General features: G+C 52.4%; 1 protein-coding gene across 2 annotated transcripts; it reads right to left on the bottom strand.

Annotated features, from left to right (window-relative positions):
* Nucleotides 1-22673: 22673 nt before the first annotated feature.
* On the bottom strand, nucleotides 22674-58255 carry PLEKHD1 (pleckstrin homology and coiled-coil domain containing D1). 2 transcript variants are annotated; one of them, XM_060294944.1, is made up of 14 exons: nucleotides 57599-58255; nucleotides 56898-56995; nucleotides 44016-44109; nucleotides 43603-43692; nucleotides 43296-43372; nucleotides 42350-42441; nucleotides 41312-41364; nucleotides 36107-36201; nucleotides 33378-33471; nucleotides 31493-31671; nucleotides 30845-30977; nucleotides 30300-30444; nucleotides 29824-29973; nucleotides 22674-29533 (listed from the first exon to the last, which is right to left on the bottom strand). In XM_060294944.1, exons 1-14 carry the CDS (start codon nucleotides 57638-57640, stop codon nucleotides 29364-29366), a joined length of 1512 nt encoding a protein of 503 aa, XP_060150927.1. In that variant the 5' UTR covers nucleotides 57641-58255; the 3' UTR covers nucleotides 22674-29363. The 2 variants fall into 2 exon arrangements, with proteins under 2 accessions (XP_060150927.1, XP_030711215.1); XM_030855355.2 differs by lacking the exon at nucleotides 57599-58255 and having other exon boundaries at nucleotides 56898-57528.
* Nucleotides 58256-59162: the final 907 nt, after the last annotated feature.

Below are 59162 nucleotides of genomic sequence, written 5' to 3'. Positions count from 1 at the left end.
AAAGAGAGAGAGATGAATTACCTTCAAGGGCATTATCTGTGTTGCCTTTAACAGAGGCAGCGTAAATAATGATCGTCAACATAGAGAACCAAGCCTCAGGCTGTGCAGAGTCCCAGATCACCAAAACAGGGTACCACCTCCATCATTCGACTGTTCTTGCTGACACAAGCACCTCCACACTTCAGAAGCACTTCCAGCTTTAAAGTGCCAACAGAAAGAGATTTCTGATTAGTACTAAATTGATAAGAACGTTTAGTGAACCAGAATATCCCACTTCTTAAAGCTTCCAGGTGATTGCGCTCACCCCCAGGTTGCTCCGTAGACTTGTCTTTTTCCACCGTTTGACTGCATCTCTAGCCTGCATGTCCCAGGAAAACGTTAGGCAGAGGAGCATAAGGAAATCTGGCATTTCTCAACGCAGCCCGGGAAGGGGCTGTCAGAGACCCAGCAGACAAGTCTCTGTATTAGAAATGTTATTTAGGCCTTAGATGTGACACACGGGCTTTGGGTATCTGATGCAACCCCTGCAGCATTACGCCTGATCACATGCTTCGGTTACGTGACCCTACGCAAGAGCGCTTCGTCTGCTCACATACATGCTCTGTTCCACGGAGCTCTGGTGCTCTGGACATGCACCTCCTCCCAGCCCCTCATACTCTCCCTGGTGCTGCTTTGTCGTCACATAGGTCGGGGCTGGGACAGAGGGTGCAGTTAGTAGCAGGTGTTAGGATATAGAAGCGGAGGCGGTTTCTTTCTGAGGAACACTGGTAATCACTGTTCGCAGTCTTGTTACTTCCTGATTCATCAAATGCCGTCATGTCGGTATTCGAGCGCAAAAACCTAGTCCGCAGTGATTTTTCAATTAGCTGCCACTTTGAAGTGTTCATGCCTTTCTTCCTCTCCACTAGTACAGTATTGATGGCATGTTTTTGTGTCAGGCACTTGAACGATTCACAGGACTGTCAGAAAGATGATCCATCTCTACTCCTGTGTTGGAGTGTACACGCGCACGCACACACACGCTCCTACCCACCCCAGCATCAGCGTTCTTGCAGAGGGAGGGGACGTGTAGCCATCTCATTTTTCAGAGAAGGGTAAGCTCTGGGAACAATGAGCTGCCCCCTCATGGGGGCCCAGTGATTCCACCTATACCTCCAGTTCCAAGGCTGCTTCAATCTCTGGCTTGTGAGCATGGTGTCCATATTTCCCAATTCCACCACTGAGCCACATGGGTGACAAAGGATTTTCATGTTGCACTACACCTCTTCCCCCTACTTAGTGTGAGAGACTGACTGGGAAATGGAATTTGGATGCCAAAATGTTGACATTTAGAGCATCTCAGTGTGACAGAATGATTGATATCTACAAAATTCTGAACATCCAGTCCGTGCGGCTACCATACCTTCAAGGCAAAGTGTTTGGCAAAGGAACAAGCTTTGTTGACTTATTCAAACCATTACCTACTATTCCACAGGCCCCTCCTGTCGTCTGTAAAATGAGGACAAGAAACCCTACTTGGTAGAGAGTTACTAAGTAGAGTTAACACTTGGAAGGCAGCACAGTCCTCGGCAGATAGCACTCAACTTGTGGATACTGTTATCCTGAACTTGGGAAGGTGGCAAAGGAAGGAATGGGGTAGGTTGAACTTTAGCCAGGTGGTACTGGTGAACCCCAGGCTCAGATGGCAGCCCTTTGCAGTTGTACGTATCCCTTGCTGTGTGGCAATCCCTCAACCATTCCAAAGGAAGGGGCTCTGGAATAATGGGTCCCAGTAATGTGTCATAGTCTGGGGCGGGGAGGGGGGCGGATTACCGTGTTTACCAAATGTTTGGCAATAAAATTGATGTACGATGATAATTTTTGAAATTTTATCTTAAGGCTTGACTAAAATGACAAAATGTTTTTAAATTTACATCTCTTCTTGGGGAAAAGAGGGTGTGCTGCTGTCTTGGTTAGACTCCAATGCTTTGGTAACATCTTTAGCAGAACCAAGTAGAAGAGGGTGTGGGAGAACCACTTTTCTGGGGTGCTCTGGTAATGCAGGATGTGGTACCTGGCAGGAATTCTGAGATATGCAGCCATCTCTGCTATGGCCCCATGGGCATGAGGAAGAGGGTCTGGGACAAGCCCAGCCCGGGAGAGCGCTGATGGGCTCGCTGTGGGAACTGATGTCGGACCAGGAAGGAGAGAGGTGGGTGTGCGTTAGCATTGCTTCATCCTCAACAAATGACATTCTCTGATGAGGCACAGAAAATGCCCCCGTCTCCTTCCCTGTCCCCCAACCCTGCACACAGTTGCATGGAGGTTAGCTGCAGGACTGGATCTGCAGAAGTCCATTCCCCACTCTGGATGTACATCAATGCACAGAGATGCTGAACAGGCCTCCTGGCCCGTGCCGGCCCACACTGTGCATCGGGAAGTGAGGACCCCAGGTGAGGTGAGCTGCTAGGAGCTCTCCTGCATTTGTCACCTTTCTTCTGCCCTTGGATACCCTAGAGGGAGGCCCCAGTGGACCTTAGAGGCCTCCTGAGCCCTCATCAAAATCATAGAGGAGGCAGAGCACGCCTCCCAAGAACATCTGCTTGTTTGAAGAGAACCCACAGGGTGAGCAAAACACGTAGCCAGAGGAAAACATTTGCTCATGTTGTGACTGCAGGGGTAACGATAGCTGACGCACGCTAAGCACTTAGACTGGGCAGCTGACTGTTTTCTGGTTTTGGGTTTGGGTTTTTTTTTAAGCACTTAATCCTCACAAGGGCTTTAGGAGGAAAATACATTCTTATTCCCATTTTACAAATGAGAAAATGGAGGCACCGAGTTTAAGTGACTTGCCCAAGGTCACACAGCTAGTGCTGGGCAGAACTGGGCTCGGGGAATTGAGTTTAAGTGGGCTTCACTTCGGCTGATACACATGTCACTTACTAGACCAGCCCTTCCTGCCTCTTGAGATTCAAAGCCAAAGGATATTAGGAGTGGAGCAGTTCATTGTTTGATCCAGGCTCAGCCAAAATCTCTGGCCTTACGTTTCATAGTCTGCCTCGGTTGCCATATGTGGGTCAAGAATTCTGCCTGGGCTCCTACTTCCTGCGGCCACTAAAATAAGTGGAAACAAATGACAGGGAGGGAGGAAAGTGAGCTTCTTTGGGAAAGGAAAGGGCTGATTTATGAAGGGTCGTTAAAATAAGTAAGAGCATCATTATGTCCAAGAAAGGAGAAAATGCAGTGACAGTGGAGGAAAAAAAGAAGGGAATCAAAACAGAGAGAGGCTGGGGCATACTAGGAGGAAGCCAGAGACAGAAGAATTCAGATGGGATCTATATCTTGTGAGTCTGAGCACAGCTAAATAAGTCAGTGCCTCAACAGAGGAGCGACAGGCCCACCTCTGGAGCCGCCTTAAGGCAACTGAAGCAAGACTCAGGGAGGAGAAAGGAGAGAGCAGGCTCCTTAGACACTGATAGTTGCTGTAGGTCCCACTTCAAAATTATTCATAGTCTAGATGTGTCAGATCTACAAAGATAAGGCTAGGCAAGCCATCTCTAAAGGGCTTTCCAAAAGTCGCCAAACTTCTAGCAAAAAGAAAGTACAAGTAGCGAAAACATACATAATTTCTTGTGCTGGTGATTAAGCCAGTTAAGAAATCCTTGGAATCCATTCGAAGGTACTCTTGAGATACCCCTTCTCTATGTGGGCCCAGAACAGATATAGTTTCTACCTCAAGTCGCAGAAAAAGTAACCAACGCTCAAGGCCAAGACAGCATGCTTTGTAACGTTGAGGACATGATGGGTAGCCGTATGTGGCAGGTGAAGACTTGAAATGTACACAGTGCACTAGAATGTAGAACGATTTAGAGGGTGATAGATCATATTTATTAGGCAAGAGAAAATCTATTATTGATTTTCTTTAATGTTCTTATCATCTAATCCCAATGAAAGAGGCCAGATTGCCCTGAAGCTTTCAGTTTGCCTGAACAATATGAAACCGTTGATATTCAACTGTTTTTTTGCCCTACAGAGCAGCGACCAGCGGGATGACTTGCGCCCTAAGTGGGCTGTCTGAAGCTCCTACCGGAACTGGAGGTGGGGGCTGTGGGTGTGGGTAGAGGCCCAGATGGCTGGGGCATCCAGGTCTCACGCAGAGAGAGATGTCCCTTGAGGAGCTGGCACAGGCAGGTCAAGGGCAGCCTGCTGGCCTGCATAGCAAAGGGCAGCTTTTCCGCCTGCAGGGAGCGTACATTAGCATCAGCACGTCTAAATGGGAATCCATTTGGTCTCCCGCCACAGATTGGGCTGCACGGCCCTTCATTTTCTTAAAATCTGCAAACTTTTCTGCAGAGGCTGTGGCCTCCTGGCTGACTGCACACTCCCAGGAGTCCTGCAGGGAGCAAGTTGACCAGCACGCTGCTGCCTGCCCAGAATACCAAACAGCCAACAGCAGTGCAGGCTCCCAGTCCTCTGCTGCAGCCGGCTACCCCGGCACAAGCTCCACCCTCCAAGAGCCCTTTCTCTCCCTCCATTGTCGCTTTTCTACAAGCCCACTTGTTTCCAGGTGGCAGAAATACGTCTGCAATCCAGCAATATATTTCTAAAACCTTCTCCATGACAACGCAGGGCCGTGAGCAGACTGCCTGATCTGAGCAGCCAGGGAACCGCCCTGGGGGCAACGGCGTAAAGACAGCACAGGGCAGCTGGGGATGCTAGAAGTCTGCCTTAGCAGTGTTGCAGTTTGCGGTTAACACTCCCCATCTTCTGGGGAAGCAGTGAGCCCGTGTCTCCAGATGCCCAACAATGATAATTCATAAACCCCGATGTTAGCACAGAAGCCAAATAGTCCAGGGAAGCTTGGACGTCTTTTCTTCTTGAAAGATCTTTTGCAGCAGAACAAGAAGAGAGAAATGCAGCAAAGAAGGACCTGGGTTTTATAATGGGCTGCCAGTGTTTTGTGATTGTACAAAGTCTTTATATATCTCAAGTGCCATCCAGATGGTATGTCTCACAGATGTCGCCTCCCCACACCCGCCCAAATCACCCCTAGCCCCAAACAATCTCACAGTGGCCAGGGCCTAAGAACCAAAATCTCTACTTTCCCTCCCCGATATTGAATGACATTAACCTTGGGGCAGAACGCCAGGCGCAGCAGAGATGGCTCCTCGAGACCCAGCATCCACAAAGAAGCTTCCTAGGAGCTTGCTGTGGGGAGATGGAGGTCATCAAACAAGGGAGAAAGCCAGAGGGGCAAGGGAGGGCCATATCCGTGAGCTGGAAACAGGGGTGAAGGCAGAAGCCAAACCAGATGGCACTGATTCTCCTTCCCAACTCTGCCCTTCAATCTAGCTTCTTTATGGCTAAACCAGAGGCAGGACCTCCAGACCTCAGGGCATCCTTTAGCGAGGAGCCAGGTGCTTTCCCTGCCACGCTCACACTGCACCCTTCCCCAGCCTGCACCCCACCTGTTTAAGCAAAGCCCTCACCAGTGGTGTGGTGGCTTAATAGTTTGGCCTCAAAACAAAGGGTACCAAACCTCTGCACTCCGATCTGGGTTCAGAAGGACGTATTCATGTCAGAGGCATTGAAATCAGACCATTTGCCACCAGTCAGGGCATCAAGCAAACCCAAACTCAGGGAACCTTGAGCCACCTACCACCATTCTCCTGGGGTTTTCAGATAGGATCAGGACTCCCTCCACCTCCGTTCTCCTGATGGGGTCAGTGCTGAGCTCCTGCTCTGCGGTCAACACCAGCCCTCGCTGCAGGGCAGGGGAGTGGACGTCTCCTCTGGGCTGTTTCCTATGGTCGCTTACTCTCCACACAGTGAGTGAGTTGACAAGGGGGTGCCACAGGCACGTCAGCTTTGACTCTGGGGTAGTTCACGGCTACGGCTACTCTGTGTCGTTAAGTACGTTATTTTTATCTCCTAAATTACAGGACTGGCAACAAAACGCGCAGTGCCCAGTGCAAACTGAAAATGCATGGCCTTTCATTCAAATATTATTAACAATTTCCAGACGGCTACAGCAGAACATTCAACACAGCACAGGACCCTTCTACAGGGCACCGTGAGCTGCACAAAATCTACCCCCCTGGAGCCAGGTCTGCCAAATCCTTATCCTTGGTAGAAGAAGCTGTAGCCACACACCAGGAGATAACATTTCTGGAGTTTTATTTTATTTTATTTTAATTTTTGGCTGCGTTGGGTCTTCGCTGCTGCGCGCAGGCTTTCTCTAGTTGCAGCGAGCAGGGGCTACTCTTCGTTGCGATGCGCAGGCTTCTCATTCCGGTGGCTTCTCTTGTTGCATTATGCAGGCCCTAGAGAGCACGGGCTTCAGTAGTTGTGGCTCTAGGGCTCAGTAGTTGTGGCTTGCAGGCTCTAGGGCGCACGGGCTTCAGTAGTTGTGGCGCCCGGGCTTAGTTGCTTCACAGCATGTGGGATCTTCCCGGACCAGGGATCGAACCTGTGTCCCCTGCATTGGCAGATGGATCCATAGCCACTGTGCCACCAGGGAAGTCTGTTTCGGGAGTTTTAAACTTTAAGAATGATAAGGACTTTTACAGTTGCAAAATTTGACTCAGAGAAAAGAAATTCAGACATCCTATTTTGTTGTTTTCCTTTATCTAATTCCCATTCCGATCTTTCCCTACACATGAGTACAAGGGTTGGGGAGTGTTTTTCTGGGCCCATCAGACGTGGGTGGTAGGACACAGCCTTTGCCAAGGTGGAAGAACTTGGTTGCTGCCCATTTCATTAACAATCAGCCTTTTTACAAAATTATGCAGTGGTTAAAACTGTAGTCAGACAACCTGGCCTTCAGATCACCTTGAGCAAATTATATAATTTCCCTGAGCCTCAGTTTCCTCATCTGTAAAGTAGAGACAGTAATGGTACCTACCTCACAGGTGGTCGTAAGAACTAAATGAGATAAAAAGTGAAGAGAGAAGAGCACAGTGCCTGGCATGTTATATGAGTGCAATAAATAGCTTTTATAATTAATCTCATCATTATTTTTTTTAAGTAGGTGCTTCTAAAAGTTGAGCTCTGTTGAAACAGAGGTAACCATGAGCTGAACTATTTCTCTTAACCTCACTCTCAGGGAGAAAGTGCTAGAAGGGATACAGAGAGACTGGCCGGAGGTGTCCATGTTCAACCCAAATTGTCTATCCTAACAGCCCATTAGGGTGGGATCATGGACCCTCAACTAACTTCCTGAGGTTTCTCCCCCAAAGCTCAATTAAGGCAGTTCTCTTGCCAATTCACAGACAAAATTAAGTCAACGCATAAAACTGCTTTAATTTTAGATTCCCACCCCCACCGTGAGGTTTTTCTTAAGACTTTGGTGTGTGCTTCTGGATAGCTAAACTAGAATGTAGACTAAAACGGCAACCATTTAAAACCAACGTAGAGTGAGTATCTTTAAATTTAGGACCACAAAGATTCATGACTTCCACATGATTTGTCACCTGAACATATTTAAGTAAGGTGAACATGAACTTTGCAACAGTGACCTTGCATCAACATTAGCTTATGTGAACTAATCCCAGGCCCTAGGGGGTCCCCCTGCTTGATGACTTATTTGAGGGTGGCCTCCCCTCCGACCCCTCCTCACCCTGTGCTCCACTAGGGAGGAAATCTGAGCATGGCCCTAGGAAGCTCAGCCCTTTGTATCCCTCCACAAACATGTGCGATTCTGGCTCAAACACCAGGAACAATTAAACCACCATCATCTCCTTGTCATGGTCAAGGACAAGTCGGAGACGAATGTGGGGTCTGAATGCCCTGCTCTGAGGCAGCACTCCCCTTCTTCTCCAAAGCTCTTTTTTAGGCTAAAAAGAGTTTGCTCTGGGGCAAACTCAACCCCTTAAAGACTTGCTTATACCCCAGGCTGGGGCTCACTAGACCCACGGAGCCGTCAGGAAAGCTGACGTTATTTCCGGGCCTCCCGGGCTGCGGGATCACAATAGTGCATGTTTGGAAGTTTGGGAATGGGGATGATGCTGTGCATTTGGTCCCCAAAGCCAAGGCTGGTGGACAGTGAGACAGGCCAACTGTGCTCTTCTGAACCCTCAGGTCGCAATTAAAGCTGCTGTCCATGCAAAGCACCCCAAAGAAAGTCTGACAAAAGAGAAGGAAGCACTAATAAAAAGCAGCGGCATCTAACTGCTGCCAACGCTAGTGCTCTTGGGAACTGTCTTCAAGGAAATGCTGGCGGGAGGCCAGAGCCCCGGCTTTCAGAGTCAGCTTCCAAGGCCTTGGTCCATTGGATGGTTCCCTCCATACAGTGACCAGAGAAATCCACCAGGGCTGCCCTGCCCCAGATTTATAAACAGACCTCCCTAGCTGTCTATAAATTGAAAACAAATTACAAAAGAGTTTACATACCTTTTCCAATTAAATTTGATCTATGGATTTTCCCCCTTTTTACCAAGAGACTATTTTTGCCCAGGTTTTCAAGGCAAAAATAATCTAGTGAGACCTAATCAAAATACTCCCAGGTCTCATATTAGGGTGGAGCTTTCCTGATAACAGGGGTCTTATGGTAATGTACCCCATGGACTGGGGTCCAGCACCGGGCTGCACTTAGCCCATAGTTAACAAGCTCCCTGGGGAGCGCTTCTCTCCGGAGCCTAGACTGGCTGACTGGAGGTGGAAGAAAGCCCTGGGTGTGTTTGGAGGAAGGGAGAGAAGAGTGGAGATTGCTTTTCAGGTTTTGCTTGGGATTAAGCAGTGGAAGTGTTTGAGATCCCTTTAGGCAAGAACCGAGGCAGTTTGCAAGTGAGTGTCACTACCATTGATCCAATCAATATTCACTTAATTCTGACTGTAGTCCAGATCCTGAGAACAGAGGGCAGGTGAGAGCGTGGCCCCTGCCTTAAAGCTCTGCCAGTCAGGTAGGGTTACAAACAAGCCAATAGGTTTTGGGGTTTTTTTTGTTCTTTTTAATTTGCGGTACGCGGGCCTCTCACTGTTGCGGCCTCTCCCGTAGCAGAGCACAGGCTCCGGATGCGCAGGCTCAGCGGCCATGGCTCACGGGCCCAGCCGCTCCACGGCATGTGGGATCTTCCTGAACCGGGGCACGAACCCGTGTCCCCTGCATCAGCAGGCGGACTCTCAACCACTGCGCCACCAGGGAAGCCCAAGCCAATAAGTTTTTACAAGACCCTGTGATGTGTATGCTCCAGTGAGGACACGGGTGAGAGCTCACAGGAAGTGCTGGTCCTGGGAGCAGCAGAGACAGCTTCCTAGAAAAGTGATGTCTAAGCTGAGACTGGAGGGACGAGTAGAAGGCTGAGAAGAGGCTTGTTTTTCTCTTGCCTGATATTCCATAGGCAGGCAGATGGTCCAGACTGGGTAGACAGCCCACAGCACGAGGTTGTCCAGGGCCTGGCTTCCTTCTATCTTACTCTGCCATCTTCTATGGCATTTTCCTCACTTGCATAATCAAAGCTAACTCACCAACACTGCTTCCATATTCCAGGAAAAGAGAGAACGTGGAAGACAAACAATTTCCTCTTCTGGGAGTTGCATGCATCACATTTGCTTCCATCTCACTGGCCAGAACTTAGTCCTATGGTCGCTTTTTGGCTACAAAAGAGGCTGGAGAATATAATCTCTGGCTAAGTTGCCATGTCTCAAGCTAAAGCTAAGAGGGAAAAAGGGGAGAATGGACACTAGTGGACAATTAGAAGTCTTTGTCACAGGGGGAGAGAGAATGGTCTATGCATGTATGCCCTTGTCAAGGGCAAGAGGTGAAAGAGAGTACAGTGGACTCGGCGAGGAATGTACCATACACTATACTAAGTACATTACCTACATGGTTTCATTTAAACCTCATAATCCTACAAGCAAAAAGTATTACCATTTTAATTTTAAAGAAGAGGGAAGTGAAGGTCAGAGAGGTTGGGTGATTTTCCCAAGGTCACACAACTGTAAAGGTGAAGCCAAGTTATTGAGCTAGGTCCACCCGGCTCCAGACCTGCTGGTCTCTCCATGAGGCTACAGTGCCTCTCTGTGAAGCCACCTAGAAGGTAGAGGGGAGGCTATGGGAGACTCCAGGAGTCACTGGCTGAATGGTGCCAGTGGTGGGGCACTGCAAGGAATGAGTGAAGACTAGGAGGCAGGGAGGGGACTGGCAACAGTTGGCAAGTGAATCCAGGAAGGCACATCTGATAAAGCCAACCATGTCTGAGTCTAAGAGAATCGGTGTTTAGATTCTGCTTTGAGATCAGATTATCCCTAGTAGTTGAATTCTAGAATCTCAAGGCACTCAGATGTAAGGATCTGGTTCCTCAAACCGATCAACAGGATAGTTTTGACGTCTAGTCCGACCCGACTCAAAGCAGGAGCCCCTCCCGCAGCGTGCCTGGTGGTTGTTCATCATGGGCAACTCAAACACTTTCAGTGCAGGGAGCTCACTACCTCCAGCCAGTGTCTGTGTCAGAAAACGCTGGGTACCCTGATTCCCTTCTGAATGGTCCAGCTGAGGGGCAGATGGATTCTACACAGCTGTAGAGGTTGGGTGAGGCCCAGCTCTCTGCTGGTGCATTTAATCCATCAATCCACTGATTGAAGAGTTCAGGGAGTCCAAGGCCAAGGTTATGTGAATCTCTACACAAGATATTTCTCTTCACTATGCTTGTCCTAGGGCCTTATGAGACAGAGACCCTGGACTCTCTGATTTCTGAGGGCTTTTCTGACCTCCATGAATGTTAGGCATGTTCATTAATCCTTTTACCCGTAGCCTCACAATCACAACCTTGGAGAAAAATCACTTTGAAATTTGCAGCAGATTTGGCCTATGAATAATTCAGCACGGCTCTCGACTCAGGGGAAGGATTCAGTTTCTGAAGCTTCTTAACCTACAGGAGACAGTAGATAGGATACTGCAGGGATGCATCTGCTTAGATTTGAGTGAATGGATGGGAGGAAGGATGCAGGGAAGGAAGGAGGACAGGGAGGGCGGGAGGGAGTGAAAAGGGAAGGGAAGTCAGATATAAGACAAATTTCCTTCTTCAAGCAGTCTTAGAAGCTCCCAAGGACTTCAGCTCATGTTGGGGAACAGGCACTGGGGGAAGAATTGTGGTCAGGCTGTGGTGTCAGGCCAACCTGCCTCGAGAGCAGCTACAGGAGAGTAACCATTGAGTGTGGAGCTTGTCCACCATGGAACCAAACTCAAACACAGGTAGGAACCCGGCACCAGCATGCAGAGCTCCTCCCTGGAATGCCCAAGCCTGTGGGACCATCCCCCATCCTCCTGTTTTGTCTTGGCTTTGTCTCCAGACTAGAAGAGAGAGAAGGAAAGAGATGGGGACTTGGCTGAGTTTCAGCCCTGGTTCTACTTTTCATGGCAGTGGGACCTCAGGCGGGTCACTAATGTGTGGTGTCATCGGGTAACTTTATCCGGCTAAGGATGACCGTATCTGGCCAGAGCCCCTCCCACTTCCATCACAGGTGGGGTCTCAGCTTACTATCTTGGAATTCTTTTGCTTTTTAAATAAATGCATTTTTTACTATTCACCTCCCACTCCAAGGAGGTGAAGTAGATAGAATTTTTTTTTTTTTTTAAATCCTATCCTATCACAGGTCAAACAAATTCAAACTCTTTACTACTGAAGCTCATTTGCCCTGGTGGGCCAGGTTGCCCCATGTAAGGGACTCCCTAATGCAGGCTGAGGGCTCACTTAAGAAGCCTATTTTTTTCTCCTGTATCCCCAAACTACTTAACACTCCCATAGAAAGGAAAGGTGAGTCCCAGGAAAAGCATGTCAAGGAAACGTGAGCAAGAATTTCTGTCCAGGATCCAGACAGAGCAGGTCCAATCCACACACCTCAGGCTCACTCAGGGAGGGAAGTCCCCAGGCATGGAGAAGAGCCCAAGGAGGCACCCTTCCCCACCCTGTGGGCCTGGAGTGATGCCTCCTTCCCCAGGCCCTGGATCACCCCTGATATCATCCTGTTCCTTGGGGATGGGAGGAGAGGGTGGGCAGGGCTAGGAAGAGTGAGATTTCAAGCTTCTCTTGAAGCCAGCAGTCTCTGATCTCTGTTTCTCCACCTTTAAAATGGAAATTATAGAAGCACCAGCCCTGTTTCTTCATGGGCTGAGGCAATGGAGGTGAAGGTGTCGACAGTGAGGAGCCTCACAATACTGGCTCTCATTGTGGGGCTGCCAGTCCCTATTTCAGGAAGCCCTCGCCGGACTGGAGATAGACAACGGGCATCCTCTGGCTGCAGCAGGTTCCTTGGAGGGACGCACACTGTGTATGAAATATAGTCCCTGCCTGCAAGTTGCCTAAATGCTTGCCGGGAACAGAACATACTCCTGCACTACCCCGAGGAACCACCCTGCAATGGTGGACAACCTGGTGCAGGTTCTTTGCTGCAGACTGACGGTTGTATGAGTTAGCGTGCTTGTTCTAGCACCTGAGTCCCATGGCCTCCCTCCAATCGGGCTCCTGGCATCCTCCACACCTTGGTGGAGCCACCAGGACTCCCAGCCTGGTCCTTTACTCAGTAGCTCCAAAACCCTTTCAGACACTAATCCACCCTGGGAAAGAGGCTCACGTCAGCCTGGTCCAGATGTCAGTGCACTGTTTACAATGGAAAAGCAGCCCCTCATTTGCACGGAGCCCACATCCTTCCGAGAAGGCATACATCCACGTAAGGGACCCAGTGAGAGACCGGAAATTTTCCTCATGAAAAGAGTGAAACCAGAGGGTACTGGGCAGCCTCACGAGGCATCGTCTGTTACTCCATCGCAGTTGCATGGTGGCTGCCTCCTTTGCCCTTCTCGTCCACAGTCTCTTTCTCGCTGGGTATCTTGGGAAGCCTCACTCTCCTGAAAGTCCATTTCCTCTTTTTTTCTGTCCTCCATGAACAGTTCTGCCAAGAAAATAAGTTAAATCACAGTTTATCTGGTGCTGTTCGCACATTGGACATGGACCTCCTTAGTAAGACTCACGGTGAGCCAAACCCCCAAGAACTGCCCCACCCTCCCGGGCTGCCAGCCCCAGGGAGCAGCAGTTCCTTCTGTGACTGGCCGTACTGCAGTCACTGTCCGAAGGACCAACTCTATTTTTCAGGAGAGACTTCACGCCCCCAGCCAAGGAACTTAGTAGCGAACAATCTCTTAGGCCCTGATTCTCGACATTTTAAAATTCATAGTCCACAAAGATTCAAGCAAGCTTTACTACTATCTGTGGTTTGAAGGACAAAATGCTGGATGATGACAATGACGAGGACGATGTTTAAATTCTATTAGAATATTGGGTGTATTTTCAAACTCTGCTGCCCCCAGTCCATGTGCTGACACCCTGCCCCCTCCCAGAAGGAGGTTCCCTTCTACCCCCAACATTGTTGTAAATTGCTGTTTGGGGGTCACCTCTTCAAATGAACCTTCTCGCTTGTGCTGCAGGAATCAATTCTACAAGCGTTGGGAGTGCCAGGCTCTACGCTGGTATCGCCAGCCTGTTTGTGGGTGGACGGGGGGCGGGGAGAGGCAGAGTTTCAGATGGAATAGCACAAAATTCAATAGTGAAAGAGTGTTGGTTTCTTTTTTTTCTGTGTTGGAGTTCTGAGAGTGGATCTGGGGGTGAGGTGTGGCATCTCACGGAATGTAGGAAGATCTTTTCAGCTGTAGAAGGAAGGATATAAGGACTCTCTGCAGGGAGCCGAGGGAATACTGGAGAAGGCTGTCTGGTGCACCTGGCTGGACCTGGCGGTGCCGCAAACGGAGAGGTAAGGGTTGGGTGGGGTGACCCAAGACAAATAAAAACCCCTCTCCTCGGTTCCTTTCACACCTTTGAAAAGGTGACTCAACCTGGCCACTCCTGGGCTCCGCCTCTACAGTCTACGCAAAGAGCGGTTTTTTCCCAGTTTCCTGTGGAGGACCTAATGGTCTCTTTCCTGCGGTTCTGGGAGGGCAGGTGGAGCCTCTCTGGGAGTTTTCTCATTATTAATTATCCCATGAAGCCTCCAAGGCTTTGTCTCTGCTGCGAGTGAGAAAAATGAGTCGTGAGCACCCCCAACGCTGTGTGAGTCATGGGCAAGAGTGAGGCTATTTTCCCATGGGTTGTTTTTCTGGGTGAAGCCACACTCCTGTACCAGTGTGCGCTGTGGGGAGCTGGGAAGGCTGACTGCCGCTCATCTGGCAGGTGAGAAGGTGAGTAGGTGAGAAGATAAGGTCCTCAGGTGCCACAGCAGTAGCCACGGGGGAGGAGAGAAGCCAGGGAGTGGGGTTGGGTGAGGCTGCCAAGGGGGTGCACAGGGAGGGGCAGCGGCAGCAACGCCCCTCATGGAGTGGATCAAAATGCGGCACGGTGGTAGGGGACCCTCACAGGTGTTCCTTCTTCTCCTGGAGGCTAGAAATCAGCGGATGATCAAAGTAAAAACTTTCAACTCTCATCTCAGATTTTTATGCTTTTTTTTTTTTTTAAGGTTGGAGATTTGCAAGCATTGAAAAACTCTAGGCCATGGTATAATAATCTTAGAGGATAGGCTGGGATGCAACCTTGTGAGGAGGTTAAGATTGGAAACCTGTCCCTGGGAACCTACAGGAAGTGGTCTCTAGTTCTCTGTCTCCCCTTTGTCCTCTCCTGGAACGCTGGTTCTTAGCATATCAGCCTTGTTCTCAGTCTTTCTGGCAGGTTCCTCCTCTTGTTGGGGTGCCCCAGGGTCAAACCTTTGTCCTGACCTTCACTCACTCCCTTGATGGTCTCACCTAGTTTCACGGTTTTAAATACCATCAGGATGGGATGACTCCCAAATTTATGTCTCCATCCCAGCCTCTCTCCCAACACCAGGCTTAAATATCCAATTACCTTCCTGATACATCCACTTGGATATCTAGCAGACATCTCACATTCAATATATCTAACATGGGAACACCTGATCCTTTCCCCTAAACCTCCTCTACCTGCAGCCTTCCACATCTTAACTAATGGTGACTCCATTCTTCCCACTGCCCAAGCCAAAATCTTGGCATAATCTTGACTCCTTTTCCTCTCCCACTCCATATCCAATTTGTTAGGAAATCCTGTGGATTTTCCCTTCCAAATAGATAAAGAATCTGACCGCTTCTCACTGCCTCCATTCTCATCATCCTGGTCCAAGCCACTGTCATTCCTTATCTGGATTTCTGTAAGCGTGTCCTAACAGGTCTTCCTGTTTCTACATGGTCTAGTCTCAATACAGTACCAGGTTGTCATTTAAAACGTAAGTCTGATCATGCCGCCCCTCAGCTCAACCTCCTGAGATGGCTCCCATCTCTCTCCCAGGAAAAACCAAAGTTCTCACATGGCCCACAAGGCCCTGCATGATCTGGTCCTGTCACTCCTCTAACTTCACCTCCTACTGCTACTGTCCCCTTGTTCACCCCACTCCGGCCACACTGGCCTCCTTGCGATCTCTCTAACACCTGGACACATTCCCACCCCAGGCTCTTTGCAATAGCCATTCTGTTGCCTGGAATGCTTCCCCCAGGATATTCCAATTCCCTCACCACCTTCAATCCCATCTTCAAATTTCGCCTTCTCAATAAGTCTTATTTTGGACTGAATTGTGTCCCCCACCCTGCCCCTGAGTTCATATGTTGAAGCCTTAACCCCCAATGTGATGGTATTTAGAGATAAGGCCTAAAAAAGAGGCAATAAAGATTAAGTGACATGATGAGGGTGGGGCCTTCATCCAATAGGGCTGGTGTCCTTTTAAAAAGAGGAAGAGACACCAGAGCTCTCTTTCCTTGCACACACAAAGAGGTCATGTAAGCACACAGAGAGATGGCGGCCACCTACCAAGAGAAAGAAGAGGCCTCAGAATGAAACCTAACTTGCCTGCACCTTCATCATGGACTTCCCAGGGTCTGGAGCTGTGAGAAATAAATTTCTGTGGTTTAAGCCACCTGATCTGTGGCATGTTGTTATGGCAGCCCTAGCAGACTGATCCTGTTTCTCTATTACTATTGCAATCTGCCCACCCTTCCTTCCTGGGGCTCCCAAACTCCCTTACCTTGTTCTACTTGTCCGATTTACCATAGCCCTTAGTGCCTTTTAATAAATTATATAATTTATTTTTTTCTTATATTTACTGTTTACTGTCTGTCTCCCCTGCTAGAGCATAAGCTCCATGAGGGCAGGAATTTTTGTCTGTTTCGTTTACCAGTGTATCCAAGTGTTTGGAACGGTGCCTAGTGAAACCGAAACTCTGCAACTCAGGTTGGGACTTGAACCCATGGCAGGGACTCGGACCCAGCCAAAACTCAGATTGGGACTTGAACCCATGGTCTTCTAAGAAATTTATATATATATATATATATATATATATATATATAAATTTATTTATTTATTTATTTTTGGTTGTGTTAGGTCTTTGTTGCTGTGTGCGGGCTTTCTCTAGTTGTGGCGAGCTGGGGCTACTCTTGTTGTGGTGCGTGGGCTTCTCATTGTGGTGGCTTCTCTTGTTGCGGAGCACAGGCTCTAGGTGCGCAGGTTTCAGTAGTTGTGGCTCGTGGGCTCTAGAGCACAGGCTCAGTAGGTGTGGCGCATGGGCTTAGTTGCTCCACGGCATGTGGGATCTTCCCAGACCAGGGCTCAAACCCGTGTCCCCTGCACTGGCAGGCAGATTCTTAACCACTGCACCACCAGGGAAGCCCAACCCATGGTCTTGTTTTTTTTTTCAACCCATGGTCTTTTAACTGAGATCACACACCAGGTCTCAGGACTTAATAAGCTCAGGTTCTTGATGTCTCATCACAGAAAGAATTCAGTGAGAGACAAAGTGATAGGTAGGAAGTGGATTTGTTTAGAGAGAAACACACTCCACAGACAGAGTGTGGGCCATCTCAGAAGGCGAGAGCAGCGCCTGGGTGTGGGGTTGTCAGTTTTTATAGGGTGGGTAATTTCATAGGCTAGTGAGTGGGAGGAATATCCCAGCTATTTCGGGGAAGGGGTGGGGATTTCCAAGAATTGGGCCATTGCCCACTTTTTTTGCGGTACGCGGGCCTCTCACTGTTGTGGCCTCTCCCATTGCGGAGCACAGGCTCCGGACGCGCAGGCTCAGCGGCCATGGCTCACGGGCCCAGCCGCTCCGTGGCATGTGGGATCTTCCCGGACCGGGACACGAACCCGTGTACCCTGCATCGGCAGGCAGACTCTCAACCACTGCGCCACCAGGGAAACCCCATCGCCCACTTTTTGACCTTTAGTAGTCAGCCTTGGAACTGTCATGGCACCTGTGGGTGTGTCATTTAGCTTGCTCAAGGTCTAGTGGAAGTCGATCATCCACCATCTTGGGCCTAGTTGGTTCTAACCAGTTTATGTCATGTCCTCAGGCTAAGTCATTCTTTTAAAGGTTGTGCCCTGCCCCCTTCCCTCCTGTTTCCCTAGTGCATGAGGGATATTCACCAAGTCTTGTCAAATGAAGGGATGAGTCATCTTTTTTGAAGGTGCAAAAGAAACCAAGGAACCAAGGAGAGGGTTTTTTATTTATCTTGGGTTTGCTTGTCTCTAAAGGGAAAGCAGCCCAACCTGGCCGGGGGGTGGGGGGGGCAGGGGGGAGGGGCACGTGCGCAGATGTGCTGGGCAGGTGTGGCCGTGGCCTCCAGCACCCAGAGGGACAAATGAGGCTCAAAAGGCTCGAGCACGGCCACTTGGCTGGTGCTCTCCTAGACTGAGAGTCATGCAGATGGGAGGAGCTGTCACCCACTTTGTTTAAAGAAGGAGCCAACATTCTCCAATGGAAGCAGGAAGACGGTCCAAGCACACAGCATGTGCAAAGGCACCAGGCATGAAGCCATCTGGGAATACAGATCTGCAAGGAGTGTGAGTGGAGGAGAGTGAAAGCAAAGCAGAGTCCAGAGAAGACGAGGTCTTGAGGACAAGGAATGTCAGGTTCAGGCACTTGAGCTTTATTCTGTCAGCGATCAGGGACCACTATAGGACTTCAGGCAGAGAAGCAGCCTGATGGGATTTACTTGCTAGAAAGATCACTCCCTGAGTGCAGAACACGAGTCTTTGTTAACCGATAACAGGCAGAGCTACCGCCAAGCCTCCCTTGCAACCACAGGGAGGGAAACCTAAACCCCACTCCAACCCCCTCTCCTCAGAGTGAGACAACCCAAATAGCTGGGCTCTGTCTTTCTCTGGCTCTTAGCAAGAGAGGGACTTATCTATAGGCAAATACCATTCAAAACACTCCAGCCTCAGTCTTTTCCTTAAAACACTCCCATCAGGCTGTTGCCATGACAACCATGGCTGACCCAGCCTCCAGGAAGCTATTGGAGTCCCGAGAGGATGTGGTCCTGCTGCAGCTGCTGCTCATCAACTCCTCAACAATGCTCGCCCAGCGATGCAACAGTCCCGCTGGCTACGGTTCACACACACACCCACAACCCTCCCACTCCTCTGCATCTGTCCTGTGCACATATCCTTCCCACTCACATCTGTACTGGTGGATTTCCTGACCAATCACAGATCCAGTTCTCCCCACCTACAACAATGATTCAGCCGAGAGGCGGGCATATGACCTGAATTGCAGGACCAGTTCATTCCTTGGGATGAGTACAGGGAACCTCAAAAAAGGAGCTCCCCTTCCTCTAGGGTGCCAAGCTGGGGCTGGCAGCGGCCATGCCCTCTCCCAGATGTTTGCGGTGGGAAAGCGAAGTCAACACACAAATAGAAGCAAAGATAAGCAGAAAAGAGAACCAACATCCCGGCGGCAGAGTCTCCAGTTCTAGGCCCTAAGCCCTGGCTCCTGTCACTCATGCTTTGATTGAGTCCTTCCCAGCCTCCAAAGCCAATATGTTCTGTCACGGGAACCCGAATTGTCCCAGATGGGCCCTCCCTCTTTCCAAGTGAATTCTCCTCAGGCACCGCCCATCCACCTCTATCCCCTTTCTGAAGAAATCCCCTGCCTCTCTGTGCCTTAATTTGCATAGCTCATAGGAGACAGTTCATCTTGTTCCCAACCTCCCTTCAGCCTAAGAGCTGCTAATGGAACAAGAGGAGACAGAAAAGGCTTGGAAGGCTCGGAAACTCAGGAATATGTCACAGGATTCAGGAAGTGACAGAAATGGTTCATGCTGAAGAGACGTGGAGGGACAGAAAGGGCCCAAACCTGCCACGCTGGCCTGAGCAGGGTGACAAAACTGTGGGCCCGGCACTGGGCACTGGGCGTGTGGGCTGCTCCTGGCATCCCAGCCACTGCCAGGCTGCTGCCAGTGAAGAAGGCATCCGGTTGCCACACAGGGTGAGAGGACAGCACGACCCGCAGCTTTCCTCACCTTCCCAAGGATGTCCCGCTAACATTAGGCTTCAGTTCCTCAGCCCTGACCCAGAGGCTTTACCCTGAGTACCAAAGGGAACAAGTTCCTCTGTGTGTGTGAAGGACAGGGAGAGACTTTCAAACAAGCGGCGTAGAAATGCTGAATCCGAGGCAGAGAGCGTGAGGAAGACCATCAGGATTCACCCAAGCAGCGTTCACGTGGTCCCTCCTAAGTGCGGAGGTGGCCCTCTCACCTCAGCACAATACCTGTTTGCAAAGGTTTACGGTTCCCAAAGGTCTCCCTTACTTCAGCTCTCTGGATCCTCTGAACAACCTCTGAGGTAGTAAGGGCAGACATTACAGCTACAGTTACTAGTGAGGAATGTACACTGACAACTGAGGAATCCAGTGCCTAGAAATGTTAAGTAATTTGCCCAAGTCACACAACTTATAATTCGTGAAACCTCAACTCCGCCATGGGACTCCATTGCTCTGTTCTCCCTCCTGGAGACTGGAGCCCTGTGTCCCGAGACACTAGCATATACGTCACTGAGCAAGCGAAACTTTCCCCTCTTAGCCCTCTGGGCAGGCAGAGTGGTGGTATGGGCAGTGCTAAGTGACGGGGCTTCACAGACGCTCTAGAAAAACGTCTGCCCCAAAATAGCTCAAGTAGAGATCCATGGTTTAGGATAAGTGCCACAGCCTCCATTAACCCCGTCAGCTTATAGCTGGTTACCCATGGGGCTAATATTCTGAGTCATGGACACCTTCCTATTTGATAATGGGTCTGATATTCAGGACCAGCATCCCCAGACAGAATGTGGTAGGATAAGCAGGTTGGTGTTTTGATTTGTCTCCTTTTGGGAGGCTCTGAGCTGCTGGGACTCTCCCCGACCTCCACAGTGTCACTTACGGTGAGTGGTACCGACCGCTGGCTGCTCGTCAGCGTCCACGTTCGCCTTTTTCCTGGTGCTCAGCCAGGCTACGTTTCCCAGACTCCCCTGCAGGGGAATGTCGCCATGTGATAGTTTCAGCCAATTAAATGAGGACAGAGGTGCTCTGAGCCATTTCCAAGCCCAATGGAAAGGCGTTAGGGATGGCTGGAGACTATGACACCAGGGCAACTTTGGAAGCCTTGGGTTGATAGCGAAAAATTGGCCGCTATGCAGTTTCCTGAATGACATATATAGGACTCTCCACAGTCAACCTGCACAAACAACCAGGCTTTGTCTCTTGTCTCCTGTCATCTCCCCAGCACCAGAGCAGGGCTCGGAACATAGTACCTATCATCCAACATAAGACATCATTAGATATAGGGCACACCACTATTCTATGTACCACTAAGAAATAAAGGGTGGGGACTTCCCTGGTGTTGCAGTGGGTAAGAATCCACCTGCTAATGCAGGGAACACGAATTTGATCCCTGGTCCGGGAAGATCCCACGTGCTGCCGAGCAACTAAGCCCGCGCACCACAACTACTGAGTCCGCGCCCGCGTGCCTAGAGCCCGTGCTCCACAACGAGAGAAGCCACCACAATGAGAAGCCCGCACACCGCAACAGAGTAGCCCCTGCTCACTGCTGCAACTAGAGAGCGCCCGCACGCAGCAACGAAGACCCAACGCAGCCAAAAATAAATAAAGAAATAAAAGAAAGAAAGGGTGTCGTCAAACTATGACACTATACTTGCACTCGGAATTTTTTAAACTAAATTTATTTATTTGGTTGCACTGGGTCTTAGTTGTGACATGCAGTCTCTTAGTTGCGGCACGCATGTGGGATCTAGTTCCCTGACCAGGGATCGAACCCGGGCCCCCTGCGTGAGGAGCGTGGAGTCTTAAACACTGCGGCACCAGGGAAGTCCCCCCAGAATTTTTATTTTACACTTATTGAAAGAGCTTTTTTAGATGTGGTTAGTCATAGGTTTTCATCAGATATCACTCTTGTGCATAATAAAATGGGAAATAGAGGTGAAATAAGTGAGCTAAGGCATTTCTAGAACTTCTCATCCCAAATCTGACTCCTCTCTCTTTGACTAAGAGTGACGGTGACCACATTTTTTCCACACAATGCCATCTTCTGAAGCATCGAGAGTGTCAATGATGCAGCATTTCTCAAAAGAATCCGTAGAAGAACTAAGTGTCATAGGTGCTGGGCTCTTAAGCCAGTTTTACAGTTGTGTGGATCAGCTCTGTCTCAAGCACTGCCAAACGAGTCTGATTCACCAGCTCCCCGGCAACCATCTGGTTCTTATCTGTTAAGTGCACCTCCGTGAGTATTTCGGGATTTTTTTTTTTCACCAAACTGTTGATGCGCATTCAGCACATTTTGACGCTGGGACTTCCGATGCCCGCAAAGGCAAGGACAACCTGATCAAACTGCTGTACGGCCAGCAGCTGCCATCGATTTAAGATACATCCCAGTTTCAGAGATTTTGAGTTGGGGTGCGAGTGTCATAGAATTTTAAAGAATATGATTGTAGACTCTCAATAAATATTCGTTGAATGAATGAGTAGATGAATTCTAGTTCCCAGTCTGCCTGAAAAAACGTCTTGACTTTCTTAGGAAAAGGTCTTCAGGGGCTTCCCTGGTGGCGCAGTGGTTGAGAGTCCGCCTGCCGATGCAGGGGACGCGGGTTTGTGTCCCGGTCCGGAAGATCCCACATGCCGCGGAGCGGCTGGGCCCGTGAGCCATGGCCGCTGAGCCTGCGCGTCCGGAGCCTGTGCTCCGCGGCGGGAGAGGCCACGACAGTGAGAGGCCCGCGTACCGCAAAAAAAAAAAAAAAAGGTCTTCAGACTTTGGGATCACACAACAAGTCTGATAAAGCTAAGGTGATTATGCTCCTTTTTCGCAAATAACAGAAAACCCAAGCAAAATGACCTAAACTATAAGGAAAGATACATCAGCTCACATAACAAGGAGTCCTGAATAGGCAGATCTAGTGTCAGTTAACTCAGTGACAGCTCAGCAGGGACCAAGGCTCCTTGCCATCTTTCTGCTCAGTTACCCTAGGCACGCTGCCTTGGGCCTCAGGTCAGCTACCCCCATGGTCACAAGTAGGCTGCCTTAGTTCTAGGTGTCATAGCCAGACATGAAATGTCCAATGGAGGAAAAGGGACTGTATCTTCACCATGACTCTCTTTGAAAGTGAGAAAACCTGTCCCCCAGCAGACTTCTCATCTCATTGGCCAGCCTGGCCCACACCTAAAGCAGTCTCCAGCAGAGAAGTGGGGTCACCAGAATTCAAGAAGGGCGTTTTAAAATTTTTTTTATTTTATGAAGGAGTATAGTTGATTAACAATGTCATGTTAGTTTCAGGTGAACAGCAAAGTGATTCAGTTATACATATACAAGTATCTATTCCTGTTTCAAATTCTTTTCCCATTTAGGTTATTACAGAATATTGAGCAGAGTTCCCTGTGCTATGCAGTAGGTCCTTGTTGACTATCTTTTTTTTTTTTAAATAAATTTATTTATTTATTTTTGGCTGCGTTGGGTCTTCGTTGCTGCGTGCCTGCTTTCTCTAGCTGCGGTGAGCAGGGGCTACTCTTCGTTGCGGTGCGCGGGCTTCTCATTGCAGTGGCTTCTCTTGTTGTGGAGCATGGGCTCTAGGCACGCGGGCTTCAGTAGCTGTAGCTCGCAGGCTTAGCTGCTCCACGGCATATGGGATCTTCCTGGACCAGTGCTTGAACACGTGTCCCCTGCATTGGCAGGCGGATTCTTAACCACTGCACCACCAGGGAAGTCTCGGATATCTATTTTGAATATAGCAATGTGTACATGTCAATCCCAAACTCTAAATCTATCCCTCTCCCACAAGGAGGATTTTGAGAGCGTCTAATTTCACATCCTCATTTAATCAAGGGGAGGTCAGATGGCTTGCCCCTCTCTCAGGATTAATCACTGGCTTTACAGGAACACACGGGCCTCTAGATTCCCAGCCCAGGGCCTTCCCATGGGCTGCTTACTCCCACCCTGAGAGGACTCTTATGTTCCGGAGGACACTGGGCTGGGGAGGGGGAAGGGCAAAGGAAGGTGAAGGTCAGGACACTGCCAGTCTGGAAGTGGTTGGAGACAGCGAGAAAAGGCCTCGCTGCTTTGCAAAGCCCTTAGGATGAGAAGCTCTGACCCTCAGGACCTCCTATACTGGACTAGCCACACTTTCAGAAAGGAAGAGTTCTAGGGAGACTGTCAGTTACCAAGCCCCTGAATCAATAACTTAAGAACCCTTGATAGAAAATATCTGTGTGGAGACTCTGGGCCTAGAACACAGAGGAGCTCAGTATATTTGTTGAAGGAAGGAAGGGAAGGAGGAAGCTCACTGAAAATAATTTACATGTAACAATTTACATCTTTACACATAATATTTTACATACTAATATTCCACATTAATATTACATATGCTAGAAAGAACACTGGCCATGAACTCAAATACGTGAAACTCCATTTAGAAGCTGTGTGACCTTGGGGTTCATTTTTCTGTAAATCAAGGAGAGGGATGTTGTGAGGACAAAAGAGAGAGCTCAGTGTGAAAGTGCATGGTCCACAATAGACTGAATACATGTTGGCTGTAGCAGAGACTTTTGTTTCATGTCTTAAAGGGGAGAACAGCTGGGAGACTCACACCAATAATGCGGAACCTCGGCCTTGTCACAAAGCCCTCCCTTTTCTTTGAGAGCCTCAGTTCACTTTCCCACTGGAATTTGCTGGCCCAGCTCAGAGCATGCTGCCATCTGCTGGGGACAAGGAGGAGGTGCACACCAAAGCATCCCTCGACATGAAGCCATCACAAGGAGCAACGTGGAAAAAGGGAAGCATAGGGACCCAGCTTCCGCTCAGCTGTGACTCTCTTACCCTTTAAGAAGGGCAGGGCCCTCACCCCTGACAGCAATTTATGAGAAAAATAAGATGTCTACCCATTTTTCTTTTTAAAAGTAAGTGATAGGCTATTATTCAGGCTTAAAAGGGAAGAAAATTCCTACACATGCTACAACATGGATGAATCTTGAGGACATTATGCTAAGCGAAATAAGCCATCACAAAAAAGACAAATATTGTACGATTCAACTTACACGAGGTAACTAAAGTCGTCACATTCATAGAAACAGGAAGTGGAATGGTGGTTGCCAGAGGCTGCGGGGGAGGGGAAATGGAGAGTTGTTTAATGGGTGTAGAGGGCTTCCCTGGCGGCCCAGTGATTAAGACTCCAGGCTTCCACTGTGGGGGGGCACAGGTTCAATCCCTGGTCAGGGAACTAAGATCCCACATACTCCATGGCACAGCCAAAAAAAAGGGGTGTAGAGTTTCAGTTTTGCAAGATGACGAGTTCTGGAGATTCGTTGTACAACAATGTGACTATACTTAACACCATTGAACTATACACTTAAAATGGTAACTTTTATATATATACATGTTTTTAAATTAATTTATTTTTGGCTGCACGTGTCTTCGTTGCTGCGTGCGGGCTTCTCATCGCAGTGGCTTCTCTTGTTGTGGAGCACGGGCTGTAGGTGCGCAGGCTTCAGTAGTTGTGGCTCGCGGGCTCTAGAGCGCAGGCTCAGTAGTTGTGGCGCATGGGCTTAGTTGCTCCACGGCGTGCGGGATCTTCCCAGACCAGGGATCGAACCCATGTTCCCTGCACTGGGAGGTGGATTCTTAACCACTGCGCCACTAAGGAAGTCCCCAAAATGGAAACTTTTATGTTATGTATATTTTATCACAATAAAAAAAAAAACAGTAAGTGATAGGGATAATAAGCACATAGTAGGTGCTTGACTTCATGCAATAGAATCATAATAAATATTTGTTGAAGGAAGATGGGAAGAAGTGATGCTGACAGGTGATCTCAGACGTCAGGGTGAACATGAGAACGGACATCTTCCCTTTCCCAGGACAGCCTTCCAACTGACCTTCTCCTTGGGGTGATAAATCAGTTATCCTTCCTGTTCTCATCTCAACCCTAAACTTTCCTCCTCTCATCCCTTCTGACAACAGCATGGCTCCAAGTTCAACCTAAGCTGGAACGTCATCCCTGAGAACTGTATCTTCCCGGTCAGTGCTGTCGGTGGCGGCCATGTCTTTGTTGATTCCATGGCTACAAGTTCTCAGATCATAGAACTTCAAAACTGCAAGGGCTTTGAGCAGCCTCGTGAGATTTAAGAGATTTATGTCCTATCTAATAAAAATATATAAGTACAAAAAACATTTAAAACAGTGGCTTATCAAAAGCTCCAGAACAGGAAGCAGTGAGACAAGGCTAACCAGCCCCACCCCCTGGGGAGCAGCAGGCAGAGTGTGGGACAAGTTCCTCCCCTCAGTGCCTTGTGATGGGGTCACTGCCCTGCAAGAGGAAAGGCTCTCCTGTGGTCAGTGTCACTCCAAGGCCCATCGGTCCTAGTTTTTGCCAGGATAACAGGGCAGGTTGAGTCTGTTCATAGCAGGACTCTCGGCCCAGAGGTAGGTGTCAGATCCTCCAGGGCAAGCAAGGCAGAGAACCTGAGCCCCAAACTCGCTGGCTGGCTCTGCAACTGCCCGGACAGCTCCTGGAGCCCCTGTGGCCGAGCACTGGCCTTTGAGCAGCCCTGACTCACAACAGCTTCGCTGCCTGATTGTCCAGGACACACGGAATGCCGGACTGCATTGAAACATTGGTGGCCGTTGCAGGTAGAATTCATCCCAAGGGGATGGAGTTTATTAAGACCCTCCCGCCCCCAGGATTTCTGGGCTTGGAGTGCTTCCCGAACTTCCCCTGAACAACTTTAACCCAGCGGGATGGAGAGGGAAGCTCATTTTTGGGGCCAGAGGAGTTGGTAGCAATGAGTGGAAGCCCAAGTCTAGGGAAGAGAAGGGGAGATGGGATGTGCAAAGAGTCAGGAGGACCAAACCTGGGGCGCTACACCGCACCCGTCCACAGCCACGTGGATGTTTGAACAACCAGTTTCTCCCAGTTGCTTTGGTTGTCTGGGACCACTCCAGACCTCTATTTCTAAGTGGCAAGAACAAAAGGATACCACTGTACCCTCTCCCAAAGGCTTGCAAAGGACACCCCTTCACCTCTGCTCCCAGGTGTGGGATGAGATAAGAGAAGTCGGCATCTTTCCCCCCCCAAGAGTCAAAGCCATAGGGTTTCTGATCTTGGAGAGCCCTTGCTGCATCCTGGGGGTCTGAGTGGCTTCATCCTGGCTTAATGCAGAAGCACAAGGGTCCCCAGGGACTGCTGGCCTTTATCCGAGGTCTCCTTTGTTTGATGGGTTTAATAACTACCTTCCAATTAGACCAACTCTGACCCACCCTGGGCTCGAGCAAGTTTCAGTTTCACCTTCATCATTGATTGTAGGCTCCAAATCTCACGTGGATGGTACCCAAGCACCCACGGGCTGCCCAGGTCATGCTGGGCTGGGTGAGATAGGGTGGATGGGGGCAAGAATCACATCCCTCCAGAGACAAATACAGGCAGTGGATCCTTCCCAGGAACTGGGAGCTGGAGAGTAGATCAGAACACAAGTGTTTTACACTTTGCAGATCTCTTGCCTCACCCATTAACATTTCACTGGAGAAAAGCACTAAAGCTAAGATGACCATGGAAATACCATCCAAACTGGGACCCTTGTGATAGCAAAAGGGGGAGTCATTAATAATTATGCTGGGAAACATCATATAAAGGGCTACGATATAGATCATCCATTCCCCAGTGAAGGAACAGATCAAACAGGAGGAGAACCCAGTCATCACCATTTCTCTCCCTCCCTTACACAATTACAAAACAAAAGCATACGCCTCTCCTCATCAGAGCAGGTAGAACTGTCAGTTTCCAATAGGGACACCAAAACTAGCAAGCCATCAAACTAGGCACCCTTTGCCTGCCTAAGGCTATTCCCATGGGCGCAGTCAGCTCTGTCCCTTTTGGTCTGTGCTCAAATCAGAAGAAAATCTGGCTGGTAGTCCTTGTTACAAGGGGACAGCCAGGACCTCAGGGCGGGAACACAGATTTTTCAGTTATTAAGAAGCCACTCCCTGGAGGTGCAGCAATGGGGAGTACTTCCTCATAGGGAGGAAAACGTGTGTGCCAATGAGCACAAGCAGCCAATTCCATAATTCCACATTCAGCCTGCAGGGGGCAACATCTCTCTAGCAATGACCACAGTGCAAGCGACGCGGCAGGAAACCCTTTTAATCGGCCGAGGAACAGGGTTTTGTTTCTGTAAAAAATCAGGTCCATATATTTCCAGTAAGTAATTTTCACCCCTACATATTCTCACATAGGGATGTTACTCTTTCTCTATTTACAGTGCTAGGTACAGAGTAAGTTTTTAACAAATAAATACTTATGGATTGATCCGTTGGTTGACGATAACACAGACTTGCCTGAGGCGTGGAAAGTACAGGGTGAGATAGGAGGGAAGAAATTAGAGATTCGTGAATGTGCGTTAGAAAGCACTTTCCTCTCTGGTGAATAGCTTGCCCAGGCCGGGAAGTGCGTTTGAAAATTTCGGAAAGATCTCTCTCCAAGAACAAACCATTATTAATTTAATTCTTTAAAAACAGAAAATAAAATAGTAATCTTGGTTTCTAAAGCTTCCTCATTTTAAAGTCCATCCTACAGACACGTTAGGTCAATGAGTTCAGGTTTATGCAGGTTTCTACACGTTTAAAGCTTTGACATTGAGACTCATGCCTTTCAGATGCATTGATTCTGAAGCACCTCCACCCCTATTCCCACCTAGGCTCGTAAGAGACTGGCTGAGGCCATCCAAGTCCACCCACCGCTGAGAAGGGACTGATGAGGTTCATTTCACCAGGCAGTCCTGCCCGCAGAGCAGGGCAGCCTGCCTGGCCTTGGCTGGCCCAGCCGTAGACACGCCCATGTTTTGAGTCAGTAACATTCCTTTTCCCACAGAACAGGCTGCAGGCCCCTGCCCTGCAGCCATCTGTCCACCTCTCAGACTGGGCTCCATTGTCCAAGCAGCAGACCATCAGCACCTTTAATACTACCCGTGCCCCTGAGCACCCTGACCCCAGGGAGACCCCTTTTCTGGAGAGACCAACAGACTCAGGCAGTTTCGGAGGGAAGGCCTGGAGGGAGAGGAGCCAGACAGTCTGTCCATGGGAGAGGGACACACAGTCCTTAGCACCCTGGAGGGCAGTGTCTCCCACAAAAGCTGCGAACAGATGTTTCAGCTTCGCCTCTGATGACCCTGGGCCAACCAATGGCCCCCCATCTTCCAGGGCTCGTGGTCACATTGTTTCACTGGGTAAAGCCTCTACAGGAGAGGAGGCAGCAAGGTGACCGAAGGAAGGGCAGCTGGGAGGGAGACCTCTGGGGTCCCGCAGCCCAGCAGGGCCATGGCAGCCAGAGGGAGCAGCCTCCCTGCTGGGCCAGGAGTGGATAATGCAGGAGCCCGCCGCCTTCTTCCACTCGCTGACTTGCTGCCTGTCCTCTGGGAGAGACCTCAGTTTCGCTGCTGGCCACAGCTCCCTCCCGCCCAGGGCCCTCGGTACATGCACAGGAGGAATGTCGGGGCCACATCTTCCCTGGAGGGCGCGGAGGCTGCAGGTGGGCGAGTCACCCTGAGTAGGGCAGGGAGTGGGTGGCCCCACAGCCAGGGCCCGGCCCCGGGAACGGTGTGTCTGGCGAGGGTGGCAGGCCACCGGCCCAGAAGCGGCTGTGCCAGCTCCCTTTCTTCCCTGCCCCGCGGTGTGGTCAAAGAGGGGCCTTGACCGAGGGACGCCTGTGGCTCTCAGAAGCAAAGAGGGTTGGGAAGCCCTGGGAAGCAAGGGTCAAGGTGGGCAGGGCGGCAGAGTCACAGAGAAGTACAGCGGGCACGGCAGAAGGTGGTGGGCCCTGCCCTGCCCATCCCGCTCCCCGGCCAGAAAAGTCTCTCCGTGCCGCCAGGCCGCATCCTTGCTTCACCATGACAACCAGGCGGCACCCAGCTTGGCCTGAGCTGACCCAAGGGTAGGGTCTGGGGTGAGGGTAAGGGAGGTGGCGCCCCTGTCCTTTGCGGGTGAGGCCGGCCCCCACGTGGAGCGCTGGCAGAGAGGAGCCGCGGAGAGTCAGGCCTCCCCCTCCCCCTCCCTCCTGCCCCCAGTGAGGAAGGACCTGGGCGGCGGGGAGGGGCGCCCATCACTTTCCCACCGGGGGAAGCGCAGAGGGGGCTCCAGGCTGGGTCGCCATGATGTGGTAGATGGACTCGCGGAAGCGCTGGTCCCGGCTGAGCCGCTTGGCCACCTCCTTCAGCTCCTGTATGTTGTTGGCTTCCAGCTGGGAGGTCATGAAGGACTGGGACGGCTTCACTGGGGATACGGTGGCCCCACGGGCCGGCCGTGAACAGCCCTCCCTCCACTGGGGCACAGCCCTGTCCCCAACCCCAGCCCCCCTCCCTCGCACCCCATCCTCCAGCCCCTCCCGGCCCATGGGCTCCCATGACCCCGGGAGAAGCCCAAGGTTGGGGGAGCCGGGCTCGGGCCACACTCGGGGCTGGGCCAGCCCCTCTCCCTCCCCGCCCTGCCCTCTTCCTGCCTAGTCACCGACAGCCCCGACTGTCCCACCCGCCAGGGCCCTGGGGGGGGGCAGCCACACCCACCGTCATTCCAGGAGGTGCTGGACCGGCGCCGGTGGAAGCGGCAGCTCTTGATGCGGCGAGTGGCCGCCTTGTGGATGTACACGGAGTTCTTCATGATGACCGGCATCTTGGCCTCCAGCTCCGCATTCCGGATGCACTCTTCAAAGAACCCTGCGGCCGCAGTTCCACTGCACCCTCCCCTCCTGCCCGCCCCTCCCCTCCCCAGGATCCTGGTAGGGTGGAGAGGGAAATACGCTGACCCCCATCCCTTTGAAGACCTAAGTCACCTGCCAAAGGGGGCAGAACTTCAGGCTTTCCCCCCACCCCGGATCCAAGAGCCAAAGGCAGCCACGCCCAGGAGATGCCCATCAACACCTATGGGTCACCTAGTGCACACCAGGCCCCCGAGTGGCGCTCCGGCCCCAGGCCGGGCTCCGCAGGGCCTGGACGGCTGGGCAGAGCTCGAGGGCTGGGCCGGCGGCGGGGGCAGGGCTTACTCTTCAGGTGGCTCACGTCAGCCCGCATCCTCTCCTCCTTCTGCTTGTTCCGCACCTTGGAGTTGAGCCCTTGTTCCAGGCTCCGCAAGGCCCCCTCTGCCTCCCGCAGACGCCTCTCCAGTTCCACGCGGACCTTCACCTCAGCCTGAGGGGAGAGGTGAGGAGAGGGAAATGGGTCCTGGCGGGGCAGCTACCATCCCTTGGAGGCCTTCCCTGATCACCCGTGGCTCAGCGGGCTTTCTCGCCTCCGGACTGGGATGCAAGTTACCACATCCTGCTTCTTGTCTTACGCCCTCCACCCGATGGCTGGGACTCAGCCCCTGCACGGGACAGGTGTCTCCAATGATGCCTCGCCGCAGGTCAGGCTCAGGGCTTCCCCTCGTGGTGGCTGCACTGCCTGCACCTGGCTGGTCAGATTAGCAGGGCTCATTCAGGAAGTTGCCCGGTGAGGGGAGGGATGTGAGGGAAGTGTCTCCAGGTGAGGGAAGTAAGCCTCCATGTGAGGGGAGGGCCCCGAGCACCACGTGCTCCCAGTGGCCCAGCACCTTGAGCTCCCGCTCGGCCTGCTGCTTCTCCGCCGTCAGCTCCTGCAGCGAGTTCTGCAGCGCCTGGGATTGGCTGGAATAGAACTCCCGCTCCTCCTCCAGGGCCCGCGAGCGTTCCTCGTTCTCCTTCATCCTGCCCCGGGGAGAGGTGTTCACTCAGGGCCCACTCACCAACGGGGCTTCCCTTCCAGTAGGGACCTGGCTGGAGAAACCTGAGACCCTGCTTCGTGAGCCCCAGAACTGGCTGGGTCCTGTCTCCCAGGTGGTGATGGGGGTAATGTGGTCAGTGAGGGGAGTCCTGGGTCCACGTCTTGCTAGTTCTGTGAGCTCGGGGAGGTCCTCCAACCCCTCCAAGGCTCAGTTTCCTCATCTGTAAAATGGGGCTGAGAGGACCTGCCCAGCCTGTCACAAAGCTCTGTTAGACAGGCCTAATGACTGTCTGTATGGGTCACACCATTGCAAGAGACAATTATCAAGTCTGTTTAGGATAGTGAAGGATTGCTTCCCATTTGTCTGGTGGGGAAACTGAGTCCTAGCCAAAAGGAAGTGAGTGACCCATTTGATCGAGGACAACTAGAACCCAAGAGCCCAGGTGTCCAGTTCACGGAGAGTCTCCTCTGTGGACTCAGGGGGTTAGGGCTCCCTCACCGCTTCTCCGCCAGGAGCTTCTCCTCCAAGAGCTGCTGCATCTTCTCCTCTATCTGCCTCAGGTTGCTATGGAGACCCCCACTGGGAGGGGGCTCCTCGCTCTGATTGGCCAGTGTCTGCAGCTGGTTCTCATTCTCCTCCAGCATTTCCAGGGTTTTCTTCTTCTCTATGGAGAGTTCCTGGCATGGAGGGAGGCGAAGAGAAAGAGCCTAAGTCAGGTTCTCCGCCATGGCTGCCCTCACCTCGATTTCAATTCCGGGAAGTGAGGCTCTCCTCACTCAGTCCTCTGAGGGACACCTGAAATGTCTTCATTCTTCCCTGAGGTAAAAGGCCAGCGAGGATCTCCTTCCTCCCACTGAGGCAAGGCTACTCCTCCACCGAGGAAGTCAGGGAGGAGCCCAGCTCGTGGCAGTGGACGTGGACGGGGCACCTACTACAACGGGGACCAAAGGCTCAAGGGCATCGTGAGCTTCTGGGGTCCTTGTTCCTCCAGGAACAAGTGAGGGAGTGTGCTGGGCTTGTGTGAAGAACACCCAACAGGAACCAGTCCACGAGCAGACTTAGACATTCTCCCCACTTATCAGACTGGGATCTTGCACTACTAAGAGATTCTGGAGTTGAAACTACCCATGAGAACGACTTCCTGTGGTAAGACAGGGAAAGATAAACAAATAAAGGCACCACAAAGCCGCAGTCAGTCAAGGGGGAATAGAAACCTTGCGATCCGCAAGGCAGTTCATGAATCTGGTAACCATCACGGATCTCCCACGACATGCCAGGCTCACTCGAGGTGCTGGGCTTGGAGAGAACTTAAGATGCAACCTAGTGAAGCTCACTGTTGGGAAAACACAACCTCATGTGTCAAGTGCATTAACAGATGTACAAAGTGCTGGGGGGACCCAGAGCTCAGAGCAAATCCCTCCTTCGAAGAGTCGGGGAACCTTGACTACAGTGATATTTGAGCTGAGCTTTAGGATGAAAGTGTTCTCTAGGCAGAGAAGAGGTGAGAGCACGTTCTGGAGAAGGAGCAGTGTGGGCAAAGGTGTGGAGGGTGGAGGTCACGGCTTCCTCGGGGCACTTGTGTTCAGTGGTTTAAACCAGACGTGGGGATGTCATTGTGCCGCGTGTGGAGGGGCAGCAGAGGGAGAGGGGACAGGAGGGTAGCAGAGGCTGCGGCCAGAGTGTGCACCTGGACGCCCTGCTAAAGAGTTGGCACCTTGTCCTTGACACATGCCCCCTCCTCCTCCTCCCTCGCTGTTTCCGTATCAAGTGGAGGTGATCTGGCAGTGGATTTTCCCTCACGCTCAATTTCACCGGGGAACAGCTCAGTGAATGAGCCGCAAGAAGGAAGTGGTGGGTGGCCGTGCAGCCCACCCTAATCGATCCTCCATCGAGTATAAAAATATAAGCACTGGGGCTTCCCTGGTGGCGCAGTGGTTGAGAGTCCGCCTGCCGATGCAGGGGACGCGGGTTCGTGCCCCGGTCCAGGAAGATCCCACATGCCATGGAGCGGCTGGGCCCGTGAGCCATGGCCGCTGAGCCTGCGCGTCCGGAGCCTGTGCTCCGCGACGGGAGAGGCCACAACAGTGAGAGGCCCGCGTACCACACAAAATAAATAAATAAATAAATAAAATATATATAAGCACTAAAGAAGGTGGATTTCCTAAGGCCAGAGTCATGGCCAGGGCAAACTTGAATTTGCCCTCAAGTGTCAGCTGGAGTTCCCAATGGTCCACAGAGAAGAAACCCTTTAGATCAGCTCCCCTGCGTGCCCCGTTTCCCTTGCAGATAACTCTCTGGGGCAACACTGCTGGAAAAAACTGTATCACGTGGCCCAACCGACCATGGCTCCCTCCAGGCAGCCAGCCCGCCAGTGGCCCCTCACCTCCAGCATCTGCTGTAAGGACTCTGTGAGGCGCCTCAGCTCCTTTTTCTCTTGTTCCACACCCTTGAGGCATCTTGCAGTCAGTTCTAGCTCCCTGCAGGGACAGAGGGCTGGGTATGGCAGTGCCCACCCCTCCCAGGCACCTTCGTGGCTTCTGCTTCACAGAAGTCTATGCGGCTTCCCTATACAGCTCAGAGGGCTCTTTGGAAGGCCAGCCCCTCACGTGGCTGGGTGCTGCCAGCAGCTGTAGGAGCCCAGGGCTGAACGGAGGAGATCCCGGCCAAGTGGGGCTGAAGTCACTTGCTCCAGGTGTACATGAATCTGTCAGAATAAATCCAGGGCCACCCCAAGGGCAGAGAGGAGTACTGGAGAAACAATGGCCTCACCCTGTCTTCCCTGGACAGCCCTTGCTACAATCTGCTCACTCTGACATGGGACATGGCTGAGGCCCTTCTCTGGGGTGACAAACTCCTTGCTGCTGTCTTAACAAGCCTGGGTCCCCTTGGGCCTTTACACCCGGTTTCCCTTCCTCCTGCTTGAGATGCCTTTTCCTTCTCCCACCCATTTTCCAACTCCTACCACCCTTCAAGGCCCAGCACAATCTAACCTCTGTTGAAACCCACATATATCTTAATTCGTATAAAACAGGGGGTCTGTGCTGTGCCCTTGAGCACCTGTTTGTACATCATTGTAAACATTGTTGATGTTTCCTGGGTGTGAGTCTGGTTTTCCCAACCAGATCCTCAAGGGAGAGAGGGCTTATCTTCCATTCCAGGGTCTGGTACGATTCTGGAAGTGAGCAGGTGCTTGGCCATTAGCTGATGAGAGTCTCTGAGCTTCTCCCTCCCCGAAACACATGTCTAATGACTTTCTTTTATAACGCTGTTTCAAGAACACTCTTTCTGGGCTATCACTGATAATCAGTAGTGACGATGGTGCTGGGGATGATAATGATGGTGATGGTGACAACAACCAGCACCATGAACAGTAACCAGAGCAGTTGTCTCCAAATTCATGGATAGGCGACATAGAATGACCTGGAGGGACTTCCCTCGTGGCGCAGTGGTTAGGAATGCGCCCGTCAATGCAGGGGACACGGGTTTGATCCCCGGTCCGGGAAGACCCCACATGCCGTGGAGCACCTAAGCCCGTGCTCCTCAACAAGAGAAGCCACCGCAATGAGAAGCCCGTGCACCGCAATGGAGAGTTGCCTCCGCTCGCCACAACTAGAGAAAGCCCGCGAGCAGCAATGAATAACCAACGCAGAAAAAAAAAAAAAAAAAGGAAAAGAAAAAGTAACGACCTGGAGAACTTTTTAAAGTACAGTAAGTCCCCTACATACGAACTGTCAAGTTGCAAACTTTCAAAGATGTGAACATGCATTCGCATGTCCAATCACGTAAGTTAGTTTACGTGTCTGGCGTACGTTGTCACGTGCGTGCATCCTCTATAAATGGTTGTGCTTTTGTGTGCTTTACTGTACAGTACTGTATAGAGTACAGAGTACAGTATCTTTATCTCAAGCCCAGGAAAGAGCTACTACCCACACGTCACTGGATCGTTTTTTCAAGAGGGTGGATAGAATTGAATCCAGCAAGGAACCAGAACTTGTGCCATCAGCGTCAGGCATGAGTGAAATGGCAGCTCGCCCTCCACCTCCTGTTGCTGACAGTCCTTCAGCTCTACCATCTCCCACCTCCCCTCCCTCCTCCAGTCAGTAACTCTTCTTGCCTGTTCACTCAGTGCCAGCCCCTGTATGCCAGTTGTACTGTACTTTTCAAGGTACTATGCTGTAAGATCGAAAAAGTTTTCTTTATTTTCTGTGTTTGTTTTTTATGTATTATTTGTGTGAAAAGTATTATAAACCTATTACAGTACAGTACTATACAGCCGATTGGGTCAGTTGGGTACCTAGGCTAAATCTGTTGGACTTACAAATTGGACTTAGGAACAAGCTCTTGGAACGGAACTCGTTCATGTGTAGGGGACTTACTGTATAGATGTCTGGGTCCTAACTTCAGCAGATTCTAATCCTCTTAGATGATTATAATATGCAACTGGGTTTGCAAACCATACACAGACTAAAGATCCCAAGGGACAGACATCATTAGCCAGAATGTGAAGAGACTGTGCAGGAAAGACAGGGAATGTTGAGGATTTTGGCCAAGGGCACCTCCAGACCAGCCTGACTTGTCTGCCCCGGGTAAGGGAGGTTTGCCCGAGGCAGGAGGGGGTCATTGCTCATGGGGATTTCTGATTGCACCTGCCCATGCGTCATGCTCCAGGGTGCAGAAGTGGCTCATCGGTGTGGGGTCTCCAGCTTTTTCTGGGCACACTCCAAGGCCCGGAGCATTGGGAGGACAGATCTAAACCAAGTCATCAAGCAGTAAGGATCTCCTGGGGGGAGGCCTCTCCAGCCTAATGGGAAACATGGGTCCTACATGTCCTAGCCTGGGTGCACCTTGCCCCCGCCCCATTCCCCCAGGCACCACCACCACCTCTTATTTTTTTTATTATTATTTTTTTTTGCGGTACGCGGGCCTCTCACTGCTGTGGCCTCTCCCGTTGCGGAGCACAGGCTCCGGACGCGCAGGCTCAGCGGCCATGGCTCACGGGCCCAGCCGTTCCGCGGCATGTGGGATCTTCCCGGACCGGGGCACGAACCCGCGTCCCCTGCATCAGCAGGCGGACTCTCAACCACTGCGCCACCAGGGAAGCCCCACCACCACCTCTTGATCTGCTCCTGTTCCATCTTCAGCTCCTGTACCACCTCCTCAAACTGCTGCTTCTCGGCCTCCAGCACCTGGTTCAGGCGCTCAAGCTCCTGAAGAGAATCAGAGAGGAAGAAAAGCGTCACAGGCAGTAAAGGGCTCCTGAGGCCAGGAAGCCCCGCTCTAACCCAGGGGACCCTCTGCGGTTCAGCACAGTCTGCACCAGACCTGGAATTAAGCCCTGAGGAGCCCTGGTCCCATTCAGTGACACACAGTCTCAATGACACCGAGATCTGTGATGAACTGGGCTCACTTAAAACACACTTAGAATATATATGCATACGTGTGTGTGTGTGTGTGTGTGTGTGTGTATAGAAATGAATCACTTTGCTGTACACCTGAAACTAACACAACATTGTAAATCAACCATACTACAATAAAAATTTCAAAAATAAATAAAAAATGAAACAAAACAAGAACACACTTAGCATGCTGAGCTAGGGTTTAGAAAGGATCCCAACATTATCTCCTGCGCCAGGATATGATGATAATTCTAGATGTCTGCTCCACTGGGCAACTCCAGTCACTCGCACCCTAAGGCGTGTTGGCTGGCCCCCAAGCCCTGGAGGGAAACGTGTGTGTGTGTGTGTAGATTTCCATTAAAGATCCCTGGCGTGGCACCTGTTAGAAGCCGCAAAGGAAAGCTATTCCCAATCCCAAAGTCAGAGAGTAAAGCCCTTTTCCTCAAGGCATCTGGGAAACAATGAGCACAGGTGGCTGCAGCCTCCCCTGGACTCACCCGCAAGGGAACAGTATAGCCAGAAAGCCCAGGACAAGCTGGCCCGGGGAACCAGACCAGTCCCTTCAGGATTGCCGGCGAGCTCAAGTGTTTTCCCAGCAAGCAGGTGCCCCCCAGGGGTTCTGTTTTCCTGGGGTTCAGTGGCAGGTGGTATTGAGGGGTGCACTTCAAGCCAAGGGTGGTTAGAAGCATTCTGTGACAACTGTTTTGTTCTTCCACATTTTACGCTGTGGGAGGATATTATTTCTAGATCCACTTTCTCTCTCATCTTCTAGCTCCAAATTACGCCCTCATTCTTCACCCAGGGGCTTTGTTCTCAAGGAATGGAAACCCCACCAGGGGGTGGGGCTGCCTGTGGGGAGAAGTTGCCCTTGGCTGAGGAGAATCAGAGAAGGAATAAAACCCAAAGGAAAGGGAAGAGTCCGATTAGTGACCCTAGAGTCACTAAAACTAATGTTTTCAAAGAACGTTCAATGACATGGAAGACTGCTGAAGGTACAGTGTTAATGAAGGTAAAATGAAAGGTATCATGAAAAAGGCCATAAAACTGAATATCTGATGTGATCCTATTATGTTTAAGATATATATAAGAATATTATATAGGAAAAAAGACCAAGGAAAAACACCAAAAAGTTGACAGTAGGGGCTTCCCTGGTGGTGCAGTGGTTAGGAATCCACCTGTCAATGCAGGGGACACGGGTTTGAGCCCTGGTCCAGGAAGATCCCACATGCTGTGGAGCAACAAAGCCTGTGCGCCACAGCTACTGAGCCTGCATTCTAGAGTCCGTGAGCCACAACTACTGAGCCTGCACTCTGGAGCCCGCGAGCCACAACTACTGAGCCTGCACTCTGGAGCCCGCGAGCCACAACTACTGAAGCCCGTGGGCCTAGAGCCCGTGCTCCGCAACAAAAGAAGCCACCACAGTGAGAAGCCCGCGCACCGCAACGAAGAGCAGCCCCCGCTCGATGCAACTAGAGAGAAGCCCACGCGCAGCAACGAAGACCCAACACAGCCAAAACTAAATAAATAAAATAAATTAAAAAAAAAAAAGTTGACAGTAATTACCGATCAGTTGTGGGGTTAAGGATAAAATATGTTTTCTTCTTCATGTTTTCCAAATTTTCTACAAAGAGCACGATTTCTACCATTAGGGGTTAAAGTTCTATATTAAAGAGGAAAAAGAAAGAAAATCTCCTTCCTGGTTGCTCCCTTCCTTTCCACCTTCCATTTCATCTGGGTGATTCTTAAATGAAGCTGATGTCCAGGTAGAGCCTAAGAATGCTGATGGGAGTGGAACACACAACCTGTAACTGAAGCAGCCAGAACTTTCTGTTCACACGGCCCAAGGCGGCATGAGTGTTTGCGGCACCGCTGCCATGACTGGGGTCAGCTAAGACCCCCTACAGCTGAAGGCTTTCTCCACCACATCATGCTTGTGCTTCTGACTTTTTTTTTTTCTTCTTTTTTTTTTTTTGCTTCTGACTCTTGCACCTGACTTAAGTTGCCAAAGTATGAGGTTGGAAAGAAGGCACTAGACGGCAAATTCCAGCTCCACGGAAGGAAGAGCTTCCAAATAGTGGAGCAATAATGCAAAGGATACCTCCGGAGGTAGTGAGCTGCCCATGCCAGAATCAGGATCAGTAACCATCAGGGAGGTCAGCAGAGAGCCTCACCTTGAAAGGGGCCGTCCTTTCCAGCTCCAAGAGTCTGAGTTCTGACTGGGAGCACCCCGCATGGCAGGAACCCTGCCTGACTTGGCCCTGGGCATTTCTGATTTCCCATGTGCCTGCCCACATGCAAGGCTGAGCTCTCACAGTTCAACCAGAAAAGGGAAGGTAGGCAGGCTGCCCTCCTCCAGGGGATAAGAGTGATGATAAGGGAGCCAGGGACAACTGAGGGACCTGCACCCAAGGAACGGCATTGTCTTCTGACCCCAGGGCAGAAGAGCCCAGGATGGTTCCCTTTGAACTCTCAGCTCGTACCCCAAGAGTTCCCTGCCCTTTCTGCCAAGTGGAGGATGTCAGAGCTGCACCATCACACAGCGCGTATCTGCACAGGCCTTACCGGTCCACAAAGCACTCCCTGGCTTCTATTTCACTGAGCCCCTCAGCAACCTGGGAGCTCGTCAGGCACAGCCATCGCTCTTACTGGAGCACCACAGAGCCAAATCTGTCCAAGGTCACACAGTCAGTGATAGACTGGTACCAGACCCTGAGTCTCCTTTTAAACCAGACTGCCTCTTGGAGACCAGAGAATCTTCAGCTTCTCACTGGGCCATTGTACCAAATGCCTTTCTAAGTGGCCCAAGCAAGGTACTCCCAGACCATCTCTGTGACCTGCAGTGGAGATGGGAAGGGTGAAGGGGGCAGGTGGGTCCATAATATAGATGAACAAGTTAAGGAAGGAAAACCCTTGACAGAATGACTCCGTGAGTTCTATTCCCAATCTAGAGCACACAGCTGACACCGGAATGAGAACCCGAGCACATCCTCTCCCTCCTGCCAGCCCAGAGCAGCCTTTACCAAGGTGGACCCAAGCTGGACCCAAGTGAGTCTTGTTCACATTTTGTACCCAAAACCCAGGACGTTCACAGCTGGCAGGTCTCCTTCCTTCAGCGTGCTATGGCTTTAAGCAACGTCTGTGAGCAGTGGGTCTCTGCTGGCCTCATTTCCTGGCTAAAGACCTAGATAGAGTGTCTAAATTTTCCTCGGGCTGACTGCTGTCCCAGATTTAGTCTCTCTGATGGATAAGTCTCTCTCTCTCTGCCAGCGGCTGTGTCTGTCACTCCATCCCATCCCCTGGCTTCCTAAATTACCTGCTTTTAAGTTGCTGACAACCCACCAGAAGTCTCACTTTTCAAAATGTGCAGAACTGTATGAAGAAAATGCCAAACTCCTAATGTGGGAAGAGCCCAGATGACAGCCCGGACCCAGCAGCCCACACGCTGCGGGGCGGGGAGAAGGCTCAATGCCGTCATGGTGCCAATCCTCAGATCCGTGCGGTCCTAATACAAATCCTCAACAGATTTTCTTTTCTGTTTGTCTGGGTTTGGGTTTTCTGTTCGTTTGTTTGTTTTGTAATTGACAAAATGATACTGAAGTCCAGCTGGAAGAAAAATAGGGCAAGAATATCTGATAAATTTTTGGAAGAAGAAAAATGAGGGTGGATTGTCCTCAAGATGTAATGTAAAATTATAAGAATCAAAAATATTCATTCATCAAGTCATTCCACAACATTTATCATGCACCCATCCTGGGCCAGGTGCTCTGCCAGGCCCCGGGAGTGTTTGGGGTGCTACAGGGCCCTGATGCTTCTTGACTGTCGGGCCCGTTTCTGAGCCCAGTGACGGGTGGTTGGAAAGGGTGGGGAGTTTGCAAGAGTCAAGTCAGAGAGGCAGGCACTGAGCCCAGGCTGATGGGCCCAGCCCTGGACTTGCCTGGGAGAGACAAGGAACAGGAACCAGGCAAAGAGAAGTGGACCAAATCAGGCCCTCCCTCTGCAGGCACCTCAGGGTATGCCACTCTGGGGCAGTTCAAGTGCAGGATGGGCTAATTAATGATCGTAACACTCACAAATGTAGATGTTCATTAAGCATGTACTATGTGCTAAGCACTTTCTATGTAACACCTCACTGAATCCTCAAAACATCCCTGATAAGATGGGTTCTATTATTATCCCCATTTTCCACATGAGACTATTAATGTTCAGAGGGGTTAGGTAACTTGCCCAAGGTCACACAGCCAGAAGCAGTGAAGGTCCAATCCAGACACAGGCAGCCTGACTTGAAGTCAGCACCGCTAACCACTACCCTACCCTGCCCTTCAGGGGTGGTCGTGATTTCTCAGAACAGGCAAGGCCCAGTGCTGCATGGAGATCCCAAACGGCATGGACTTCAGCAGCCCCCGTCTTCAAATGAGGCAAGGGTCTCCTTCACGCCACAGCCTGCCCCCAGCCAATGCTTGGCCTCCTTAGAACTTGTACGTTGACATTTAGAGGATGAAGGAACCTCTGATATCATCCAACCCAATCACCTTTATGGTGCCAGAAGCCCCGCTGTGGATGAGAAAGGCCACCGCAGCCTCCTGTGAATATCACCAGTGACAAGCAGCTCATTACCTCCTGACACAGCTTATAAAATTTTTGAATGGCTCTTTCTCTAGAAAGTGATCACCCACCCTTTTTATTGTCCTCCCCCGCGACTGGCAAGGAGAAATACACTTCTTGCCAAGAAGCAACAGCAAGTCCCAAGCACTGTCATCTCATTGGCCTCCCTGCTCTGCCCGTCTGATTTCCCAGCGAGTTGTCTGGGTGCCCATCTCCCCTACACCACTCCCTAATGCCAGGAACACAAGTCAGTACACTGTGGCTGTGAAAGGGCCCACAGAGCGGGAGGCGGCGGGGAGCAGCCTCGATGCGCCCCTACCTCTCTCTGCTCCCTCTGAAGGCAGAGTTCTTCAGTCTCTTCCATCAGTTTGTCTGCCAAAGCAAGTACACACGCTGTCACGAAAAGCTCACTCCAGATCCAGTCCTGAGGGGTCAGTGCCTGCGATCGCCTCCACCACCCCCAGCTCCTCCCGAGGAAGAGGTCGGCACTGCCGTGCCCAGGCCAGAGGGGGTGGGGCAGCTCCCGGGGATGGACGCTCCACACTGGCCTGAGCTGCTACGCTCCCGTCCCGGCACTGTCCCTGCTTCGTGCATTCATAAGACAATGACAGCTCATCTTTGGAAGCTCAGGTGGGTCTCTGCACCCCCGGGTTAACCTCTGTGCTGGTGTCTGGCTAGTGAGGCAGGGCAGGTCCTGGGGGCAGAGGGTGTCTGGAGCAGGCAGAAGGGAACCAGTGCTGGGGCCCCACTTGTCTAAGCAGGGGAGAGGGTCCCAGGCAAAGGACCGACCTCCCAGGCTCACCTCCTTCTTTCTCAAACAGAGCATGCCTACCAGCCAGTCAGGAACAGAGGGGCCTAGAACCTTAAAGTGGGCTGGGGGTCATCACTGGGACCAAGTCCAGACCTTTGGGGCCCTGGGCAGGATAACGTCAATTCCATTAGTGGGACCCTTACCGCGTGCCTGACACAAGAGCTTCCAGGCGTTTTCTTATTTAACCTGATCCTCATCCCACCTCTAAAAGCTAGGAACAAAAATGTCTCCATTTTAAGGATGAGGAAACTGAAACTTAGGCTGAGCTGCCTAACGATACACACAGCTGATGGATAAATGACAAAGCTGGGTCCAGAGGCCAGGCTCCTAACCACCTGCCTCCTGCCTCCTGTCACGCTGGCCCAGAGGACATGTATCACGCCATAGAGCCCTCCAGGCTCCGAGCCAGTCTCTGGCTCCTCATAGCCTGCTAAGCCCCACCCAAGACACGCTCTCTCAGTCCTGCATCAAGCCCTGGGCTGCAGCCCCCGGCCCTGAAATGCTACCGTCAGGGAGCCTCAGTTTCCAGCCCATCCCTCAGCCAACCTAAATACTCCTGCTTCTCCTTGGCCAGCTGCAGCCCCTGGGCCTCTAGGCTTTTGATCATGGCTTCTCCCAGCTGGGCATTCTTCCAAGTCCTGGGGAGGGAGGGCAGATGGGACAGGAGAGAAGAGGAAGAAACACAAAATCGTTAAAACAGAAGGGTGGAGGAGAAAGAGAACGTGCATGGTGTGTACTCGTCATTCTTTCTCCTCCAGAATCCCAGCTCGCATTCACCTCGGCACCCGCGGCTCTGGGCACGCCACCAGCATCGATCAGTTACAGTCCCCGGAGGCTGGCCCAGGCTGCAAAGTGGGCCACCGTGGGCTGGGCCAACAGAACTTTGGGAGCAGGGAAGAGATTGCTTCCTGGACTGCTTTCTACACCATTGAATGCCCACCACCTGGCACAAGGCCTGGCATGGGGCAGGCACTCAGCATTATTTGTGGAACTAAAAGCACGACCCAGCATGAATAGGCAGGGGCTGGGACAGGGCTTTGTGTGCAAATGGATAGAGCTGGGCTGGAGGTTTCTGTGATCTGGACTCTGATGTACAAAGCACCAGCTCTGGTCTGAGCTAGGGTTAATTATGGGCCTGGGGAGATGAGACGGGTGTCAGGAGGCAGCCAAATCCTCCTAGCGATGCTGGGTTTGGTCCTGAGAGCTGGAGACAAATGGTGCCCACGTCTGCCACCTGTGACGCTAGACAAGCAAACTCACTTTGCTCAAAGCTCACTTAGGAGACCCCCCAAAGATGCTCGAAATCTGGTCTGTCTCCTCTCCCCACAATAACCAGCTCCCACAGCCCTGTCCTCCCCACCCTGCCCTCTCCTAGGATGCTCAGTGCCCACCGGGATCCCAGCAGAGAGGCAGGGAGATCAGGGTCGGCACAGCCCACACCCTTTCCCCTTCTGGACCCTCAGGCTGACCCCTCCTGCCCGTGCGCACTTACACCTTCCCAGACTCCTGCAGCATCTCCAGCCACTGGGTCTGCTCAAACTCCGACTCGGCAGCCAGCAAGATGTTCCCCTGCCGGGAAGAGGAGCCACGGTTGTGTCTGAGAGGAGGCCACCTTGAGGACCATGGAGGCCACGGCCAGGCCTCTGCAGGCCCTGTTCTGCTCTCCCACCCGACATCCCCAAGTCACTGACACTCTTCCCAGGCCAGCCCGCTGGAGGGGTTGCCCTTAGGGAGCCTGGGGTCCCAGAGAAGCTGCTCTGCCCCTGCTGAGCCCAGGCCAAGGGGAGAGCCTTACTCACGTGGAAATCCTGGTGGGAGATTTTCATGGCATAGGGCATGCTGGGCTCTTCCTTAGCCTCCACCAGGCAGCCCCCCAGAGGGATGACACCCTGAGAAAGAATCAGAAGAGGCGCCCACCCCCATGCCCCCGCCCAGCGCAGGTCACTCAAGGCCTCTGGGAGCCTCAGCCGCAGCCAGGTGCTGCCCAGGGCCCAAGAGGAAGCCAGGCCAGAACCTCCCCAGAGGGGGCACTGGAGGGTGGGGACCCAGGTCAGGAGGGGTCCAGGGTGGCTTGTGCCCCCAGAAGGACTTGTTTTCCAGACTCGCTGACCAGAGCAGGACAACAGATGGTACCCTACCCTCAGAGGATGCCAGCCCCCGTTTTCCCCACTGGGCCCTCCCCCGTTGTGGCCCTGGGGAGAGGCCCCCTCACCTTAGGATGTATATTGAAGTATTTGTTGGTTTCAAAGCTCTTTTTTTCACTCTCAGAGTAGTAAAGAAGAAAGCTCTCTTTGATGATGAAAAACCTATAGCAGGAGGTGGGGAAGGAGGGGCAACAGGAGAGAAGGGGTGAGGTTTCTCGGGACGATAAGAGTGACCTTGAGGGGCCCACGCTGACATGGGGAGCCCCTGGGGACACCAGCTCAGACTCATCCTCACCAACTCATGTGCCACATCCGGGCAAAGGCCTCAGCTGGTCAGTCACCCACCAGCAGGCAGCCCAACCCTGGCACCAGTGGAAGTGGGCACAAGAGGCCTTCAGTGGCTTCCACAACCGGCTCCTCCAGCCCCCTGAGCCGCCACACAGGGGGTATCTGTGGTCCTTCCCCTCAGGTACCTTCAGCCCCGTGAGCCGCCACCTTGGTCCCTTAGGGTCTACCCCAGGAGAGGCAGAAGGAGGGCAAGAAGACACAGGATCCCGACAAGTGGTCCTGAAGACTGGCAGTCAAATGGGGTGTGGGTACCAGGCTGGTGAGGCCAGGCCTGCCGCCTACACGTGACACCCGCATTGCCTCTGGGCTCAGCTGCTCCACAGCCTCCTTCTGGGATGTGGGTCTAACTTAGGATCTCTGGGCCCTTGGTGCTTTCTGACTGATGCCCACAGCTGGAGCATGGCCTAGGGACTCTCACAGACCTCGTGCTTGGAGCTGACTAGGATAAGACACCAGGTGCCCTCCAGGGGAAGATCCAATTGGAACTGAGAGCCCCGAGGCTCTGGGACACTCAGAGTGGCTGGCTCCTTCCTCCCAGGGCCCCTGCTAATGTCACTGTTGGAGCCATGGGACTTGGGGGAGCCAGAAACAGCGCTCAGATGGGCTCATGACAGCCAACAGCATGAGTCTCCCCGGCTCTGTGTTCAGTGACACCGTACTGGTAGCTGATATCAGTCATACTGTGAGTATTTACACCATGAAAATCCTCAAATGTTCCAAAGCAGTGCCGCGCCCCACCCCCCTCCCAAGAGAGCCAGTTGTTAAATATTTATCAGCACATCACTGGTTGGACACACCCTCTTGGGAGGGGCTTGAAAAGTTGCTGGCGAATCTCTGAAGGTGCTACCAGCCCTGGGACCCTTCCTGAGGCCGCGGCTACCGCGGGAGAGTCGCTGGCATGGCTGACAGCTACCGTCTCACCTCCCCTAGGAAAGGAGCTCAGCTCTGTCCTCTGCTGTGTGCCTCACCCCAACCACGTTCTTTATTTGCACCGACCCTCTCTGCCCAGCCAGATACTGAGGGGAGCTGTGGACCTCAGCGGTGACATACTGCTAATGCCAACTCTTCCCCCAGTGGAGGAAGAGCACACGAATACCACCCTCTGCGGAACCGCAGGCACCTCCTGGGCCCCCCAGCACCTGACCCCTGCCCACCTTCTTGGCCTTCCCACCACTTCTGCCCCTCAGCCTCTCTGCTCGAGGCGAACACCGAGCTCACTGCCTACTGAGAAGGAGATTGTGCAGCTCTCCCAGGAGTGCCCACTGGTTGAACCTGCCTCACCCTTGGTGACCAGCCCAGCCCACACTGCCGTCGGAGTTCCTCCCGCACTTGCTGACTGGCCATGAGCTTGGCACTTAGCTCCATAGCCACACCCCGTGTGCTCATCTTGTCTGGAGGGGACACTGGGCTCCTAGAGGGCGGGCCATGGTCCCTCAGTCCTGTGGGATGAGAGAGATGTCCCCAGAGAGTTGCAAGGGCAATTCAGAGTAGTTAAGAACACAGACCTGCCGCTTCTCAGCTGCGGGGCCTTGGGCAATAAGCTCACCTCTCTGAGCATTGTGTATTCACCTGTAGGATGAGGGTGATAATACCGACCCCGTCTGGTTATTGCGAGGATCAAGTGAGATTGTGCTCATCGCTCTGCCAATTCACAGAAGACCCAGGACAGGGCTGAGTGGCGCATTCCCAAGGTCCCATTACCCACAGGAAAACGGGAGGCAGCCACCTGCTGGGGACCCTTCTCCTCCCTTTTCAATGGCTTCTGAAATACTGCTGTGGACTGAACTGTGTTCCCCCAGATTCATATGTTGAAGCCCTAACCCCCAATGTGAGTGTATCTGGAGATAGGGTCTCTGGGCGGTAATTAAGGTTAAATGAGGTCAAGAAGTAGGGCCATAATCCAACATGACTGTGGCCTTCCAGGAGGAAGCATTTGCTCTCCCACTCTGCCACTTGAGAACAAAGTGAGAAGGCAGCCGTCTGCAAGCCAGGAAGAGGGTCCTTACCAGAACCTGCCTATGTCAGCACCTGATCTCAGACTTCCAGCCTCCAAGAACAGTGAGAAAATAAATTTCTGTTGTTTAGCAGAAGGGTTTAACAGTTCGACTGTTTACTCAGTCTGTGGTATTTGCCTTCCTGATACTTCTGGAGCACCCTTCTCACTCAGAGCAAATCACTGTGTCAGGGGTGGATGTGGGTGGCAGGTAGAAGGTCTCTAGACACACGGGCAGGGAGAGAACGGGGCTCTGGAGGCAAACAGTCTCCATCCCTCAAGCCACAGCCTCAAGCAAGCTCCCAGCCTCACTGAGTCTTTCCTTCAAAGCTCCTCTATAAAAAAAAAAAACAAAAACGCTCCTCTATAAAATGCGGGTGCAGATATCTGTCTCTTGGGGCTGATATGAAGATACATTCATTGATTCAGCAAAGAATCGCTGCACTCCCACCTACGCCAGGCAATGTTCTGGGTGTTGGGGATAGAGCTGTCGACAAGAGACATGCAAATATCTGTCCCCATAGAGCTTATACTTGAATGAGTGTGTGTAGTGGGAAGGCAGATGGTAAATAAGTAAGAAAGAAATGCCATGTACTAGACGTCGATAAATGCTATGGAGGAAAATAAAACAGGGTAAGTTACGGGGTGAGGGGTGAGTTGGGGAGGTTTTGATATTAAACAGAATGGCCAGGAAGAGCCTGAAGGTAATATTTGCGGAGAGGTTAGTTCCAGGCAGAGGAACTGCAGGTGCAAAGGCCCTGGGGTCGGAAGTGTGCCTGGCTCTGGAAGGAACTGAGGCTGCAGCATGGCTGCAGCAGAGGGAGCCAGGTAGAAAGCAGATTGTGTAAGAGCCTGTTGGCTACTGTAATAACATTAATGATAAAGCTAATGTTCACTTAGCACTTATCCCAAGCCATGCCTTATTCCAAGCAGTTACCTCTGCTAATTCATTTAATACTCACTATTATCCTATGAGGCAGGTGTCTGCGTTTCTATGGGCAGAAATGAAGCAGAAAGGTGACACAACCCGCTGAAAGTCAGACTGCTAGTTGTTAGAGGCTGGTTTTTCCTCTAAGAGGGACGGCCACTGAGGGTTCTGAGAGGGGTGACATGATCTGACTCACACTGCAAAAGGTTCAGCCTGGCTGCTGGGCTGAGAACAGATTGTTGGCGGGGAGTGTCGGGGAGGGGGGGAGGCACAGGGATCCATTAGTGGCCACAAGAGGGGCAAGAAAGGATCCGGCGGATAAAGGCCCATAAAGTCCTCCGCACTTGTCTGCCACGCAGGATGTGTCCCCAGATGTCACGGCCCTCCTCCCCTTGCCCTCTGAAGGAGGGCACAGAGAGGCAGGGGAAAACGGATGTCCAGGGTAGCCTTTGTTCCACGCCAGCCAGACTTCAGCAGGCCTCAGGGCCCCCATGGCTGCAGGGGCTGTGAAGGGCCCATGCGCCATGCGTGCCAAGACTGGCCCTGTTGCAGCTGCTGTCGGTTTGGTTTGGGTAGGGGTGAGGGTCACAGGGAGGGGAGCCGGCACGGACCTGGAGGAGGAGGGTGACTCCCTGGCTGGCAAGGAAGAGGATGGCCCAAGAAAGGGCATATTTGGCAAGCACACTTCGAGGACCCAAAGGGCTGGCTTTGCTTATAACTCCGCCTCAGTGCCTGCCCACTGCTCCAGCTGATGACTCAGGCTTCACCTCAGCAGGTGGGGGCCCAGGGCCTGAGTGCCCCTGCACAGAAGGCCACTTCCTCTTCCTGCCCCTTTCTCCAAAGTCCCCTTACTCCCAGGCCTCTCATTCTGACTGCAAGCCAGGGGCCGCCTCCTTCTGGGCCTTGCAGAGTTGGGCTGGCTGAGTAAGGGTCGGAGATAGTCACTGATTACTTAGCTGTTCTCATGTACTGGCTTCCATGCAGAACGTACGTATCAGTATTGGATCCATGTAACAATCCTGGAAGGTAGGGCTTTTTGCTCCCATTTTACAGATGAGGAAACTGAGGCTTAGAGGTGAAGTAACACATGCAAGGTCACACAGCCAGGGCAGAGGTGGAGCTGGGACTGGAACCCAAAGACAACAGCCCCTGCTTCTACACCCACACCACACTGTCTTGGGAGCTACTCTGGTCTTCGTGCCAGCACCTGGGCAGGAAACAGATGGGCCAAAGACAGTAGGTGTTAAGGCTGGGGTAGCCAAGGGTCAGAGCTCTGCCACTTACCAGCAGTGTGACCAGGGCAAGTCCCCTGATCTCTCTAGGTCTCAGGTCCCCCAGAGTAACTTGAGGATAATAATAGTACGTACATCTCTTAGGGCTGTCGGGATAATGAAATGAGTTTGTTCACATAAAGACTTCGAACATTGTGAGACACATGGTAAATATTCCTTAAGTGTTTACTTTTATGACTACTATTTTATTTATTATTATTAGGTTCAATGTCTGCCGCAGCCTCCCCTGACCTCCTTTCCCATTTGTGCTCACAAAAGCTCCTCCTGGCGGGAGCTCTTGGCTCCAGCCCAGCTGGCCAGCTCGCCATCCTCCAAACACACAGCACTTTCCTGCATTTGCCCTCCCTCCTGTCCAAGGCCCACCCTTCTATCCAGGCCAACTTCAGTCCTGGGTGAAGCTTTGCCTCCAGTCCTAGCCCTCAGGGCCTCCCTGTCCAGCCCCTGTGCTGTGGGGAAGCCCAGAGAGTGTGCGTCAGTCTGTGTCTGGGGGGGTCAGTGTCTACCCTGGCTGCCTCTTCTCTCTGGTTTTAAAGAATTTAAGTATTTTCACCTCTAGACTAAGGAGCATTTATGAGGTACCAAGACACTCATTTTTCTAAGTGTTTTATTGACATTATCTCATTTAAATCTCTCATAACAATTCTAAGAGATGGGGGTGTTTGTTTTTCCATTTCACTGGTGAGGAAACTGAGGCACAGAAAGATTCAGCAACTAGCAAAGGGCAAACTGGGAACTCAGCTCTGTCTGCCTGTTACTGAACCAGGTTCGTTTGCCTGACGCGCAGCAAGCCAAATGCTGAGAGGCCGAGGTTTGCAGCAGAGACAGGGGCATATGTGGAGTGGCCGGTAGCTCCTGTTATGTGTATATTAATACCACATTGGCAGTTAAAACCTACTGAGAGAACATTAGACAACTTGGCTCCAACAAGGGTCATCACGAGAGCCTGGATCGATCTCTTGGGAAATATCTTCTTATGGATCCCATCAGGAATAAGGTCGATAATTGAGGGATTTACTTAAACCGTCATTTTGTATGTGCTTGCTAGGACCTATACTCCTTCTTGCTAAAACTCTGTACTTGCTCTTTGCCACGCACGCTTAAGCCCCAAGTTCTAATCCATACGATGACCAATCAACATAAAGACCCAGACCACCACCCCACCCCCCGCCAAAAAAAGAAAAAGAAAAGACCCAGACCCAGAGCCTTGGTCCCATGTTTGCAATGAAAGGCAAAACAATTCCATTGCTCAAATCCTCTGCAGGCCTTCGCCCCTTAACAGCAGAAAGTAGGCCTCTTCCCTCAAGACTGAGGAATTGGATCAAAAGATAGGGGAGGACTGAAACTGTGCCCCATAGGGTTCAAAACCCATAACAGAAACTGGTGACTCACAGAAACTCTCGAGCTTGTCTTACAGAACTGCAGATAAGGGAAAGGCTTCTTTAAAACCCCTCTGCTTGTAACACAACGAAACCTGCTGAAACCGGAGGGACCCAACCCGGCAGATCCCAGTCTGCACAGAATAGACTTGCTTGCCCCGTAGGTGACCTTTTGACGTCACAGCCTCAAATTCCCCCACGGTTCATACCAAACTCACCTGGAATTTGCACACGGGTCCCATGAAGAAGTCTGTAACTCAGATACGCCTGCGCAGAACACCTCTTTCCTCACCTCCTTCCCTCCAATCACCTCTCCCCATGCCTCAGACCACCCTGTTTGTTTATACCATAAATACCCCAAGCTCCTTGCCTTCCGGGAAGACTTATTCTCCCGTCTCCTCACTTGGCTGCCTTGTGAATAAAACTTCCCTCTGCTGTAAACCTGGGTGGCTCAGTGCTTGGCTTGCTGTGCGTGGGGCAAACAAACCTGGTTGCGTCACATGCTGACAGAGCTCAGGTTCTCGAGTGCTGTGCTCTCTGATGCCTGCCCCTCATCGCTGCACTTGTCTCTCCTCATGGCTTCAGACCTGGCATCGTTGTTTGCCTTCTTAGAGCTTCTCTCTGCAAAGTGATTGTAAGCTCCTGGCCGGCTCAGGTCAGACAGCGCGAATGAATTACCTGGTACAGCCTGGGCCCTGGGGCTTGATGATTTCCTGCCCTCAGGGAGCAAATGCAGGAGCGAGAGTTGTATAAATCAATAATTTGAGAACTACTCAATGCTTATCAAGCTCCTCGTTTGTGCCAGGCACTGTTTTAGTAACATCAGAATGTTTGTTAACTACTCATTCCTCACGTGAGCTAGATGAGGTAAGTGGAGAACAGAGAGGTTAAGTAACATGCCCCAGCTTACACAGCTGGTAAGTGGGGAGCTGGGATCATTACAAAGCACCAGGGTACCCTGTGACGTGGTAAGTTTGTATGAGACACCGGAAGAGTACAGACCAGTAAGCAACAAATGGTTTGGGTGTCCAGCCAAGGGAGTGGCAAGTGAGAGGAGGTGACAACTGAGCAGGGTTTGGAAGAATGAATAGGAGTATCTAGGAAACTGAGAGGAAGAGGAAAGGGGAGATGCATTCCAGACAGAAGCAACAGCAGATGCAACGAATAGTGTGTTCGAGGTTATCGGAATATGTCTGGCATTACTGGCAGGTAGGTGCCAAAGGGGTGGGCAGTGGTGTGGGAGGAGGGAGAGTAGGGGGTGAGTCAAGGTCAAAGAGACAAGTGGGGACCAGATCAGGGTGGGGCGTGTGGTCCTTGTGAGAAGGTGGGGCTGCTTCTTGCAGATGAAGGGAGCTGCCAGTGGGTTTCAAACAGGACACTTGTGAGGTCAAATTGCAGTTGTAGACATGGTGACGGTGGCTTTGAGGGCTCCACACCCCGGCAAAGGTGCAGATTAGAGTTATTGGTTATAACAGAGTTATTGGTTATTGCTGATAAGAATCAGCAGGGCTTGTTGAATAGACAAGAGTGGGGAGAGCAGAGTCTGGGATGACATGAGGGCCAGGCCCTAGCATGGGTGACAGGGTGGACACAGGTGCAATCCAAGCTGAACTAGGGAACCTTCCTAAGCTATGCCTCCACCTTTACTCCCCTCCTCAGTGCTCTGAAGGTTGACGAGGGCTCAAGCAGAGCTTGAGCGCTAACATAGGCCTCACAGTCGATCCAGCTGGAAGTGAGGGAAAAAATGTTACTTAGACCCACAGGTACCTTCTAGGCTGGGTGGGTCCTGGCAAAGAAAGGCCCATCTACTCTGCCCGAGCTCCTTAATGTTTGGAGATGCAAAAGCCAAGTGTGGGCGTACGGGCTGGAAAGGGCTTTGCATCACAGAGTGAGAGAAACTTGGAGTTGGGGGAAATCCTGGAGGGCGGTGGGGAGGAGGGGTGATGGGAGAATGCAGAGGCGAGAGGATGCAGGCAAGTTGCACGAGCCCCGGTCCTACAGGGTCAAGAGATAGCAGTGAACAATCCCAGCTCTGATGCTAGTGAGATGCGGTGCCTGGAAAGCTCGAGAAACTAGGGAGCTGACCCTCAGCTAGGTGCTTGCACCTCTGGGATTTAAATGCCTCCTCCACCCTGCTCTTTGCCGAACCTTCCCCTCAGCACAGTCTACTAGACCCCCAAAGACCTTGTGTGGAGGCTGGTGAATCTGTGTGGCGGGGGTGGGGTGGGCGCGAAGACGGAGGAACGAGCCGGGGTCCGTATCTGCTAGTGCAACAAGAAGCATCTACACTGGGCAGCCAATTCATCCAAAAACAAGGAAACGAGAGCTTAGAGCCCCTCGGGGATTAGCAGAAACCCTGCGCAGGCTTTACACTTCCTCAAGTCTTCCTGTGGGATGAGACCTTGGGCCAGATGTCTCACTCTCAAGAGGGCAGCCGGAGCCCAGCGGACGTGCGAGCTGCCCATGGGTTACGTTTCACGGGAAGGCGGGATACGCAGCCTGGCTGCCCCTCCTTCCCTGGGCACAAACGTCCAGCACAGAACCAGCACACAGGCTCCCCCATCCCTGAGCCCCTCAGGCGCTGAGAACGGGGGTGTGGGGTTTGAAGCCAGGTAAACCCTAGAGCCAGGGAAGGACAGCTTATCAGAAGTGTCCCTTTCAGAAGTGACAGAAGGAAGGTAGAAACGACACAGCCCTCAGTGCGTGTCCCTTTTCATTCTTTCCGGGTGGCCTTGTATGCTCGGGGGATGCTCATCCTGGCCTCTGCCGCTTGCCTGGCTCTAGGTCTGAGATGACAGGACAGGAGGAATCCTGCCTGTGACGTATTGATACATGGGTGATGACAAGTTAGGGTTTAGGAAGAGATCATCAAGTCCAAGGGGCTCCAAAACATGTGAGGATTCTTCAAACAACACAGTGAAGACGAGCTTACTAGGTCAAGCAGATAACCGTGCAAAGGCACTGGGTGAAATGGGAGGGGCCTTGGAGCCCCGCCTTCTCTCCCCGCCCCCCTGTGGTGGAGTCGAGGCACTTGCAGAATCACCATGGAACAGAGTTTAAAAGCCACAATTTGATCCATTTCCATTCTGTGGATGAGACACTGCCAGCCAGCGAGATGTGACACAGCCATGCCTCGGCCTGAGTCATGCGCTGGTCACCGGCAGAGCTGGGACTGGAACTCAGAGGTCCTGCCTCTAAGCATGGGTTCACCTGCCACCAACGGCCACAGCTGCTCTCAAAAGAAACGGCTTTATATTTCCAAGTGTTGGACATAAGGAAGTTGAATTGCCTGAAAGGGTTCTGGCCCCCATTTTCAAACAGGCCATCAACAGCCTCCACTGCCAGCTCCCTGGGAGGGCGGGGAGAGGAAGAAGTGTGTCTTGTCGGCACAACCAACTCCTTTAACTTTGGTGCAGGAGAATCAGCACAGGACCGCAGTGAAGCCTGAAATAATGGGTGTTAATTTCATCTTACAGCTGTGCTGCGATCCGGAGAGCGTACCCATCTCCTTAAGCTAAGGACTCCGTGTAACCTCGATACCACCACCTCAGAAGGGGCAGGGTGCGATGGACAGAGGGGTCTGGGGAGATCCCTGCGCTGCCACCTAGCCACTGCCTACCACCAAATGCTGTCCTTCTAAAAGAAGTTTGGAGAACACAAGTTGATTAGAAAAAGAGGGGCCTGCGGGCGCCCTCCAGCTGGGACAGAACAAGCAGAAATGCTGCAGCTGTGCTGGGGGGACACCTCCCAGTCAGCTGTGAGAAACGCTACATGAGCCAGAAAGTGAGACCAAATCCCAGTGTCACTAGCGTGAGGCAGAGCCTAGCGCATGGAGGTGATATGCTAGCTCTTCCCCTCAGCCCTTTGGGACAGCTCAGTACCGCAGTGTCACCTTTAGGAAGCGGCGCTCAGAGCCAAAGATGAAACTCCCGGACCCAAATCTCTGTGTGAAGAAAGTCTCCCCAGGTCTTTTTGGTATGATGACCACTAACTGCGCAGATCACCTCTCCACACCTGCGCAGGTTGTGGCCTGAGATTTGGGAAATCAGGCCACTGTCTCCATGGTTTCCCTGGCACTCCGTGGACACCGTGAGTCTCAGCTCCCTGAGGCAGGATCCACCGATGTTCCCCAAGAGTGAGCTGCTGCTGGGCTAGGCTCAGGGCCCACTAGTCACCTTACACCCGGGGGGCTGGGGGAGGAGGGACGGGAGTGTGGACGCTCCTGCTGCAGGAAGGAATGGGCTGGGCCCGCCTCATCAGGGGCTCCAGCCTTGGGAGGTGTTAGGAGGGATTTGGGAGAGGGACTGGAATGCCGGGGAAAGTATGAAGCCCTGAGAGAGAGCTGGCCTGTCTGCTGGACCAGCCCTACCACGGGGCTGACACCAGCCAAGGCAGAGATGCTCTACTCCCTTCCTCCTTGTCTCTGAGCACCCGCATCTCCACTGCTCACAGGTTAGGGGGAGGACAGAGTCATCCACCTTGCCCTCTAGACACTTCTTCCAGATCCTCTTATCTCTGCTAAGGAATGTTTTTGATTCCTTTCTCTTTTCGTTGTTCATGGAAAACTAGCTGACCCTTCAGCTCAAAGGCACCTTCCCGCCCCGGGAAGGGCAGGACTGCTGGGGCACCAGGAGCTGGAGGCACAGCCCCGAAACACACCCTGAGCGGAAGAGGTTTTACAGAACCCAGCTGGCCGCAGCCGCCGCCATCCTGCCCGTTCGTTATTTATGTGGCTTGGGAGCCTTTCCAGGGCCTCTCCTCTTAGCTGTCCCCCTCCCAGGGCATCGATCGCCCTAATGGCAAGGCTCTGCAGCGGCGGGCCTGAGCGGCCCCTTCCAGGCCTTCCTGCGGCTGCTAATTAGCTGGAGTCCACAGACTGCACTTCACAGATGGGGAACTGGGACCCAGGGGCCCTGCTGGGCGTTGAAAGGGAGCTACGCTTAGCATCATGCCTCCCCCATCCCAGACCCTCTCTGGCTGGCTGTTGCTGATCCAAGGCTAAATCGCGTGTGTGTGTGCGTGTGTGTGTGTGTGTGTGTGTGTGTGTGTGTGGCTGGTGTGTTCCCAGAACTGTGAACATGGACAGAGGCCTAGAGTGGGCAGGGGGAGTCTTTTCACAGTGGCAACTCCAGAATTCCCACAAAGGAAGGGAACAGAAGTGACAGTCTCCTTGGAAGGGGGCTGTAGGGCTTGACTTTGCAGGGCATGTATGCTGCTCTGACTTGGATTGGACGGTTTCTGAGTGGCTGTAGGGGTTACTGGTGGAGCTCCTTGGGGTGGGGGCACTACAGCTCTCCAAGGCCCCCTTGGCTCCATCACTGTGCTTTTAGCTGGAGCTTTTGTCCCCAACACCTCCTAGCCCTGGAATCAACTGTAGCTGCAGGGGCCAGGTCCCCACACCTGAGGGTTGCAGACCCCTAGCATTTACTAGGGATGCAATCAGGTGAAAATGCCTGGAAAGAGACATCTTGGATGTCTGGAGGTAATACCAAGGACAGCAGCCAGACCCAGTGGAGGAGTGTGGGCTGCCTGGAGCAGCTGAGGTAGAAGTGGTGATGGGGCCACTCTGCTAATGGTTCTTAAATTTATAAGCGGCCTTCCCATCACCACTCGGGTGCCCTGGTAGAGACAAGCTTGCTCCTGGCGCCCGGGAACTGCAGCTCAGACAGCACAGCCCTGGAAACCCCTCACAAGATGCTCTCCATGCTGCCCCAGGCCTCCATTCAGGGGATCAGAGATAAGCTGAACTTTGGAGGAACTCAAGGAGCCTACATCCCATTAAACCCTAGAGTGAAATCCAGCAGAACTAACAAAAGTATGCGAAACCAGTTATGTAAAACACCATCTACAGCTCCGTTTGTTCTGTGGTCTTGCAGACATATTAAATTATTCATCAAAACAGAACATCAGAACCAACCACTACCATGTCTCCGTGAACTGTGTTCCTGGGAACATATGAAGCCCCCCCTGCTCAGGGGCAGACTCATAGTGTGGGTTGGGAAGGGGCATCTAGACACAATCCTAGTTTCCTGGGCAGGATCATGCCTCCAGGGAGGGGCCAATCAGGGTCTGAGTTCACTAGGCCATTCCATAGAAAACCTCAGAACTGAGATGGGCTTGTCCAGAAGGTGTCCCATTGCTCCTGAAACCAGCATTGGGAGCTTCCTGCAAATTCAGGGCTGTGAACTCCCCCTTCCTCCAATACCTTCCAGGCTCATTTATGAGTGGAAAATAGCTACTGATGTCTGGGGAGTGTGGCCTCTGAGTTGGGACCAGGAAGCTGATGCTGAAAGACCCAGGCTGCTCTGACCTTCCCAACCACTCCTTCCAAGGGATCCATCCTTCTAACAGGACCAGTCCATCCTTTCCCCCACTTTCCTCAGTCTCTGCCCCATCTCCCTTGAAATATATGCATTTCAAGGGACAGTTGGAGGGGCTCCTAGCATCACTCCTCCAGGGGTGGGCACAGAGCCTTCTAGGCCCTTCTCCTGGCCGGTGCCTTTCAGAAGCTCTCTTAGTGTATGTACCAGTTGGGGGTAGGCGGAAGTGGGGGGTGGGATGTAGGACACCCATGTCCCACCTTAAGTGCACTTCTAGAAGCCTGGAGCAGGGGAGTTGTGAAGATGATGGAACCCAGTGGGGCCCCCAGGAGGCTATCTTTGGCTGGAGACAGGGCTTCTTCCTCCGCAGCAGCGTATGGCCCAATCTGACCCAGCTGGGTTCCTACCACGGCCACGCTCTTCAGCCCACACCCACTCTCCCCAACCCGACTTAAATCCATTCTGCAGAGAACTCAGCGGTCCCACCCCAGCTCGACCAGCCTCGGACAGAGATGACCCAGCCCAGGCTAGGATCCACATCTTCCAGGAGGAGCCAGCGTAGAGTGAAATGGGCCGAGGCCAAGGTCACAAAGGAAGGCAGAGGTAGGACGGTAATGAAGGGTTTGGTAGGGGGTCCTTCGGCCCTGGCTCCCTCCCCCGGCGGTCCTCACCGGGCGCGGCAGGGGCACTCACCGTCGGGACCATTTGGCCGACGGCCTCCCGAAGGGCCGCTTCCACAGCACACCATAGAGCTGCACTTTGGTGCTGATGTCCAGCGCGTCCGAGTCAGCCTGCTCCAGAGACGGCGAGGGCGACACCGAGTTGGATTTGGACGTGAACATCCTGCTTCAGCGGGGCTGCCACAGCCGGGCCCACCCCAGCCGGGCCCACCCGCTCCCCGGGGCCGGCACGGATGCGGGGCTCCGGGCGAGGGCGGGCGCGGCGGGAGGCTGCGGGGCGTCGGCGTCGGCAGGCGCCTCCGGGCGCCGTCGGGGCGCGTCGCAGCCGGCGGAGACGCGAGGCGGCTCCGACCGAGAGCTGCTGCGTTAAAGCGCGCGGAGCCCGGAGCGCCGCGGCAACTGGCGAGGGGCACGCAGCCTGCGGCTAGGGCTCGGGGCTGCGCCGGGCCAGGCGGGAACTCGGCGGGGAGGGAGGCTCAGCCTCCAGCCAGCAGCATCGCCCACCCGCCTCCCTGAGACAGCCCCAATTCTAGCCCCAATTCTGGTGGCCCCGATTGGCTGGGCGGGGCAGGTGAGCTAGCTGGAGGCCGGCCGCGAGCGCCAATCAGTGCGGGCGCCGGCGGTAGGGCCGGGCTCCGTGCGTCCGGAAGGTCCCGGCGGGTCGCGCGGCCCCGAGACTAGGCCCCAGCACTTCCCCACCCCCACCCCGCGTACCCATTTCTCCCCCGGGTTTCCTCTCGGTTGCAGCGCCCACATCGAAACCGGGAACACGTCTGCTTTGTGACGGGCTTGGAGTCACTGCTGCAGATCCCTACTCGCTCTGGGTGGGGGAGAGCAGATGACCGGGCTTGGAATCCCACCTCAGTCCTTACATGACTCCGTGAAGCTGCGGTGAGCCTCAGTTTTCTCTCCTGTAGAGCGGAGACGCCTGTACCTTCTCAGGCAGGGCGGGGACCAGGTAAGACTTCAGCCAGTGCCCGAGCGCCCGCCCCGAGAGGAGGCTCCATCGGGGCTGTCAGCCCCTCCCCGCCTGCTCTGCTGGGTCTCACTTTGTACCACCGCTGCCGCGCCCGGATCGGATTTCTTTTCCCAGAACTTGGCTGCCTGCGTCGGCATTTGGCACTCAGTGCCGATCCCGAACGGTCAGTGCAGCTACTGTCCGTGATTTATCTGCACGCCTGGCCCGTGCTCCCTGGGGCCTGGCGCTCCATCCACTTCCGCTCCTCTCGGCGCCTCTAGATGACCGTCTCACTTTCCGGCGGGTGCAGACGTCTGTCCTGCCTCTGGGGACCGCCCGCGGAGTGGCTCTGTTAGCATCGCTGCGTGCAGGCACCGCTCCAAAGGCAGGGAAGTGAGTCTGCTCGGAGAGGCAGCTGGCTGGACCACGCGGCAGTCATCCTACTCTTGGCCGCGGAGTTGCAGGCCATCTCTGGACAGTCAGGATTCTTCCGCGCGCTTGGGAAAACCACTTACCCCCTCAGGGGCTCTGATGCCTAAGCTGTAAGATAAAGACGTCAGATTGGAGCGGAAGTTTGCAAATAGGTAGCCTGAGTGCCAAATCACTTTATAGATAGACGTTATTAATTTGCTCAAGCAAAAGTAAAAACTTGAGGTTTAATTAAAATATGACAAAACGCACAGATCTCAGGTATTTATTTGATGAAGTTAATTTGATGAATGTATACACCAAGCCACCAGCACCCAAAGCAAGCTGCAGAACATTTCCATCGCCCCAGAAAGTTCCCTTATGCTCCTGCTGGCCAACTTCCCATCCTCACTCCGACCCAGGCAAAGCACTTTCAGACTCTTATCAACATTGGCACGCCTTTTTAAAAGTTGAAAATTTTAATGTCTAAAATGGCATTCTCTACAGAGCAGCCATCCCCTGGAGTCCTTTGCTAAGCCTGCTTCGCTCATTATTACCTGCCTGGCTTCTCGTTTCAGGCATTTGAATTTGTGATCCTCACTAGATGCTCCTCCGAGGCCTTCCCAGGCCTAACACGTTATGAGTCTAGTTAAGAAGGGGCTTAATAAAGGGCTTCCGCACCCTGGCACCCTTCCCCTAACCAAGTCTTGGGTTCCCAAGCCCAGGCAACATCCTCTTGTTTCTCACTGTCCACAGGGGCCCATCTGAATTCCCTTGTGCCCCTCGTGGTTCATGTTTCCCTGCAGAACATCTCAGGCACAGCTCTAACACAGGGTCCAGGGCCTGGGTCCACCAGGTGGGAAGAGACAGGACTAGGAAGATGATGAGAGCCCATGGAGAGCATACAAAGTG

The sequence above is a fragment of the Globicephala melas genome, chromosome 2 (assembly GCF_963455315.2).
Source record: "Globicephala melas chromosome 2, mGloMel1.2, whole genome shotgun sequence".
Lineage (NCBI taxonomy): Eukaryota > Metazoa > Chordata > Mammalia > Artiodactyla > Delphinidae > Globicephala > Globicephala melas.
This window is presented reverse-complemented; position numbering and strand designations above follow the sequence as displayed.

Excerpts from the sequence above, each read along its gene's own strand:
- PLEKHD1 (XM_030855355.2), bottom strand. The coding sequence starts at position 57,046 with ATGTTCACGTCCAAATCCAACTCGGTGTCGCCCTCGCCGTCTCTGGAG. Across the intron at positions 33,472-36,106 it reads GAACAGGAGCAGATCAAGAG|GGAGCTAGAACTGACTGCAA; the intron begins GTGGTGGTGGGG and ends CTGTCCCTGCAG. Across the intron at positions 30,445-30,844 it reads AGGCCGAGCGGGAGCTCAAG|GCTGAGGTGAAGGTCCGCGT; the intron begins GTGCTGGGCCAC and ends CTCTCCCCTCAG.